General features: G+C 35.0%; 4 protein-coding genes and 1 long non-coding RNA gene across 8 annotated transcripts; 4 read left to right on the top strand and 1 right to left on the bottom strand.

Annotated features, from left to right (window-relative positions):
* The first annotated feature begins 17,878 nt into the window (after window positions 1-17,878).
* LOC132312158 (uncharacterized) lies at window positions 17,879-24,357 on the top strand. 4 transcript variants are annotated; one of them, XM_059810413.1, is made up of 6 exons: window positions 17,879-18,402; window positions 20,416-20,479; window positions 20,719-20,773; window positions 21,039-21,137; window positions 23,724-23,984; window positions 24,144-24,357. In XM_059810413.1, exons 1-5 carry the CDS (start codon window positions 18,249-18,251, stop codon window positions 23,760-23,762), a joined length of 411 nt encoding a protein of 136 aa, XP_059666396.1. In that variant the 5' UTR covers window positions 17,879-18,248; the 3' UTR covers window positions 23,763-23,984; window positions 24,144-24,357. The 4 variants fall into 4 exon arrangements, with proteins under 4 accessions (XP_059666396.1, XP_059666397.1, XP_059666398.1 ...); XM_059810414.1 differs by having other exon boundaries at window positions 17,885-18,402; window positions 21,039-21,096; XM_059810415.1 differs by lacking the exon at window positions 20,416-20,479 and having other exon boundaries at window positions 17,886-18,402.
* A 4,376-nt stretch (window positions 24,358-28,733) lies between these two features.
* Window positions 28,734-31,657, top strand: LOC132312157 (large ribosomal subunit protein uL10-like). The gene is made up of 5 exons (XM_059810412.1): window positions 28,734-29,231; window positions 29,376-29,444; window positions 30,693-30,791; window positions 30,868-31,260; window positions 31,361-31,657. Exons 1-5 carry the CDS (start codon window positions 28,974-28,976, stop codon window positions 31,502-31,504), a joined length of 963 nt encoding a protein of 320 aa, XP_059666395.1. The 5' UTR covers window positions 28,734-28,973; the 3' UTR covers window positions 31,505-31,657.
* A 3,979-nt stretch (window positions 31,658-35,636) lies between these two features.
* LOC132312156 (uncharacterized) lies at window positions 35,637-39,001 on the bottom strand. Its single transcript, XR_009483202.1, has 4 exons — window positions 38,575-39,001; window positions 38,290-38,440; window positions 37,954-38,058; window positions 35,637-36,044 (listed from the first exon to the last, which is right to left on the bottom strand). It is a non-coding gene; the product is annotated as an uncharacterized LOC132312156 (long non-coding RNA).
* Window positions 39,002-50,902: 11,901 nt separating this feature from the next.
* LOC132314377 (uncharacterized) lies at window positions 50,903-51,945 on the top strand. The gene is made up of 3 exons (XM_059813251.1): window positions 50,903-51,280; window positions 51,397-51,526; window positions 51,632-51,945. The coding sequence occupies exons 1-3, from the start codon at window positions 50,903-50,905 to the stop codon at window positions 51,943-51,945; spliced, it is 822 nt and encodes a 273-aa protein (XP_059669234.1).
* Window positions 51,946-56,487: 4,542 nt separating this feature from the next.
* Window positions 56,488-58,385, top strand: LOC132312155 (nematode resistance protein-like HSPRO2). The gene has a single exon (XM_059810411.1). It carries the CDS (start codon window positions 56,688-56,690, stop codon window positions 58,110-58,112), a length of 1,425 nt encoding a protein of 474 aa, XP_059666394.1. The 5' UTR covers window positions 56,488-56,687; the 3' UTR covers window positions 58,113-58,385.
* The last annotated feature ends 13,704 nt before the right edge of the window (window positions 58,386-72,089 follow it).

Below are 72,089 nucleotides of genomic sequence, written 5' to 3'. Positions count from 1 at the left end.
TTTATGCTAAATTTGTGAGCATACGGTCATAGGATTTAGTAGATACACATAAATCTAACCAATCTATTGGACCTGGACATGTATCATTATGGTGTGTTTTAGGATGGGATAATTAAACCATCATTATGAGTCAAACAATCTAGAACGATTAATTTGATATACTTTACGTTAGGTATGGATTCGTATCATAGTACAACGCCATGATATTGGTGATTGTTAATGTTTCGGTATGCGTGAGGTAGTGGTAAATAAAGATCACTAAAACGCCATGATGATATATCAGAGGTGCTGGATTTGCTAAACATCTTCTTAAAAATTTCAGAAGTTGTTACCAAGTCAGAAGGAGGATTTAGTACTGGATTAAATACTTATTGGAATGACACCGATTGAGGATAGTAGACTGAATAAATATTCATCAGTAAATTCTTAATCAAGAATTTTATTCGTGAGGGCGTGTCATTAGGAGGAGTTGCCGGTGTTGCACATGGAGGAGGAAACTAAGTCTCTTCATTTCCATAAATAATATGGAATTATTTTTTTAGTCACAATTTGCAACAATTAGCTGTTGCAAGGAAATTGATGACTTATGTAGAGGATGGGAATATTTCATATTCTTTTGAAGTTAGACAAAGAAGTCGGATTGTCATTAACTTGTCTTAAAGAAGCAGGGTGTGTCAAAGACAAGATGGTGAGACCAAACACTTATATAAAGATGAGGTGCATGGTATGTATGGAGAGGTCGTAGTTTGTTGACTTTTGTTGAGTTAAAGTCATAGTTAACTATTGATAAATTGAATTACCGATTGATTTTTAATATCGGCAAGTTTATCACGGATCAGTGGTGGATAGATTTAGTTACAGAATTTGCTTTTGAAGATACTCCAATTTAAACAATGGGTACAGACGAAAGCTGGTGGTACCGGACTAACGATACTTTCTGTAGACAAATTTGATGGAGGATGCGAGGATTGAGTTTCACAACTCTTAGTTCTTTATTCACCCTAGTAGAAATATGATGCTTCACAGTATGAAACAGATGTTTGGAGGACAGGCAGAAAGAGGAATATAGTGTTTTTTCTCTAAGTCTAATATTTATTAGATAGTAGAGATGGACCATCAGAGATCACTGGATTTTTTGCAGCTATTTTATATACTGAAGTGGAAATGACAGAGCATTTTCACGGATTTAGTTGAGGGATTGTTGATTTGATGCAAGGGTCAGGATTCTAGATGGGATATTGGTTGACTGATAAAATTAAATCAGTTTCATTTTGTCTATTTTGATCGAGCTGGTAAGATATCAGTTCATACGAATATAACGGATCACAAGACGGCTTAGATGGATGCAAAGTGTGAATAATAACACTTGTTATTACCAAGGTAGTTCAAAAGGTCAACTTTGAATATTGGAGGTGACCTTGGAGACGGTATTACCTTACTCAGATGGAGTTTAAGGTACTCGAGGAGGATTTCATAGTTTCTGTAAATAATGATATGACGGTCGGGTGACTGAGATGGAAATTTATAATTTTCTTGGTACACCCAAATGGTTAGAAGGTACATCATGACATCAAATGTCGATTTTGGTGAACAGATACAGATAAGGATGCATATACAATTGCCCTAAGTGTAAAACCTGCTATAAAGGTGGAAAGTTGATCATCGGATATCGTAGGAATCTTTAGCCACTTCCTATAACAAATATGGAAGTTGAATTAAATAGAAGTAACGGTCGATGGGAAGGATCGACATTAATTTGGAATTTCAATTTTCCATATGGAATCTGAATGGTGGATTGAGAAAGATCGCTTGAGGACATAAATTTGAGTGATACTTATTTTAGAACTTCATAGTAGTTATATAGTTCAGTGATAGTGGTGTTATAGCATGTGGATGTCCATATTAGTGGATGCAAAGTGCTATTTCAAAGAAGCTTTATGAAGATTTTGGAGCAGCAGCTCTACTTCATATATATAGACGGAGGAATTAATCGAGAGATTAAATTAGACCATAAAGGATATGTTTGAGGCGTATATCCTAGATTTTCATGGACTGTTGGAAGTGTTTACTTCACTTGTCAGAATTTTGTCTGTGATATTGTTAGCACAAGGAGGTTAGTGTGATAACTTTGGAGGTTTTGTATCTTTCACAATGCATACCTCTCATTTGTTGGTTGGAAATGGAAGTAAGGGTTGTACAATCAGACCTCGACTTCATTTAAAAATATGTCGAAAATAGATACTTCCCTTTATATTGAACTGCGCGCGGTTGAGAGGCAACAGTAGGATGTTGTAAATAGTTGAACTCGTATACTAGAGTTTTTCTATCAGGGAGTAGTTTGCTCGTTCTGTTTTCTATGTAGGAAGAAAGGCGATTTTTGGAGAAAGGTCAATTTTACTTATTACATTGACTTTTAGAAGATTGTGTTTCGCAATTGAGGCAGTCACCTCTGAATTAGCGTTACCAAATTATTAGCGCTGGGTGCATAGGAGTTTGTGCGTATATTCTATGGCACTTGGAGGTATGTAGATCATTCCCTTGTCGACATGGGAGGATTACGTTGTTATTTGATATAACCTACGCATCGTATGATTATTGTGTTTCTTAAAATATAGGAACCCTGTCTACCACTTGGTATATTGGAGTTAAGTGGAGCCCTTATAGTGAGGTTGCGTCTACTTGGGAATAGGATGATGTTTTTCGCTCACAGTTTCCAAGCATAATGGAAGAATAATGGAAGGAAGTAAGGGCGAATTCCGAGGACAGAATTCCTTTTGTTAGGGGGGAAGAATGTAATACCCCTGATTTTAAAAGGATAGTCTCGGTATTTATTTATTTATTTTTATTGTATTTTTTTAATTATTTAATTGATTATTTGACTAATTATTTATGTGTTTAATTGAATTAAGTGTTACTTGATTAATTGGCTACTTATTTATGTGTTATTTGTATTTTGTCTAGGTGTTATTTGTATTATTTGTTTAATTAGATTGTGTGCTTAAATGATGTATTTGATTAATTGTAATTAATTGTAAATTAAATGATAAAATGTTTTATTTTATTTTATTTTATGGTTATGGTTAGTGGTAATGGGCTAACTAATTGGGTCCCATGGATAACTTGGATAGGAGGTTGAATGGGTATGGATAATTACCCAATGATAGTTCTATATGTATATATATAGATATATATGTATATACATATATATAAAAAGGAAAGTAATTTATTAATATTATAGTAACTTTAGTATTAATAAATAATCTGATGTATATATTTTATATATTTATATAATAAGGATACGTAACATGTTTTAAGTTACCTTTTTAATATTATGGTAACTTTTGTATAAATAAATAATCTGATGAATATATTTTATTTATTTAATGAGGATATAGATAGATTATATACGTAACATGTTTTAAGTTACCTTTTAATATTATGGTAACTTTAGTATTAATAAATAATCTAATGTATATATTTTATTTAATTAATAAGGATATACATATATTATATACGTAACATATTTTAAGTTACCTTTTTAATATTTTTATTTTTATTTTTCTTTATTAAGTTGACTTGGATTGGGAAAAGGAATACGGTTATTATTTAGCCTATAAATACACAACTATAGGTTGAAAAATGAGTGAAAATATATCACGTAATATATTCTAGGGAGAGAGAGTTAGAGAGAGAAGGAGAAAGAGGAAGGAAGGAGGAGAAAACCCTTTAGAGAGAAGATCAAGGAAGAAGAAGTTCAACTTTCAATCCGAAAGTTTAAGGCAAGTTCTTCTTCTATCTCTTTCTCTTTGATTCGTGTTTCTGTACATGCCTAGGAAATTTCAGGATTTATTAAACACATAAAATTAAATAATTATGCATGTTTAATTGGGTTAGAACATAAGTTTTATGAAATTGGTTCATATCTGTTATTGTGTTATGAATTGATAAAATGCATGATTTTGATTTGATTTCTTATGTGAATTTTTACATGTTTAAATTACGTATTTTTCATATCTGTGGAATGATGGAGCGTAGAAACATGCCTAGGATTCCTAAGCATTAAATAGGGACTAGGTTTGGGTTTTAATAAATTTAAATAGACTCAATCATAATGATGCTTGCTATTTGAATGTTTTAAACAAACGAATGGATTTAATCTTTTAAAATATTTTAGCAATTGAGATTAAATGTGTAGGATGAATTGGATATAGAGAATCCTTATTTAACGGTATAATAAAATATCATCATGTATAAAATTCAGTTTGTGTAGGACATATGATATAGGAAGTTTAAAGAAATAATAAGTCATTCATATTATGTGATAATTTAATATCATATTTATCATAGTTATTTATAGAATGTTTGATGTATTTCCTTAATTGTTACATCAATTGTTGGATTGTGTGGTTTAATGCACCGGTATGGGACGGTGGCATTCTAGGGATGGATTAACTTATCAGTTAAGTCCTACCTATTTTATATAAGGGAATGGATTAACTAAAATGTTAAGTCCTACTTATATTTAAGTCAGGTCAGCTGAACAAGTTGAATGACTTATGGAGGATTAATTTATTATATAAGGGAATGGATTAACTAAAATGTTAAGTCCTACTTATATTCAAGTCAGGTCAGCTGAACAAGTTGAATGACTTATGGAGAATTAATTTATACTGGATAGGATGGTTACTAGATTATATATATATAAGTATGGTGCCATGATATGAGCTTGAGTCTCAGGATCAATGGTTAGGGCGCGTATATCGCCAGGGATGTGTAGCTAGATATAGTATAGTTGTGTACCCTGGTAGGTCTAGGTACTCATGCCCACTATATGTGCGTTTTGCATGTTACCTATTATTCAGGTTGAGACAACCCTATAGTCCAGTGAGGTTCCTTTAGTGTGTGTATATATATATATACGGACTACTAGTTACTGTTGGACTGACTAGGATGTATACGTGTATCGGATCTCTGCTTGGACTGTAGTAGAATAAAACTTGTTTGTGGGCCTGACCCACCATTATTTTTCAGGTGTTCGTCACGAGTAGAGGTTGTTCGTGCTGAGCGGGGATCAGCCTACTTCATTCTTCTGATGCTACATAAGAGTTCCTTTATGATTCAATTTCCTGTTTTAGATTACTGTCATTTGTTTAGTTTGGATTTTCTAGGGGTCCACACAGTATGGATTCTCGAGTTGTATTTTAGAGGATCAGTTGTATCAAAAGAGTTTATTAATTAATGGAAATATATTATGAATTTTATTATTAGATTATCATTTTAGTTTCTTGTCAGCATTTTATTTATTCTTCTTTATTCTTTTGTACTCTGTGTTCGTTTATTATCAATTTGTTTTGATATCCTCGGGTATTCGGGCGTGGGCCTGGCCAACCCGCATTCGGAAATTCGGGGGTATCACAATACCTAGCTATGATTTTAATCTTTTGAGGATTATATTGCTTAAAATTTAAAAATTGCTTGACTTGAGAGTCCAATACTCCTTGTATGCCTTATGAATGCCGTTTAGAAGTAAATTTTTCGAAGGATCGACATCTTGCTTACACTTGTGGTCCACATCATCCTGATTTTGTGATTATTTTGATATTCATTCTAGGATTCTACACTAGCACAGGCGCACACTAGCATTCATTTGTGGGGTATATGCTTTATTGATTATTGAATTGGTTATATCGCAATTAGGCTAGTGGTGCATTGAAAGTTTTCATTCTTGATAAAGGTGGATAATAAACCCTTTTCACTAAGTAGTAGGGATTCTTGCCTCATCAAGCACTGAACTTCTCGTGCCGAAAGGTGGAGGGCCCAAACTCTAGGTTAATAATTGAACTTGTTTATTGAAAATAATAATAATAATAATAATAATAATAATAATAATAAAAAGTGAGGACTTCTCCCAAAAAGGTGAGAAGTGGGAAATGATTAGATGGTTGTTGTCTTGATTTGTAACCTAGTTGATTTGAGCTTGTAAGTCCGTAAGGGTGTCTTAACACCTAGTGACCTAAAGCCGTCTGGTTTGGGGGTCATTGACCTAACGCTCGATCTCATGAATCACTAGAAAGCTTAAGAGATCAACACATTGCACCATACTTCCATCTTTGATCCTCTAAAAAATATATATATATATCGAGTGAAAAGAATAAGGGCACCTAGATGAATAAAGCTTTAATAAAAGGTCTACTTTTTGTCTTGATGATTGGTACTAGATTTGTATGCTAGTTTGAGGGTAAGGATGTGATTAATTCTTTAGTTGGCTAAGATAGCAACACATTGATGCCGGTCCACTCAAAAGAATTTTAGAGTTGTTTTGATTTGCATGATCATTTTCTTGATGTGTGGATGACCATACTTGCTTGCTTGATGTTGAAATTTTGAGAGATTGCTTAGAGATGTTTGAAACATTGCATACTTGAGGCAGTTTTCTTCCAATGCTTGTTTGTAATATTAGTGCCTCTTTTGAAAGAATGAGCTTAATGTTTGTAAGCATCATTTCTGAAACCCTCACGAGACTTCACTCGTCCACTAAGGGTAACCTAGGGATTTAAAAGGCTTGTTGCATATGCTAAATGCAATCGTGTTCCCTACGAAAGTGGCGTTATCCATTTATTATTTTCTAGTTTATAGTTGTATAGTTGTTCATTTTATTCCTTTACTTTCTAGTTCATTGCTAGGGACTAGCAATATTTAAGTTTGGGGGTGTGATGAGCACTGAAAAGTGCGTATTTAAACCCCTTAAACTTAGGCATTCTAGTACCTTTATCTATCTTACTTTGCTGTTTTAGATTGATTTCGTATTATTTCCATTTTCAGGCACTTATCCCGAAAATAAGCTAACTCAGCTAAATAAGAGCTTAATTGAAACAATTCTGAGATTAAACAAAGAAATGAGCAAAGTGGATGAAGAAAGAAGCAAAATGAAGTAAAGCAGCAAGTTCGATCGATCCAAGTCCAAGGTTCGATTGATCGAACATTGATCGATCTCAACACTTCAAGATAGATCCAAGCCTTGACCCAAAAGCACTTAAGTCCAAAAGTTCGATCGATCCAATATCATTCTTCGATCGATCGAACACCTTTGTCCTTATCCAAATGATTGATCTTATCCATAGCTGTTCACCCACTAACCACCTTTATCCTTTTCCCAAAAATATCTCCCAAAATATCTCGGATTTGTCTTTTCCCAAAAAGCTCAGCCAGTTGGATCGATCCAGCCTCAGTTTGATGGATCTCAGCCAGTTCGATCGATCCAAGTCCAAGGTTCGATCGATCGAACTTCCTCCAAGTGCAAAAAGTTAAAATTCCAGCTCATTGAAAGTTGTCCTTTATCCAATCATTGGAGAATATTGTGTGCACGACCCTAGCTCATTTGGGGAGTGATTTTAACCAACCTATATAAGGATAAGGATTGCTTTTTAGTGAGAAGACACACATAGGAGATAGAGACTAATACTTGAATATTTTTAGATATACCATCTCTAAGGAAACTTGGAGGAGGAGGCTAGAGACACCATTGGAGATTTTCATCAGCAAGGAGTAAACCTCTTCCATGGAGTTAGCCCTTGAGGGTTGGAGCATCCTCACCATGAGTGGCTAGACATCCTTTTGGGGCTAGAGTTAGCCCCAAGCATGCTTTCTATATCTTAATCTTGTGTATTATTGAGGGATTAGTGTTGTAATTAATGTTTTGACACTTTGATATATATAGATCTTGTTTAATCAATGATTTGTGTGGTTTAATGCTTCCAATTGATCATTTCATTCTATTCATATGTCTATGTATGCTAGAATAGATGTTCATGTTCTTGTCTCTAGATTTTGTGTTGTTGATGCATGTCTATGTGTATTGATGCCATAGATTTAGAGATTGTCAAAACATAGTGCTTAAAGGAATACTATTGTGATTCTCTTGATGGTTCATACTTATTCCTTGATGGATTGTGCCTCTTCCCTAGTTTACTTTCATGCTAGTAGTTTAGATGTAGTGTAGTTGTAGTGTAGTGTTAAATGGGAGGACAATCCATACTTATTGTTTGATGTTCCAAGCTTTTGAATACAAGTAGCATATGTCTCTAATCTTGTGTTGTATTTGGATTGTGAGCCTAATGAAAGGATTAATGACTTGTTTTGATTTATTGTGCCTTTCACATGTTGTTTAGACAATATATGCTTCATTGCTTAGATATATTGTGCCTTTCACATGATGTTTAGACAATACATGCTTAATTAGTCATCCTTACTTGTTGAATCAACCAAATACACACACACACCAATATTGCAACACCCTAATTGCCCTCATTAATCACTTATCAATAATATAGAAATGCATTGTTTGGTGGTGATCTCTAAACCCCAAGACTTTTATCTCTCTTACTTACTCTCCATTGCATTCAATTACTTAGTTTAATTTAGTTGCTCTCTAATATAATCAACCAACCAACCAAATGTTTAATCACTCGACCTACTAGCCCTAATTGTGATTCCACGACATTGCTCAATCCCATAATCCCTTGGGACGATCCCTTCTCACTCATACTACATAATATAGGTGTTAAGCGGTTTATAAATTTGACTATGATGCCCACTTGACACTAATCTCCAAACTCAAAGTGTTGTGCATTGTTTTGTGCACCGCTAGAGTCAAGACACCAATGCCCCTGATAAACTTACAATCTACTTTTATTAAAATATTTATTGTTCATAAAAAACTTTAATTGAAGATTTCAAAGGCCAATATTATTTTCCAATTTTATATATATATATATATATATATATATATATATATATATATAGATAGATAATAGGCGGTAATACCTCAGTACCATGGTGTGCTGAAAACTTTGAGCTGAGTTGCGATGTGTAAGCTACATGTCCGTGAGTTTTATTGCAAGCAGAGTTCGAGAAACGGTAGTCTCTATTCTGATCCGTTTGATCATCATCAACTAGAGGAGCTTCATACTGATGGACTATATGTCTTTGTGTTTGTTTTTGCAACTAATCGTTGTGTTTCAATTCCCTCTGTGAAAAGCACAATGAGTTGTTGATTTCCATTCATTATTGTATCTTGAATTGAGTCAGTTAATCATACAACTCAAATATTTCCAAATTAAAAAAGTTCCCTCCAAGTAATCTTTTCCTTTTATTCTATTTATATATTTTTTTTATAGGGGGCGAATAAGGCCACTATGAACACAAAATAAATAAAGAAGAATCCAAGTCCGGCTAGTGCCACTAAGAGCCAATTGCCAAGACTAAAAATTAAAAAAAAATGAAAAAAGATGTAGCATATCATATATGTGATTGAGGGAGTAAATATCGTTAGTTGAAATTCCCAGTTATATATTCAATTATGATACACATGAAGTTCTTGAAATTCTTTCATTCAAGCAATATGTATATGTTGTGTATAATTCTTTTACATGTTTCTAATAACTTTGTTTACAAATAGCTTTATATTGCTCGTATATGCTGATTAATAATATTTGGGTTTTGTTTATTTGCATTACACCGATCCCCAAATGAAGTGACATATAGCCCAACTATGCAGCTATATGTAGCGTCATAACGAAGAAAAAAAAGAAGGTGGGAGCAAGCCGAACACCTAAAAGTAGTGTCAGACCTCAAAAGTCCGAAGGCCTAATTATCTAGACCGCTTCGAAGCTCTCGGCTCTCTAATAAGACACCGATGTGTGCTTCAAGTACCATTGCAGCCCAAGATCTTGACACAATCATGTCGATCACATGATGCACGGGTACAATCAACATCATCGTGCTCTTTCAAATCTGATCCAGAGGCAGACCCAAGATTTGCAGAGGCTGCAAATTGAAGTCCAGAGTACGCCATCAATGTATCACACACCGATTAAAAGAGCAGTGATTGATCTAACCAGTCAAGGGTACTGTACGATGAAGTTGAAACCAATGAAGGTTCATCGTAGGACAACCACAACATCTTCCTGGAAACCTGAAGCATTTTCGTAAAAAAGATAAGTAAAATCATTACAATTTAAAGCACAATTTATTTTGACGAACTGCTTCACTATTGTTTCTGCACATTTCATCATTGTAGAACTTGCCCTTAAGTTGCTTAGAGCATATCAATGGTAGAGCTAAACCAACCAAAAAAAAAAAACAAGCTACGTTATGCAAAAGTCTTTGCATTAGACTTAAATGTTTATGTATAGTACAATATATTTCTAAAGCATCCATCATGTCAATAATATGAATCATCTAACTCCCCGGGTAGCTGAAGCAACCTGTTTGAATCTCCCTAAGATTGAGGATGATCTTGAGATACGGATCCTAAATTGTTACTCTTTAGGATTTATCCATTTGTCCAAAACTACCTGTGCATATATTGGTTCAATAGTATGATAAGCACAATAAATTTTATGTAGTAAATTTTATTCATTTCAATAGATAATCACCTAAGGGAAGAGAAGAGACAAAGTAATTTACTTTAATACCTTTGGAAGATCATGGAATAATAGATTAGTCAAGGTGATTTGCGTATACACCTGATATGTGATTGTTTATATGGACCTAGATTGTTTATTGAATAGTTAATGCTTTATTCAATCATACACTACTGTGCATATTATTAAGGGTCTTTCTTGATTCTTCACTAAGATGGGTATAGTATCCAAAGTAAATAAAATAATAAAATATGGTATCTGTTATGCATCGACTCAAATAAAATATATATATCTGGACTAGATTGCATGAGACAGCATGATTGTTTTTCAATTGATATTTTGTCTATATGTCTTATAATCATGCATTTTTGGAGGTACAATAATTAAAGAAGGTTTGAATGATTGAATAAAAATCTCCATGTAGTCTATGGAACTACTTAAGACAATTGCAAGTGCAAAGAGCATTTTAAATAATTATCTAAAAGACTTTGTTAGGTTGTTTAATGAATAACAATGTACTTATTGTTGACCTTAAGGATTCCATCCAAGGACAATTTAGAGGTTTTGATGATAACAAACCATTAATGGTGTTTAAGGACTAATGTTTATATTGAGTGTTATAGATTATTCACATTCAAATGATGACCTCAATGAAGATCATAAAGTCATTCCAAGTATTCCATTATTCAAGATCACATCAAGGAAAACAATGGATACAAAGAAGACATGAAGTTGCAAAGAACCAAATGCAAAGTCCATCTAAAGATAACTTGGACTACAATGAGCAAGAAAGCAACTTAAAAAAAGGAAAAAAGCAAGTCTATCTGAAAGCCTACACGATCATGGACAAAGCATGAAGAAATGGGTAGATAGGATGGTGAGTGTTTAGGATTTAATGTCAAAGTATTTATGAATTCATTTGAAGCTCATCTCTATAGGACCATGCATATCATATCATCATTCATATGCTCCTATATCTATTAGCAATAGACTATGCAATTCATTCATATATTACACATGAAGTTATTGCTAAAGAGTGAGTTAGTTCAAGCTTGCATAAGCTTTGAGAGAACTCATCACTTGTGCTAGAAATGCTAAGACCATGCACATCAATCATATAATTCATATTGGTCAACAATTAAGGCATGAGAAACCTTCATTACCATGAGTTGATAACGGACATTAGGACCCCAAAATGCGCGTCATGAAAAACTGTGTTTTTGGCTAAGTGTGAAAAATGAATTTTTGAAATAATGATTATTTCAAAATAATTTTTCCCGGTAATAACTCCTTATACTTAAACTAGCCTAAACTGATTTATCAGAATTTTTGACCAAGTCTACATTGGTCTACATGCGGATTCATTTTTGCCAAAACTGTCAGAAATCCAAATTTGTACTAAAACTGAATTTTTACATTTTGATTTAGTTGGATTTCAATTTTTTAGTATTTTTTATTGAATCCAAATGGGGGGTACTTCCTTATTTACATTGTAAACTTAAAGTAAATGTCTTTACTTAAATGTTTTCAATGAAAATAAGGTCTGTGCAGAGGTCCTGTAGAGCACTGTCTAATCTGTTAACTTAGAACACAACTCATGAAACAGCTATTTTATTTCGGCAGACCGAAATGCATAGGCAATATTGAATCAGTCGACCGATGTAAACAAGGAGCTTGGAACCAAGCCTCAAGCTATTTCGGTCTACCGAAATAGAGCACCAAATCACTTCGGTCTACCGAAACAAAGATGTTGAGAATGATGAAACCATTTCGGTCGACCGAAACAGAAAGGGTTTTACTTCGGTCTACCGAACCAAGAGTACTGAGAGGATGATGACCAACCATAAATCATTTCGGACGACCAAAACACAAGGGTGTTTCATTTCGGTCAACCGAACCTTGCTCAGATCTGAATCTGAACGGCTATTTCCTCTCGGGCAGTGTGCACAACAGCTATATTTTTGAATTAGTTGCATCAAATTTATATATAAAGAGCTGGGGACTTCGGGATTAAGTGTTGTTACCATTGAGAAACATTATATAACATCCAAAGAGTTTTTGTTCTTGATTTTATATCATGTTCTCTCATCCCATATCATTTATAGAGTATTGAGCTTCAATATATTCATATATACTCTAGAGTGAGCTGAAAGTTGTGAGCTTTGATTTGCATATCAATCTTTGAGAGATAAACTTGTATGTAATAAATTTGATCTTTAATTTGTAAGGGCTGGTGTGGCCCCAGAAAGAATAAGCAAGCTAACTTTAATTTGTAAGGGTTGGTGTGACCCAAAAGAAGACTAAGAGAAGTTGTCTCTTAGCAAGGTGAAGCAAGGTGTTGCTTCATGTAAATGTTTACTTTCCACTTGTAAATAGGTGCCATAGTGGATTGGGAAGTCTCAAGAGAGGTCTTGAGCCGAGAGTATGAGTTTCCGAATCTCGCTAAAATTGTCGTGTGAATGTTTGCAATCTCTCTTCCCTTATCTCCTTTACATTTATGCTATTAATTGTTTATGTTTATATCTTGATAATTGCATAATTGTTAGAATGATGTAATAGAATTTGCAAATCTGAAAATTGGCCATTATTTGCCAAAGACTCTATTCACCCCCTCTAGAGTCTATACTTGGGCAACACTTATAAATGCAAGATGTTGTGTGTTGGATCCATTAATTATTTAAAGTTCTGAAGATATAGCATGCATCAAATCATTTTTAGATGTGCCAAATGCTATATGTAGTAAACGTATAAATGCTCACGGATTAGTTGGAACTCCCAATTATATAGTCAATTATTTCCTTCAATAAGCTGGCATATGTTGCATATAATTCTTTTGCATGCTTCTGACAATTTTCTACACATGGACGATTATAAATAGTTTTCTATTTACCTTTCATTCTTATTTGATCCATGTTTGTATGCTGTTCACTAATATTTGGCTTCGGTTTATTTGCATTACAAGAAAGACCGATCCCTAAGTGAAGTAGAAAATAACCCAAATATGCGGCTATGTGAGGGCAACCCTAACCACAAAAAGCCTCGGACCTCAAGAGTCCGACGGCATCAAAAATTCCTCGAAAGCACAATGCCGAGGAACAACAAAGCCTCGGACCTTAAGAGTCCAATGGTATAAAAAATTCCTCGAAGGCACAATGCCGATGAACAACAAAGCCTTGGACCTCAAGAGTCCAATGGTATAAAATATTCCTCTAAGGCACAATGTCGAGGAACAATAAAGCCTCGGACCTCAAGAGTCCGACGGTATAAAAAATTCTTCTAAGGTACAATGCCGAGGAACAACAAAGCCTTGGACCTCAAGAGTTTGACGGCATAAAAAATTCCTCGTAGGCACAATGCCGAGGAACAACAAAGCCTCGGACCTCAAGAGTCCAATGGTATAAAATATTCCTCTAAGGCACAATGCCGAGGAACAATAAAGCCTCGGACCTCGAGAGTCCGACAGCATCAAAAATTTCTCTAAGGCACAATGCCAAGGAACAACAAAGCCTTAGACCTTAAGAGTCCGACGGCATCAAAAATTCCTCGAAGGCACAATGCCGAGGAGCAACAAAGCCTTGGACCTCAAGAGTCTGACGGCATCAAAAATTCATTTGAAAGCACAATGCCGAGGAATAACAAAGCCTCATAAAAAATTCCTCTAAAGCACAATGCCGAGGAACAATAAAGCCTCAAACCTCAAGAGTCCGACGGCATCAAAAATTCCTCCAAGGAACAAAAAAGTATCAAAGAATAAAATTATATGAAAATTACCTTGAACTCAAAGAAGTCAGGTTAAATTTTCATATAAAATTCTCCAAGGCATAGAAGAGTGCCGATGAATAAAATTACATGAAAATTACCTCAGACTCAAATATACTAAAGGTTAAATTTTCATAAAAAATTCTCCAGGCACAAAAAAGTGCCAAAGAAAAAAATTATATGAAAATTACCTCGAATTCAAAGAAGTTGAATGTTAGATTTTCATATACAATTCTCCAAGGCATAGAAGAGTGCCGATGAATAAAATTACGTGAAAATTACCTCAAACTCAAAGAAGACGAAGGTCAATTTTTCAACAAAATATCCCCAGGCACGAAAGAATGTCAAAGAGAAAAAATTTCGAACACACAAAGGTGCCGAAGGCTGAAATTTTCAAGCAACTACATGAAAATTGCTTTGGACAAACAAGAAAGCCCAGAGTTAGAGTTTTCATAATAAAAAATGCCTAAGGCGCAAAAAGTATCTAGGGGCATCTCAACTACAACCTCCTCAGAGGCCTTGATTTTGGGTCTTCATACTTTCTAATAAGACAAATATAGATCGCCGCCATCAAGACATATTATCCTAATTTTCAACTGACATAAATTTTGGTTCACTACAGCTACCATTATAATTCATTACACTAGTTACGATTAATTCCCTCTAGTTGTGATTGCCTTGTCAAATTAAAGGGAATTGGGGGCAAAGTGTGGGGGCAAAAATCTCCCCTTCCAATTAAGGCAAGCCACATCAGCCAGCAAGAGTCCCGCCCAATACAATAGCTTTGGGCTAAATAAACCAAGGCCCAGAAACGACGCCTAGCTCAGCAAAACATTACATGATCCAAGACGAAAGCATGAACCCGTGATGAAAGAAAGCCCAGCCCGGCCCGGCACGATCACTAAGTCCACAGATAACAAATCAGATCCGCACCTAGTCCAGGGCCTAGCACAAGTAAAGACCGAGATTTGATTCCATTAATCATACAATTAGATGAGCCTCGTATATAGAAAAAGTCTTATATGGAAGAAGTCCTACATGAAGGAATTACATAAGGAAAAAAACCTTGTATAGAAGAAACCTTATATGGAACAAATTGTATAAGAAAAAATCGTGGAGGACAAGTAAGGCAAGTCTTACCATAATTATACCATCAAATCTTGTATAAATAGAGGCATAGACCTCCAATAAAAGGAAAAAAAACCTCAATTTTTGGTTCTTATTATTGTTATTATTTTCTTTGTGTGTATTAATCTTTTTTCTTTAAATCTGTCATTTTATTTGAGTGTGTTGCTTTTATTTGTTGACTTTTCAAAGTTGACGGATTTTTGCACCTACAGGTGCCAATTGGGAGAAGTACGAAGGGAACAAATTATAATAAATGCCAGTAGAAACTCTTGTTTAATTGCTCATTAATATTTGAAAACTAAGAAAATTAAGTATGTAATTATATGTTGTGCACTATATGTTTTAGTATATTAAGATCTTATATGAAAAATGGAAGAAATCAGTTTATGAAAAAAAATGAGTCAAATGAGGTTAGCTGCATCGCAAAAGTTTCAATGAAGGCACCGTGTTGATTAATATTTAGAACCATATATATATATATATTTGTTTTTGGGGAAAGTAACCATGTTTTGCCGTAAATATTATTAAATATTAAGCACTGTTAAATATTTGCACGCATTCTATCCTAATAGAACTAGAACATTAAGCCCAAATCCTACAGGGGCGGTGAAGTGTTTTTTAATACATACATCATGTCAATAGTTCTTTCTGAAGGTCATCAATGGCACCACCTAAGAAATAGAACTAGGCCGCGGGTTCTTTTTATCTGACAAAAGGTAGCAAGGGATTATTATGATGGAGTCTAAAGGGTTAGAATCCTCAGCTGCGGATTTGAATTTGACTATACGATAGAGAAATAGACCTGACATTGGAGCTTTCGAGGGAATTATACATATTAATTTTTCCTTTATAATTTTTCTTTGTTGATATAAAAATTTAAAAAGTTAAAACTCTAGTTACAATCACTCCCAAACCTTGGCTCATAAGATATCCCTCCATGCTGTATGCCAATGATATATATATTATCAAGATTTAATGTTATTTTACCTTTCAAAAAAAAAAAAAAACAAAGATTTAGTGTAATTTTTTTGGATAAGGTGATTATTCAATCGCAACATCTTTTTTTTTTTATCAATTCGCAAAGAACAACTTTAAACAATAATAATAATTAATAAGGTAAAAAAATTAACTAAAGTAATATTAAACTTATTACTTTTTTAATTTAAGTCCGATAATTTTGTAGAAGTTTTGAAATCAATCATTTTTTAAAAAAATATTAGAGATCAGTCCCTTTTTTAGATATTTTTTTGTTAGCTAACAAACAATCTAATAAACAAATATTAACCTTTTAGATAAAATTTCAAAACTATTCCTAATTTTTTTTCAATCCTCTGTTTTTGAAAAGCACAGAATTATTTTACCTTTTACCTGTAAATTATACTATGGGAAGGTCGACCTTGGTGATATGACTTTGTTTAACACAATTCAGAAAACTATATATACATGATTTTAATACAATGCACATGTCTAAATAATCTTGATAGTAGATGTAAAACCTCCAAACTCCTTATTTTCTTTAGCATAAATGTAGGCCACAATCAACCAAGACTGTATTCTATACTCTTTGGAAAGACTAGTTATCCCACGAGTTTCTTTTCTTCTCAAGTTGTATAAATAAGTGCATTTTTGACAAACATCTCAACCATAGATGATGATTTTTACTCTTCACTGTGGGTTTCTCGTGAAAGAAGTTATATTACTCAACTATTAAGCAAATATACTTTTAAAGGTAAATGTGTCGATTTAGAATAAACATATGAGCTCCGAGATTATAAAACTTTGTTATTTTCAACTCCAATTTGTGTTCAATTTATTGCGCCATATATTAGTCAATTTTATCTCCATACAACCAATTAAATTATTTTCTATCTTAATTGTTTCTTCGTCTTGTCCTTTGTTATTTTTATGCTTAACCTAGCATTGAATTTTAACTAAAGCATGAATTGAATTGCATCATATTTTAAAGAAATGGTTTTAATTTCAATGTAATTGTATGGTACAATCAATACTACCCTCATTAATTTTTTGTTATCCAAAATTCATACAACTACCATTCATTATGTATCATTATGATACGATGTGACGCTCAAATTTAATTACCATGTTTAATATTATAAATAAATAAATAAAATATTATAGTAAAATTGATCCTAAAATTTTTTAAATTTAAATTATATAATTTTAGTTTGGCATGAGTTCACCGAACATGCTTTATAGATTTAACCAAACATATTTAGTGAATACAAGAACCATTTTAATATGCAAAAATAGTAGTAATCATGTATGTATTAATGTGCAAAAATATGCAAAAACAGATTCAAGCAAAATAGTAGTCATATATATATATATATATATATATATTAATATACAAAATATGCTTTCTAGATTCAACTAAAGCTAAAAAAATAACTGAATATGTGAAAAAATAACAAAGTAAAAAAACATAACTAAACAAAAGCATGATATCTAACACCACCACTCAATGTATTAATTATAAAAGTTTTTTTATCCAACAACTAAGATAGTCGCGTCCTCTAAAACTAAAACTAAAACTAAAACTGGTCAAACTATGCAGTGAGCCATGTGATTTTCTGCAACACTTTTTAACTTTTCAGGAAAACACTTTTTTTTATTTTTATTTTTTATTTTTATCAACTTTTTCTGATAAATTTTCAGTAACTTTTTGACCCACTACAAACTAAACGGGTATCTCTCTATAAACTATAAGTTTGATTAAAGCCACAAGCAGTCGCTGCTTTAAACTAGAGGGGTCTCTCTCTATAGGTTTCCCTGAGCAAAGGGTCCAGATACTGTCCGGGAAGCGAAGAGGGAGAGTTCTGGATCATGTCAGACAAGAGCCGTCTGTCTGTTCATCAGAGTTTCTGTTCCTCTCCCCGTAGAGGTTACTCTGTATATCAGAGTTAGAATTTCTCCCATATGGTGTGGTACGCTGGGATGGCTTTCCTACAAGATCAGCTCCGGCGTTTATGTCGGTGGTCGGATCGAATGGGTTCTTGTGTCCGGAGCTTGCGAGTTTTGCACGGTGGCCAGCCGAATGGCCGCTCTCCGCCGATTTTCCCTTTCGATCCAGGTATTGGGTTGCTTTCTTTTGTTTTAATTTCACTTCTAATTTCCGCCATGTGTTGTTTTGGGTTCACTATTTACTCAGTGTTATTCTGGGTTCCCATGACGGATAACTTGGTCGACCGTTTCACTTTCTAGGGTTATATATAGACACACACAAATATAGGGTTTCAATCACTCTGGCCTGTCTTCACTCTCGTCTCTCCATCCTTTTTTCTTTTTTTCATCTTTTCTCTCTCTAACCTATATTCTCCCTCTGTTATACATATCTCCATCAACCGATTTCTAATAGATCACCCTCACTCTCAAGTTTCATCTACATGAAATTTTGAATATTGTGAGTGTGTACGCATTTGCTTTACTTTTACAAATTCACTCTATCTGTTGCCTGGTTTAATTTCAGTTCATTTCACTATTCTTCACTTTTAAGGCCCAAGTAGTTGTAACACAGACCCGTTTCATAGGCGTAACCCACTAATACACCAGCCTTTGGATTTATTGTTTCTTCGGCGCTGTCAACCATTCATTATTAACGAGTTAACACATCTTTTCGTCTTGTCACTTCTTTTTACTGTCAAGTTTGGAGACCTTATCCTGACCTTATCTTTACGTCTGGAGACCTTATCCTGACCTTATTTCCTATTGATGAATATTATATATATATAATATATATAGCGCTATTTCAAGGCTGCCGTCCGAGATTCACTTTGGGCCAGCACTTCCTCGTGGTTTGAAACTTCGAAAGCATGCTAACATCAGCAAAATAAATAAATCGATAGAGAAGTAATAGTGATGTTTTATAATAACATTTGGTGCCAACTGGGAGAAGTATAGTATGAAGGGAACAAATTATAATAAATGCCAGTAGAAACTCTTGTTTAATTGCTCTACTAATATTTGAAAACTAAGAAAATCAAGTATGTAAGTATCTATTGTGCAATATATGTTTTAGTATATTAAGATCTTTTATGAAAAATGGAAGAAATCAGTTTATGAAAAAATGAGTCAAATGAGGTTGGCTGCATCACAAAAGTTCAATGATTAAATATTAAGCACTGTTAAATATTTGCACGCATTCTATCCTAATAGAACTAGAACTCTAAGTCCAAATCCTTCAGAGGCAGTGAATTAGTGGTGTTTTTTTTAATTTAATAGATACATCATGTCAATAGTTCTTTCTGAAGGTCATCAATGGCACCACCTAGAAACCAGAACTAGGGTTCTTTTTATCTGACAAAAGGTAGCTTGGGAATTATTATGATGGAGTATAAAGGGTTAGAATCTTCAGCTGCAGATTTGAATTTGACCATATGATATAGAAATAGAAAGATGCCTGACATTGGAGTTTTCGAGCGAATTGGTGGCATACAGCAAAAAGGAAATTATAGGGCAGGCCTATAGGATAGAGGGCAGTGCCACAGCCGTCCAAGGATGTGATTATATATATCCTATGTGGGTCATGAGTCATGTGATGCGGATGTTTTTGTGAAACAAGTCCACAACAGACTGTAGATTATAGAGTACCCGAGGGTACCATCACTGGGGTACTCTATAATCTCACTGGCCTCAACGCGGATCTCCTTTAACGTAGTAGGTCCAGAATTAATGTTGGTTGACTGGTTGGTAAATTTATGACTGGAAGATGTAAAATTATTAATATATACGAATGTGTATGTTAGTATATATATGTCATTTTCTGTTGTAATATTGGTATAACACAGAAGTTAAACTTTTTTTTGTTTAAATGTTCCTTCCAAAACCAGTAATCTGTGATTTGGAGTTCGGATTGCGCTTTGATCTCTTTTCAACGGGTCTGGAGCTGTAGCCTGAGTCTTCATAACTCTTATCTCTTCTTTTGCATTGTTGTGTTGTCTATATTATCATATTATTTTTTTCCAATTGTACATTATTTGAATTAATTCATCTTGGTGGTGGAGTACAAGTCCACCATATTTGTAATGTAATGATATATCTATTTTTTTTTTTTTTCCTCTACTAACAGATCAAAAATTCTTTTTAGGGTTTGGTGAATTCACTGTTGCTCTCTCAATATCAGCTTGTCATTGCTCTGGGTTACTCTTTAGGCGGGGTTCTCTCTATTTCTTTCCCCTGTAAAATGAGACAACTTAAATGGGTGTTGATTTTGTGTTAGATTTTGTATTCATGACTCTGATGTGGTGCTATTTTATCGATTAGATGTTAATTTTTATTGATTTTGTGTTAATTTGACTTTTATTTGGTGTTAATTTGGCAACTTCTTTTTATGGATTTTGTGAAAAGTAAGTTGGTTCTCTATTTTATGGTTACTTTGTTCTCTTCTTAGGATTTGGGCTGTAACTGCCACTACCAATCCAGGGTTATCAGTTATGCCTCCTCAGGTAACTAACATCACTTCTTCTAATACTTAATTCTTCTTTGTTAGATTATCAATTGGAATTTTTGGTGTTTATAGTGTTGGTTTTTTTTTTAATACGGATTTTATATGCTTTTTTGAATCGTCTTGAGCACTTCCAACTATTTTAGCTACTCAAAAAATTAACATTAATTTAATAATGATTTCAAGTATTACATGATCAAGTTCAAAAATACATAGGAGTTAAGTGACATATTTAACTTTTTTCATTTTTAATCCTACAATTACAGGTATGCCTGTTGGGGAGCAAAAGGTTTACTGAAACGAGTGGAATCGGAAAAAATATTGGTATCTTCCTTGCACATGTCTTCCCTTATTTTCATAGTGCGGTATAACAATATCTATATTTGGTCTATATGCTTTTTTGGATTATTTGGTTTTATATTCACGTTTTGTTTTAAAAAAAAATTGAGGAGAATGACTAAGGAACATGTTCTGTATATTGTTTGGTTTATGTTCATTTTATTGGATTGATTTTTTAGATTCAAGAAACCTCCTACGGGAAAAAGTTGACATAAAACCCCCTAAATATTCAATTTGTTGCAAATTCATGTTATAAAGACGCAAATTTGTTGATTATTTGGTTGTTTCTTGATGTTCTAGCATGTGATTTGTGACTGATTTTTCTTGTTGAAACCTTGATTTTCAATTTATTTTTTGGATTTCTTGTTTCATAACGTTCTAGTGATTTCTTGACACTTTTTAATTTAATTTAATTTTTTTAGAAACAAATTCTAAATATTTTTCCTGGAGGCATAAGATTATTTTATTTTTTTAAAAATCCTATTATATTGGTAATTAATTGGTCCTTGTTGTGTGATCTGATAGGATCTATGGGATCGGATCCGGATCCTTGTTAGGATCTGGATCTGGATTAGGATCCGGATTTTGAAATGCAAACCCAAATACAAACCCTAATGGATTCTAATAGATTATCAGGCAATTGACAGTTGTGTGATTTGTGCTCCAAAAAGCATAGAGGACCTGTTTCTTTTGCAGTGGTACAAGATTTATTGATTTATTTTGCACAGGTATTGAACTTTAGTCTTTAGTTGATCATATTGCCCAATGAAATCTAAATTGAGGACTTCTCAGTAAGGGATGGAGGTGATGTGTGATACTGTTTGTGGCCTAAAGCAAAATTTCTAATTGGCCTTCTCATATTTAATATATATTAATATTTTTTATTTAAGAAAATAAAAAAACATTATTTGTATTTTTAGTTTTAGAAATAGTGATTTAATTTTGTAGGCCATTGATGCGGGAGTGTCCAAAAGAAATATAATGTTCAACAATTAGTGACACTAAATAGACATGGTAATCTCATTTTGTAGGCAATTGATGTCTGAGAGAGTTCAAAACAAAAATAATGTTGAATAATTTTTGACATGTAATACATTTGGTAGGTAATTGATCTGTTCGAGTTCAAAAAAATATAATGTTGAATAATTATTGATATATGCAAGACAATTTAAAAATTATAAGAAGCCTTGTAAAATCTATTGATTGAAAAAAAAGGAAGTAATGATAGAAATAAAAATATATGATGAAAGAAACGTGTATTGATCGATATAATAGGAGTTGTATTTATTTAGTAATTAATATATTGAACGAAACATAATTAATACTTTAAAAAAAAATTGGAACCTCTCTTTTCCTACTAGTATTGATTAATTTAATAGAAGTTTTATTTATTTGGTAATTAATACATTAAAATAAAATATTGGGCTTCTTTTCCCGTTGGGGGCTTTTCAGCCTCTTTTTTTCACACTCAACTTTGCTCCTTTGGGTAGAGGAGATACACTGGGCCACAAGGCCCTTGGTTTTGAGCCGCCTTAATCGCCTTACGGTTTGGTGATGATATAATATGGTCAATTTTTTGTGTGACATATATGTAATTAATACGGAGGTACATGTGTTAGAGAATTGGTAAGAACAGTTGGTGATTGTGGATTGTGTGACTGTAGGGTGGTATATTTTTATAATAATGGATACTTTCGTGGTCTTAATACTATTATAAAATACAAATTACTTCTTTGAATAAGATTTATGCTTTTGAAAATCTTAATTTTCATCTTTTTTTATTTAAAATTTGTTACAATTATTTTACATGAATTCTCTTATTATTAACACATGTTGATTAAAAAAGATAAGAAAGAATGATTTTCTAATTATAAAATAAATTGAAAGTACTTTTCTATGTATCCATTTTAATTTGATTACCACAATTGCTTCCTTGCCATGCAAAATGCAAAGGTAATATTGATATGATTTAGTTTTGATGTTTAATTTCATAGAATCGTGATTTGTAAAAAAAAAAAAAAATTAAATAATAGTGCACTGTGCACAGCCTTCTCAATGTTTGTGAACTGGACTCAGCCTTCTCAATTTGTGGGTTGCAATGGACACCAATTACATCACATTTTAGCATCAACAACTAAGCATTCATCACTCAATCAGTCAATCTTGTAATTCTTTGACAAAATATTCAGGATTTAAAAAAGTATTAATAAAAAAGGTATATGCCCAAAACAAGTATCACTAAATCATCAGGTAAACGTAGAGAATAGAGAATCAACAGTGGTTAAAAAAAAAAAAGGAAAAAGAAAAAGAATCAATCAGATTGTATAGTTTATGTTCATGTTATTGGATTGATTTTTTAGATTATTTGGGTTGATGTTGATGTTATTGGATAGATTTTTAGATGAATTACTAGGGCAGGATTCGGGTCTCAAACCAGATTCAAATCAGAAGTTGGATCTCAACCTCCGCATCTGGATCCTGATATTGGATCCTAAGATGATCAGAGGATTGTATCATAAGATGATGATGAAATGATTATTCATCCATTATTTATTATTATTTGTTTTTTTCTTTTTTGTTGTATTCGAAATAACATAAGAAACGTGATTCAGGGACTTAACGACGATCGGATGGTTTATGCAAGGATCTAGAACAGCGACAATGTTTTTGTGGTGAATGACCAGGCGGTCCTGACGGTGTGACCAGGCGGTTCTGACGGTGGAAATAACAAGCTTCTATGCTAATGCATTTTTCGATTTGGACGTAGAATTTAACCATGAAGATTATTTTCAACAAGACTTTCATTCTCGCCAATCTCATTAGAGAGATGATTTTGAGTATTTGGTTGCATGTCTTGAAGACCAAGACTATGAGTAAGCTTTTCTTTATGTTTTATTTTAAAATTTATTTATTTTAGTTTTTTTTATTCATTTTAAAGTATTGGTGTTTTTAAAATTTATTTTACTTAGTTTTTTGATTCATTTTAAAGTATTGTATTGTATTTATTTTATTTTATTTTATTTTTTTTAAAGGGGAATAGCGATTCGTTTGCCGAAACATGATGTATTCAGGATTATTTATTTGATTTAAGAACATTAAATTATTAAAACTAATGAAAAAATCTATAATTTTGAACCATATAACATGAAATAACAGTAGTGTTCACAAACCAGCGACTATCATTTATACAATATACAGATATTGTTAAAGTTTCAACGACTCAAATTAAAAAAAATAAAATAAAAATTATACTTTAGGGCATGAAATCTATTCAGCCTCCATGACTCCCATCTTTGAAACTACTATTCATCTCCGAACCCTTAGAAGACTTTCAACCAACTCAATTTTAAAAATAAATAAATAAAAGACAAATTAAATAAAAATATATTAAATAAATAAGTAATATTTTAGGGCAAGAAAAGCTATCTCTGCAACTATTTAGCCTCCATGACTCCCATCTCGGAAACCCTAAGAAGACCATGATGATTCCATCTCTCTCTTTCTAACTGTCTCAAACCCTAAACCCCAACAAGAAAAGCTAGTATGCGATTGTAAAGTTTCTTATAACCCTAAGCAGTTCGAAACCACCATAATTCTGAAATCGTAACACAACTGAAGCATTGGTTCGATGGTGAAGTGTTTGAAGTTCCTAAAGCATTGGTTCGATGGTGAAGTGTTTGAAGTTCCTGAATCATTGGGTGCTATCTATGCATTTATGAAGATACGATCGTGAAGTGGCATCATCGCTAACCAGGTGAGTTTCTCTGTCTTCTTGGTATCTATGTTTTTCTTGGTATTGTTTGTTTTGTCTCATTTTCTCAAATCATTCGAGGCATGTTTCATGCATGTCCATGATTCTGAGCATTTTAATGCATGTCTGTTGATTTCTTAGATGGTTATTTTATTGAAACTTGAAATTACGAAATCACCCCTCGATTTGTCAAATTAAGTTTTGTCCTTTTTTATTTATTTATATAGTTATTTATTTTTGTGTGTGTGTATGTGTTTTATTTGATTTTGTTAAATTGATGTTAGAATCATAAAATCGAAGTGTTAAATTGAACTTTGGGGGTTTGAGTGTCTCTGTTTGTTTAAGTATTTTCATTTGGGTGAGAATAGGGTTTGACTGAATTGGGGATTTTGTGTTTTTTTAGTTAATTTTGTTAAATTGAAGTTAAAATAAATATACAATGATCAAGAATTTGCAGTGGTATAATATTATGATCATGTTAGTCTAAATGAATAGGACATACAATGATAGTTATACTTCAATATAAAAGGAAAAAAGAAAAAAAGAAGAAAAAAAGGAGTGTGTCGGGTGATGCTTATACTTTAAAACTGACTATGTACACTCTTTTCTTCTACGGTTGATTTGTAAACTTCTCAATTTATTGGAATTAATTAAGAACCGCAATTGAAACTGGGACCATGCAATTACAACTACTTGCAACATTTGTTTTTACTTGATTTTATTCTATCATTGTGATATATACATGTCTAAATTAATTCGAGGGTTTCAAACAACAATAGAATGAATGAAAAGAAAAAAATATATATATATTTTTTGATAATTAAAAATAAAAAAATAAAAAATAATAATAATTAAAGAAAAAAAACACTTTATGCCAAGAAGAGCAAGACATCGTCACAGAATCACCCATGACTTTATGTTCCTAAATTCAGTGATTACTCAGCATAGATTTTCATTCAAGAAGATCACATGCTCTGGTCAACTTTTTCTTTCCCCTGGTCTGTGCGTGGTTAAATTATTTCAATTGAACCATTTTATTGGATCTTCATGCATGAATTTGTTTTAAGATTTTTTTAATCAATTCTTAATAATTAAACATTTGTATATGAACAGTATATATGATGATGATGTTGTGTACATTATTTTGTGCTCCAAGTTTAATGGTACGAAGGACGTTTTATTGCAAGACTATGAGCTCATGGTAGACAGTGGACTTACTTTTTTTTAAGGTAAATTGTTATTGTGAAACATGCAAGAAGGAAACACATAAAATTGGAGGAAGAAGGTTATTTGGGGGAAAAAAAAAATCTAATTTGTTAAATAGTAATTCTTCAAGGTGGATAATTATTGTTGGACTTATTTTATATGTTTTTATTTGGATAGTCGGGAGTGCTATATACTTTCCAAAATTAATATGCATGTTGAGATAGAATTAGTCAAACACGTTTCTTTCTTCATTATAGAAGAGTTATCATGAGAGTATTCTCACGTACGATAATGATATAAATGGCCTCCATGTTTTATATATGTTCAACCCTAGATTCTGTGTTGATGTTATCAGATTCTTTCAAACAGCATTTGTCAATGAAAGATCATGCACCCATATATTACATTAGCTTCTAGTTCAATTAGGTTTCAGTTATCTGTTTCTTATTGTATTTTGTTCAATTGAAGTGTTTCTTATTGTTTATTTGTTCAATTAGGGTTTGACATTCTTGTGAATTATGATGGGACTCCTACTGTTAGGTCAACACCAACACCAACACCAACTGGTAGTGTGCAGTCTGCCTCGGAATGGTAGCGATAGTGATCTTGATTGGAGTGAGGATGAGTGTTACAGTGGTTATAGTAGTAGTGATTGGTGAACAATGCAATGCAAATGCAAATACTGAAGAAGTCTGGGAAATGATATATGTTTTGATTTTGATGACACGATTGTTAATAATTAGGACTTCAATGAGCAAGATGGTGGAGAATTGGCATATATCAACTCTGATGACAGTATGGGGTATTACTGATAAGTCTTAATGACCAACAACTGTTATCGATTTTTAGTTAGACAGCTCAATTTTCATAAACATCTCTTTTCAAGTTACCCTTTATAAATTGTAATCATAAATTTCTACATTATTATGACGCCTGTTCTAAGCCGACCTGTGCTTTTCTATTTCCTGGCCTTGAGGGTTATCTTCTTATTGTGGTTTGAATGCTATCTATGTGAATTTCTTTAGGAAATGGTTTTTTTTTTTTTTTTTTTTTTTTTTTGTGAAATATTTGCAGTTGAACGTACACTGTTTGTTGATGTGGATGACTTGAACACTTGATGTATGTTGATGTTGGCAGGGTCATTTTTTGGATTTGGATGGGAAACAGTTGGTAAAGTTGGTTTTTTAAGTTTCTTTTTCTCTGGGAGATGGAGGGAAATTTTTCAATATATAAGTAATGACATGTGATGCGTAGAAAGGTCTAAAAAATTTAGGGTAGAACTCGAGGGTAATTTTATTTTATCAATTTACATTTTTACACGTGTATAATTTTATGGCGTTTGGGACCACATAAATTTTATTAATTAAGCTAGATATTAATTTATCGATAAATTAATAAGAGGTTTCTAACGGCATCTTTTAAAATACTTTTTGAAATGCGTGGTTTTATGGGGTTTTTTGAAGGAATTGACGTTGCACATTTTAAACCTTTGATCTAGTAAAAATTACACTTGTCATTTAGAGGGATCTTAACTTGGAGGATCATAGTCTTCTTTAATGTGGGGAGACTAAACTATTGGGTTAAGTACCTTTGATTGAAAAATTATTATTTATTTAGTACTCAGTGCACTATATTTAATTTGTGTCTTTTCTTAACACATGTTGTTTAGAGTTATAATATTATTATATTGTCGAACGAACTTATAAATCGTTCCGAGTAGAATCATGTGCAATCCGAAATCCCTTGGTTACTTGATGGGTTTTTTTTGACAAAAAATAAAAAATAAAAATAAAGAGGAATTTATTACAAAACACTTGAACTCAAGGAGTTGAATGCAACTTTATAATATTCAAGCTCTAAGAAAGTCTAGAATTAAACTTCTAACATTTTTTACCTTAGAGAAATAATCTTTTTATAAAGTTGTAAATCAATTGAAAAGACTGCTAAAAGAGTGCTTTTAAACTTTTATAATTCTATACAGGGTATATTTATATTCTAATGGAAGCTTTTTCCAACCAAAAAAAACCGAAGATATTAAGATGTCTTACAATTGGCGGGGAAAAAAAAAAAAAAATGAGACAACCTTATAAAAGCTTGAATGATTTCATGATTGAAAATTGACATTAATTTGCTTACTTGATAAATGTAAGAAAAAATGATCTCATAAGAGTATTAATATATCACAAAAAAAAAATCTTAACAACAATTTGAATTCTCAAGGATATCTCTTCCCACATCAGATAGGAATTTAGTAAATGCAAGCAAAAAAAAACTTCAAAAAGAAAACATACACAACACAGACCAATAAAAAAAATAAAAAAAAATAAAAATAATAAAAAAAAAAACCGTCAACCTCCCTCCTTCTAGGAGGAAGGTGATACCAAGGAGGTAAAGAAAAACCTTCCAAGCTTTCAAATCTCTATCTCTATCTTTTTTTGCCTTGTGTAATATCAGTTCATTTCACCATATTCTTCACTTTTAAGGCCCAAGTAGTTGCAACACAAGCCCATTATCATAGGTTAGTAAGTCATAATCCACTAACACACCACCCTTATGGATTTACCACTGAAAGCCCATATATCAAAACTAGTCCTCCTTTAAACCCAAGATCAGATAACGACCGTCGGATTTAGGTCTATCTCTTCTATAAATTCAACGACGCAGCATTTTCTCCCCTCTACCTGCAACTAGGGTTTTCTCTCACTCAAACAGAGCCGAAATCTAGTCAGTAGAGAGGGAGGTTAAAGCGACGGCGTAGTGTGCTGTCCTCCTTGACGAAGCTCTTGCTTGTGTCTTGGGCCTCAATTTTGTTGTATCTCTTAGATTCACTTTCTTAGGGTTCAATATCTGTAGTTATATATATATATATATATATATATCTCTGAAACTCTAGTCATCCGAATCAATGGCACCTAAAACATCAAAGGCCGACAAGAAGATCGCGTACGATCACAAGCTGTGCCAGCTTCTAGATGAGTTCAACCAGATCCTGGTAGCAGCTGCTGACAACGTTGGGTCGAACCAGTTGCAGAAGATACGTCAGGGTCTTCGTGGTGACTCTGTGGTTCTGATGGGTAAGAACACCATGATGAAGAGGTCCATCAGGATTCATGCTGAAAACACTGGCAACAAGACATTTCTCAATCTGATCCCTCTACTTGTTGTACGTTCCCTGATTTCTTCATTTCTTTGAGCTAATATTTTCATTTTCTATCTGTTTGGTTCCCGAGAAAGTAACTTTTGTATGAGAAGTATAGTATTTTCTTCTTGGTAGTATATTAATGATTATTATTGTTTTGGAAATTAGGGCAATGTTGGGTTGATCTTTACCAAGGGTGATTTGAAGGAAGTGAGCGAAGAGGTCGCCAAGTACAAGGTGTGTAGTGGTTTAAAATCATCCTTTTTTATGTGATTATGTTTCTCTTATGTGTAAAAGATATTATTTGTTATTGTAGTTGTAGTCGATGAGTTGTATTATTATTATTTATATTTATGTAGATAATTCTGGCTCGAAAGGGTACTTCTTGTACCATTTATAAACAGATGCAATTAACATTGAGAAGCCATCCCCGGAAGAGGTAGTAGTTAATGAGGCGGATTCCCCTTTCAAGTTTATGGTCTCAGAAGCAGATGCTTATTGAGTTACATTAAATATTTGAAGTTCTTTTTTAAACATGTTCTCACTTGCTCATTGCATATCATTTATTATATTGCTTCTGTGTGGTAATATAATTTGATCTCTATAGTGAATTTAAAATTTATTCTGATTGAACCTATTCCAATAGGATTGGTAGTTAAGAAAATGTGTGAAGAAAGAAAATTATCTGTTTTAGTCTTCGTCAAATTGATTTTCAAGCATTTGATTTACTGTTTGACCTTTCGGAATATATGGAAAATAACAGTGATTTATTCAAGGAATTTGTAAGCTGCAAATTCCTATGAGCATCCTCCAAAATCCATGCTTGTAAATGTGTCACTAAGCAAGTTTAAACTAGTTCCATTTAACATTTAAATTATTCCATAGTTGAATAATCTAAGTTTTCTTAATTTTTAGCAAGTTATTACTGGGTACTATTAGTTATTCTTTATTTTGTTTTTATAGTTTTCAAATTAGAAAAGCTAAAACTCCGACCAAGCTTCTTTATGCTTGGGCTCGTTTGTTGGTGGTTCAGCTTGGGATTGTCTCCATCTTGGTTCGTTTAATAAAGAAACCTTAATACAATATTTGGTTCGGTCTAAGTTCCATGTTCATGATTATTCATAAGCATATGTTCATGAATGTATACAAGCTTATGTTTATGAATGTGTTCATGTGCATAATTCATGAACACCTTACACAAGCTTATTGTTCTCAAGCTCATTTACCAGCCTAAATGAGCTGATCCTAACAAATATTGGGATGAACAAGTAAAAAGCTATTATTCTACCTTCTATGTATCCATTTAAAACTCTCTGATTTTCCAATAATGTATGCCACTTTTGCCTAATTCATTATTTAATTGACTCTTGCCTTCTGTATCCACTAAAATCTCTGTGATTCTCCATTAATACATGCTATTTTGACTAATTCATTCTTTATGAAATTTTGTGCATCTAATATTGATTTGCTTTCTTCTTTGGCCAGGTGGGAGCTCCAGCTCGTGTTGGTTTGGTGGCTCCAGTGGATGTGGTTGTCCCTCCAGGGAACACTGGACTCGATCCTTCTCAAACCTCTTTCTTCCAGGTCTCTATCATCACCCTACAGTAATGCTGTTTTTCTCCTCTCTTGTGCTAATGTTTCTTTCACAATCACTTTTCAGGTGCTCAATATTCCCACCAAGATTAACAAGGGTACTGTTGAAATTATTACCCCGGTTGAGCTTATCAAGAAGGGGGACAAAGTTGGTTCTTCCGAGGCTGCTCTCCTTGCAAAACTTGGGATTAGACCCTTCTCTTATGGTCTAGTTGTCCTCTCAGCTTACGACAATGGATCAGTCTTCAGTCCAGAGGTGCTTGATCTTACAGAGGAAGATCTCATTGAGAAGTTTGCTATGGGAGTTTCCATGGTTACATCGCTGTCATTGGCTCTCTCATACCCAACCTTAGCAGCTGTTCCCCACATGTTCCTCAATGCCTACAAAAATGTTCTGGCAGTTGCACTCTGTACCGAATATTCCTTCCCTCAGGCTGATAAGGTGAAGGAGTACCTTGAGGTATGTAGTGTTTATGCTGCTTAATGTAAATTTTCGTAGTTTCTTATTGAAATGCATTTTCTGGTGATATGATCGTCACATTTGTGGGTTAAAACTGCAGGATCCTAGCAAGTTTGCTGTTGCTGTTACCACGGTTGCAGCTGCTGATTCTGGGAGTGCTCCTGCTGCTGCCAAGGAGGAAGAAAAGAAGGATGAACCTGCTGAAGAGTCTGATGATGACATGGGTTTCAGTCTGTTTGATTAAGTTTTAAGTTTGTTATGGTTTCACTTTATGACTAAGAATTTATATTGCAGTTACTTTATTGTGTGTTGGTGATGTATTTCATCAGGATTATACCTGGTGTTTAGGTTTTGTTGCTCTTTGCTCTGCGAAGTTGATTTCCGTTTCTCTGTTCTATATGTTGGATTTGTTTCTGTCACAATCACTAGTTTTGAAGTTTGTGCAATGTTTTATGTGCTATTTTGTTGAAATGGCCGGACTAGGGATTGTCTTTTAGGATCAAAATCAACAGTAAATCGGTGCGGAACTTGTGGTTCTCCATGTGCCACGTCACTCAAAGTCAATAGAGTAAAAAAAAACTTACTGAATGCTTTTATACAGGTATGGAAAGTTTTTTTATACTTTATACGAAATAAAAATGAATTTTACTTTATACCAAATAATTTTTTTTTTTTTTTTTTTTTTTTTTCTTAAAATTGAAATACATACTGTCTTTCTCCTTCAATCACCATCGCCCTAATTCTCTCTCCTCTTCGAATGGTGGCCGGCAAGGCAAACAGCATCCAGAGACATCTGTGGCGCCTTCCCCCCTTGCTCTTGCCTCTCCCCTCCACCATCGAAAGGGCATTAAAATATTCTTCACCCAATCAAACACTAAACAACGCGTCAGATATCAGTCGTTGCCGCCAACCCAATTCATCGACGCCTATCGAAGAGAGGTGAGGACCATGAATTAATCACCGTGAATTTACAAAATGTCTATTAATTCCCAAGATTAAACTAGCTAGAATCACCTTAGGAAGAAACACAACATATATGTAGTATAGGTCCACAAGTAGTTATTCATAAAATCCCAACATAAATGTAGAGAGAATCACATATTTTTAGGCTTCACTATTTAAATTCAAACTAGTATATTTCAAATTCAAGTTTTAACTTATAGGCTTAGGGAAATATATTTGTACAAATCATTCCGACCTTTCGTTAATTGGTTTCATGACTAAGTTATACACAACATCCTAATATATTCCGATTAAACAGAATAGTTGCAATCACAATTCTTCAAATTTAATTAAACTCTGATCCATACATTATCCAATTTTTAGGGACAAACTAATATTTAAAATTTAAGTTTTAACTTATAGGCTTATGCAAATATATTTATACAAATCATCCCGAGCTTTAGTTACTTAGTTTCATAACTAAGTTATGCACAACATCCCAATATATTCCTACTGAATAGAGTACTTGTAACTTATACGCTTATACAAATACATTTGTACAAATAATCCTAATCTTTAGTTACTTGGTTCATGAATAAGTTATACACAACATCCCAATATATTCCTACTGAAGAGAGTACTTGCCCGCAACTTCTTGTATGTGGTAGATGCAACATACTATCTGCATCTACAACATACCATCTTGTATCCCAACTTTCATCTTACCAACATTCCACTTATTGTACAAATACATAAATAAACATATCTTGTTACAAATTGTATATCACAACATTTTCCTACCCTACATCTCAACTTTCCCACCATCAACATCCCAACTTTCTTCTTACCAACATCACATTATTCATCTCTATCTTATTTAGGATGTACGTTAGAAAAATGTTGGGATGTTAGTAAGGAGAAAGTTGGGATGTAAGTTAGGAAAATGTTGTGATGCAAGACCAAAATAAACAATGTGAGTCGTACGCAACGGAAAATACTTAGAAAGTTTTGTTTGTTTTAAAACAGATCTGTGTCTTTTCCAACTTTATTTATTTTAGTAATTAAACAATTAATCACATGCAGATAAAATAAAGCAAAGTATAAAGTTAGAGATGACACCAGAATTTTAGCGAGGAAACCCCAGTTGATAAAATACGTCAACTGTTATGGGCTAAACCTCGTAAACTTTGCAGTCCAAAGTAAACCAATCCACTATACTTGAAACAAAGTATACCGGATTTTGACTATGGCTCACACCCTATCGTTCTACCAAATATCAACTGCTGACAATCCTCTGGCTTTGCGACTCCCCATCTAACAGCAACTTGACCTCAGACTTATGCTTGATATTTGTAGAAGAGTAACAGGTAGATTAGACAACACTCCTCAAATGCTCCAATCCTTTCAAAGTGTGATCGCTTTTACTTCTGTTCTTCAATCGTCTGAATTCGATGTAGAAGAAGATATGCTTTCGTCTGATCGTTGTAGATGCAACTGCATGATCACGATTAGGATTTGAACACCACAACTCTAAACTTACTAGGTGAATATGTGTGTATTTTAGGAAGACAACAGAAAAATCAACTTTGATTTTTTGAGAAAAAAAAACTTCTTAAGGCTTCGTATAATATATAAATAATGATGTAAAAGCCGTGAATAAACCAATGAATATGACATGGTTTATATAGAGGTTTGCAAAGTCCTATTCCTTCTGAAAATAAAGGAAATTTCGTGCATAAGACTTGGAAAGAAAGTTGGATTAAAAAGGAATTACTGGAATCCTTTTGCAATTCGGACTTGTGGAACCGGTTCCCAAACTTGGTACCGGTTCCAAGGACACAAAGTTGTTCTTCGAAGTTTAGCTTCTGAAACCGGTTCCCACGTGACAATTCAACCTAAACTTGGAAATTCTGTATTTTTTGAACTCTGAAAATATACCACGTATAGCATTGTGTCCTAAGTGGGAAATGATGTCCTAATCGTTGTTCTTTCCTTTTCGATGAGCAACAGTACTTTCCTCTTCTGTTTAAACTCTACATTCCGCAGTCGATATCAAGTCGGATATGGTAACTGAAATTATAACTCGACTAGGACTTGTTTGTTACCGAAATATGCCAATTACAAAAATATATCTCACAAACAATTTGTACCAAGATATGTTTATTTTGGTCTTGCATCACAACATTTTCCTAATCTACATCCCAACTTTCTCCAAACCAACATCACACTATTTATCTCTTTATCTTGTTTGGGATGTACGTTAGAAAAATATTGAGATGCTAGTAAGGAGAAAGTTGGGATGTATATTAAGAAAATGTTGTGATGCAAGACCAACGCCCTAATATTTTCCTAATATGTATCCCAAACAAGAGAAATAGATCACTCAAAGAGAGGCTTTATACTCTTGATTCTATTGTAATAAGGAAAAAACATTACACCAATGCCTGTTATCTTTGCCTTGCGGACTAGGAATCATTGGTCTTCAAGTGCAGATATAGTTGTGCAATTTGGGAGTTCATTCAGCATGTGGTAGGCTTCTACACCAAGCCTAACAGTTGGAGAGAGCTCATTGATTGGTGTTCTTATAATTGGTCTCATGGTATGATGGTAAATGGTTCGCTCATAAACTTCTTCTTTTTGCAGCTATCTATTTCATTTGGCAAGAAAGGAACACAAGGGCACTTCTAAGGTTCATTTGTCCAGCTTTGGATTTGTAAATCTTTTTCTCTTTTAAAAAAGCTTACCCATTCAACTAAAAAAAAAAGAGAAATAGATGGTTGGAATGTTGTTAAAGAGAAGGTTGGGATGTTGTTAAGGAAAAAGTTGTGATGCATAATTAATATTGGTACAGACTGATATATATACATCAATATGTGTTTATGTGTGTGTATATATATATATATAAAAGGTTTTGTTATGCTCAGATGATGTTATCCAATTTTAGAACCGTGGTGATCACGCATTAATTGCATTTACAAGGTTTGGCACCAAACGCACGCTCCATATAGTGTATAAACATCTCATGGACTTCCATATTTATCCGTAGATATGCTCCTGCAACAATAGTTGGAAGTTTTCCAACGTCACTACCATGCCATTACTTAATACATCTATGCCTCAGATAATATTTTCCAACATCACTACCACGCCATTACCAATATATCTATAATTATTGACAATATTAACCACTAACAATGCATCCCATTTGACTTCCATATTTATCCGTAGATATGCTCCTGCAACAATAGTTGGAAGTTTTCCAACGTCACTACCATGCCATTACTTAATACATCTATGCCTCAGATAATATTTTCCAACATCACTACCACGCCATTACCAATATATCTATAATTATTGACAATATTAACCACTAACAATGCATCGCATTCAAAGGTAACCTTTTGAAACTAATGGACCACTACAAAGAGCAAAGCTTGTCAAAAAGCCAAAACCTCTATTACAGAGATAAAGTTACAAATAACTACAACTAGATTCTAAATTTGATAATAACAAAAAAGGAAAAAAGAAAAGAAAAGAAAAGATAATTTGAAATTTAGTCCAACCATAATAATATGATCCAAATACGCTATAACTAAACATAACTATAGACTACTCATTAATTCAAATGCATCAAAATCCCTGGTTTCTTTAAATCATCAAGTAGGACGCAGAAGATTTTAAACTTTCTTTGATCATGCATCATTAAATCGACTGCTCTCAAGAGTTGTGTTTGATCCAAGCATTGAACCTTGTAATACCTTCCCGGTAGTCACCTTTTAGGGTTTACCTCCTTGTAAACATCATCATAATTTAGACATCCTCCCACAATGGCCTCTTATACCCTTGCACCAACCCAATAAATTACAAAATATAGATCATCAGTTTTAACATGATTGGATTAAAAATCTTGAGATATAAAACACTCCAATATCAAATTCATAAAACGATTAAAACTATGAGACTATTACATATCCAAGTCAATATTATGTAGTTTAAATAGGCCACGAAAAATTAAATTGAGGAACAGCTACCAAACATTCGTTGGGGTGCAGTGCACAACAAATACTGAAAACATAAACATTTATTTCTATTTTAATTTTTCTAACTACAACTTTCAATATTATCACTTGATTTTAATGATAGGAGGAAAAAATCATAATGCTAAAAAACCATGGAACTAATAAATAATCAAAGTTTAGAATTTAGAAAAGATGTTCTTTTTCGTTTTTCTTTCAAAAGTAAAAATAAAAGAAAAGAAAAAACCATCAGTGAGATTGAATTACAATGAACTACATGTTGAACAGATTCGTTTTGTAAGTTATATCAAACAATCATCAAATCCAATGAAATAATTAAAAATGAGTTAGAATTATACAAGCTAAAAATACTAATAGTTCTAATTAAATAATTGGCTTAAAAATCATAAAACCAAAAGATAGTTAATAACAAAAAGCTATAGAATATTAAAAATTAGTTTCTTATGTTCAAACTCATATTATCTCTAATTTGTAACATCTCATAAACTTGAGCTGCACTTATAGAAAATTTTATAAAGAAAAGGTTATGTAGTTGTGGTATCAGAAGAACAAGGTTGAAAGAGATTACCACTGAAGGCGTATGTTTATATCTACAGCACAATGTAATCACATCATTACAAACAAGTGTTCTTAGGAACTAATTAACCAAAGTGGATCGTTGTAAGGCAAATTAAATAAATGGATATGGGTTTTGCATATACTTGTTTAGCCAACGAGTCGGTAATTTATATTCCTAGAATATAATCATCAAAAAGGTAAAAATAAATTTGGGAAGGCAATTGGCATCATAAACATGACAACAAAGAAAAGTATTTTACGTCTTATATTGAAATGGAATATTACAAAGAAATCTTCACAACTTCATAAAATAAAGTACCTTGATGGTTTTACTATTCCACTATATCTTGATATTTCTCTTTTTAGATGGGACAAGCTTTTATCAATCCAAGATAGTTCTATTATCCATTGGTCAAAACAGAGAAACAAAATCAATAAGTAATCTTGTGCCAACAATAATATATATATATATATATATATATATACTTCACATTCAAAATAAACATTAAAAATATACCCATATAAGTCTACTTGATATGCAACAGGTGGTAGAGTCTGCTATTAAACAAGCCTACTAGATATACTGCCCATTCATTCTGCATTGTTGTTTCATACTCTAATAATTATAGGAAAATTATGTCATCGTTAAATTTATATAGAGTGAAGCATCAACCAGTTTATATTGGTTAATCATCTTTTTGAATGATCTGACATAATCACAACTTAATAAAACTAATCATGGCCATACTTGGTAACATAAGTGATGCTGATGATGATTAAAACTTACTATATTCTTCAAAAATAGCATTTACCAACCAACAACCAGCAATGTCAAACATGAAGTATACCATTAATTATTAGAATACTAGTGCTTCAAGACCAAAAAACAAGAATGGCTAATTCTTATGCTTAGATTTTATCATGAAAAAAATTGGGGATGCTAATTGCTTGCTTTCTAAAATAGTTTCAAATTCCTATAATTGGTAAATTATGTAATTCAGCCCTAAAAATTATTTCTAATACTCATCTCTTCCTGAATGATGCAATGAAATATTTCATAGTTCACTTAATTGCCATTAAAAGACAAGAGATATTTCCCAATTCACTTTCTTAAAAACATATACAAAGTAACAAAAATTTTTCAACTAAAGTGTACCTATTTGGAATCTCCTTGAACATCGGCAAGGGCTGAATATCGATCCTCCATCATAGGACCCCTTTTTCCTCTTTTTCAATAAAGAGAATACCCATCCCCTTCAACCTACAAAGTGAATGAACAATTCAAATAGGAACATAAGGAAACCTTTTTTCTTAAAACAGGAAAAATCTACAACAGATCCAAAATCAAATTTTGCATATTTGATATTTTTTTCTGGGCACATATATGATCATACAGAGCAAAATATTAAAAAATATATATTCTATTGCAGTCAAATAGAGAAAGAGAGAAGCAATAATCGATGGGAATTTGTGAGATTATTGGATCACGAACCTGTCCATTTCCTAGAAACCCAACACCACCATCGCTAGCTACACGAGAAACCCGGTTGAGTCGAAATATTCCAGCCAAAGAACAGACTAGACACAACAATCTCAACACCATCAACGGGATAGATAACAAATCGATGCCTCATCCGATTTTTCTGAAGAAATAATTTGTGAAAAATAAAATAAATCAAATGAACTGATTGGGGAATTCCAATTTAAAGTAAAATCAGATAAATTGAAAAGCTAAGAAACATTAAAAAAAAAAAAAAAAGAAAAAAAAAAAGCATACAATATGAACTTGTCGTTGTTGGTGTATAGATCTCGGAACCTCCAAAGCTTTGACAATCCGGTGGAACTGATCTTCTTGTATGACTTCGGTGAGCCCTCACTTCCTCGTCCTTTAGGTTTTGTCTCTCGCTCTCTAGCCGAGCCCTCCTTAGTAAAATATAGAGAGAGGTCTTTTCTATCATATATCAATAGGATCTCAACAGAGGTTAAAGAATATAACCCTAAATCACATACTTGGTTTTGCTCTTTTTGTTTCTAATACAGAACCCTAAATCGGAACTTAGTGGTGAACAATGGTGTGATTTTTGAGTTACAGAGGTTTGATTTGTTTGAAGAGAGAAAAATGGAATTTTGAAGATAGAAAGTGGAATTTGAATGAATGGGCGTGCCTTCTAAATTTCAAAAGGGACCGTCAAATTAGGGGGGGAGAGTTTTAGGTATTGTATCGTATATAAACCAAACCAAATATTATACCTTTAGTATTTAAACCAAATACTATATTTAACCTGTGGCTTTTACCCAAGTGAATTACTGCACCGATTGCAACCGATTTACTGTTGCGCCGAAGACGATTTTGATCCTTTCTTTTATTACTGGTATTTGGTCGACACAGGTCATATTAATATTCGTTGGCTAGTTGTTATATTGCTTGATTTTTGAACTATTTTGCCCTAACAACCTCGCCAGTGGTGATTATCGTGATTGGTGTCGCAACATAATTTCATGGTTTTGCATCTAGTTTAACAGTTAAAAGTTTATCTTCTATAGGATATGAATCATCCACAAGTTTATTTCTCCAAACTTCCTAGGGTTAGGTGTTGTGGTATCTTATCTATTTCCCTGGAAGGTGAGGGTTAAGTCTCCCAAATGGACTAAATGGGTGTGAGTGGAACGTGTGTGAACTTTTAGGGGTTAATTACCTCCATTAACCCATATTTCAAACTTCTTTGTTTCCCCAATGGCACCCAAAAGAATCCACTTCACGGCTGCCAGCCTCTTAAGCTAACCTCTGCTTAGGTGAGCCTATGCTAGTTGTTAGATTTGGATGGGGGTTAAAATGTGTATAAATGTGTGAGTTTGTAGCATTACTCTATAACTTGAGCTTTTGGATAAATGAATAAGTGTCCATCCGTTACCGTTGGTATCAGAGCCAGACCCAGTCTTTAATCCGGTGTCATGTCAAGCACCCGGCCCGGAGGGTGTCCGGGTCTATCCCCAGGGTGGTTTGATCGCAACGAGGGCGTTGCGCAGGTTTGGGTGGGGGAGAATGTTACAAGCGGAATTTGTCACGCATCGGATTTGAATGGGGGTTGAAGTGTGTATTAATGGGTGGGTATGCAGCACTACCCAATAGTTTGAGCTTTTAGATAAATGGGCACGCGCTTACCCATTACAGTACACTACATAACAAAATAAGAAAGAGAAGTTGTACCATTTTCTTAATAAAAAGAAAAAGAAATGCAGAAAATGTTGACATTGTATTATATATTTTTTTTTGGGTGAAATCTTGTTAAGCTAGTTTTAATTGTTTTGCCTATAAAAAAAATACAGAGAAAGCATGGTGTCATCTTAATGAACAGTGACAATAGGAGAAGCTACTCAAACAAGACAAGCCTGCAGTTTGGTACAAAATGCAACCAAATATTTGTCATCTACATACACAAAACAAGGTTTGGTACAAAATGCAACCAAATTGCCACCATAATGCGGAATCTCATAATCGCATTTTCCATCAATGGACCTACTCAAGAATGATATGGAATGGTGTTTAAAACAAGTGTGGGTTTTATACAAACCCTAATTAATGGAAAGATTTCCTTATTTGGTCATCTTCAAATTGGAAACAAAAACTGAAATTGAGCCTGAAGTTCACATTAGCGGCCTCGTGATAGAATGTTTGGAAACAAGTCTCGCCCTTGACTCGGTGCGCCTCCGAATGTTCTCCATCAGTCTGAGTAAATGTTTCCATGCTGAGATGATTGCCAATGAGTGAATCTCCCAAACTCATTCTTCGAACCTGCTCACAATAACCCCTTCTTCACCTTCACACGACTTATAAAACATTAAAACCTCCATGAATGATATAGTGGACCTATGGATGTGTTTGTAAGTCAAGTCATGGGCTGCCCATTTATGACTGATTGGGTTGTACTTTGGGTGTATGCCTTGTTTGGCCTGGGTATACCCTTTGATTTTATGTAATTATTTTTTCTTTATTTATATATTCTCAACCTTTTTTTTCAGAAAATTATATATATTCTCAACTTGATTACCCAAAAAATATAGTTCAGCAAGAACCAAACTCATCCTGCAAGCATTGATTGGTTTAAGTGTAAACCAACCAATCTTTGTACTTTGTATGGGTATGGTAAGTTCAGTAAGCACAAACTCACAGTATGTAATTTACAGATGGATAACAAAAACAGAAGAATAGATAGTTTCACTTTAGTAATAAGGGGCAATATTGGAATAAATTTAAATTTAAATTTATTTGAAAATAGAAATATAATTTTTTTGTCTTAATAATTTTTTTATAGGATTTAGTTTTTTTATATGATTTAGTTAAGTTTGGGGTACAAGGTAAGAGTAAGGTTTATGCGGATTCTGATCCAAATGATATATTCCGTGGTAGTGATCTACCTCGTTCTGACGGATGTGAACAAAAACTTTAATATTGACCGATATTACCATTCACACCAAGTATTTAACAAACATGACTGCTTCCACATTTTTATAGTATGACACAAGTAGTATACGTGACAAGAATGGCTTAAATCTATGGTTGATTTGTCAATATTAATTAAATTAAGACTTAGTAGGATGCTAACTTCTAGTTCTAGACTCACTCTACTTGGTTGTTTACAAATAAAACCTCCATTCCTTATATAGGAAATCTTCCTAACACGTATGATGGATTAAAATCAATGGCTTCAAATTACTATATAGAATTCTCTCACAATTTTACTAATTTTTTATTTTTTAAAATATTTTCTAATCTACAAATACTTACAAACTCTTTAACATTCTAGAATTCTTTGCAACTGTACAACACTCTACATATATAATTGTGCAACACTTTAGAACTCAACTCTGAGTATATACCATATAAAATCTTGTTGAGCGCTCATGTGTCACTTGCGGTGTAACTTTCCTACGGGCTTGAAAAGAATCATGCTAAACACTGTGTCACCTACACGACGCAACTTCCTCCTTGCATTTTAACATTAACAGGTGACTAAAAGCCACTTGGCATTGAAGGCTGAAAGTGTATATCATTCCAAAGGACTACAACACTTGGAGAAAGGATTGTGCAAAATCAGTCCATGTTTTTTTTTTTTCGGATGAAAGACAAAATGGTTTTTTTTTTTTTTTTTTTTTTTTTTTTTTTTTTTTTAACTGGGACTTCCAACGGAAATTATAAATTAACTCATATATATATATATTTTCGGAAGGTAAAGTGTTTTATACATAGCTGTGCAAATATACAGAAGGCCAAAGCCCCAAAATACAGCCCAAGCAACAATTGGCCTAAGCCCATTCACTAAGATAAAGCTTACATACAATTAACAACTTAACTCATATTTCCAGAATAGCATTTATATTAGGAGTGACTACTTCTCACCGGTTGTTCGTACATGTACTTCATAATTAAATTTTAAGATGCAATTTCAATCCTTTTTTTTTTTTTTCTAATTTAAAATTAAACATAAAGAGATAATTAATAGACAATCGTGATTAAGTAACAAAATAATCTTCTGCCAAACCGAGATGAATAAGCAAGAAGAAATTAGTAATCTTTTCAAAAGAAGTCACATCAAATGACGGGCAATGAAGTTGCATTATTAACACACGAAACCGTTTTCAACTACTAGAATGATGACAGTAGAAGGGCTGCATAGAAACAATTTTGCGGGAATGGAAGAAATTTGTCTTTAGTATCTAAAAGTATTTAATTATTCAGTTGTTAAGTCGTCACATTAATAATTTAATTAATTAATTTAAAATAAATATTTAAAAATTACAATTGAAAATAATTTAAAGATTTGTGTAAAACTCTGCAAATTTGGATATAAATATTTTTTTAAAAAAAATATCCAAATAACCTTTGAGTTATTTGATGTATTGAAATCTTAAAATACTTTCTTAATTCAGAAAAATTTGTAAAATCTTTCAAATCTTCAATTATAGCAAATAAAGATTGATGATAATCAGGGAAATTGAAAGAGGAAACCTAACGAAATGACGTTTTTAATCAAACCATATCGTATTAATTTTAGTTAATTAAATTATTGATAGGACGCCTTAACAGTTGTATGATTAAATAGTTTTAGATATTTGAAGACAAATTTTCTTGGAGATGATTCATTTTCCAGTTTTGGCCCTGGTAAATGGAAATCATTGAAATTTGCATTAAAACTTTCAATAATGCGTCACATATGCTGAAGTCCCAATAACCACAAATTAGTTCCCTAAACTCTCCACATACATGCAAGACATATATGCCTAGAGTATAAGAAATTCGTGTGTCGTAAAGCACTGACACCATATTTAGATTTATATCCAACTAAACGGACATTCTCTATCAAATGGAATCTGATCGTGCCGCAACAAATAGAGATCCGTTACCATATAGTATCAACATATTCAACATTTTCTGCATTCAACAGTAACCGGCGTTGTCAAATCCCCCACTAGATGGCCAACTATTGGAAAGGTTTAAAAGGGAAGGAGAGAGAGGTTTCACGGCCGCAGGAGTCGAACGTTTGTAGAGGCTCTTTACTGTAACACACTAGCATACCTTGAACTTTTCGTTTAATGCAGTTTTTATAGTGTAACACAAATGTATTTAATTCTATTCATACTTCGTCGTATATCGACGTATCGATCGACATGCGACTCTATTTCAAATTCGATACGTGATTTGTATTGATCAGTTTATATTGATTTTGTCCGAATTTGTTACACTGCGATGGCAATCGATACCGCGACCAATACTACGAATCATGATCCTGTTGATCCGTTATAAGATCTACAATATTAGCCGTTATAGGATCTACAATATTAGCCGGTTATTACATCGATGACCTAATGTTAGTGTCATACCCTTTCAATTTCTTTTCACTTTTTAAATTGTCACGTGACTCCAATTTTGCCTGTCCAAGGAGAATACTTTGGGCTTACCGAAATGTCAACCATGCCATGACAACTTCTACCGCCTCTCCTTAATAAAACAGATGATATTGGATACGAAGTTACCCAAACTTCCTTAATTAGCATACCTAAACAACTGCAGTATGTCACTGTCAATTTTTTTTTTTTTCGTTTGATATTGTTGGATATATATACATATTTAACTTGGTCTTTATTTGTGTCCCAAACGATTCTCATGTATACGTATTCACTCGATTAGTCATATTTGATAATTAAAAAAAAAAAAATCATTACTGTACTTCGTTGCATCAGAACTGGTTAGTTTGAGGATTCAAGAACATTACTTTAAAAATGTCCCAACCATTTATTTTCAAATTGCTCTATATAAAAATAAAAAAATAAAAGAAAATCAATACGTTATAGTTTTGAAGTAATTAATTGCATTATCATAATATTGAAAGTTGAAAGTATACCTGTTAACCAAATTGAATCGATATTTAAAAATTATAATTAAAGAAAATCACCAGTTGAATTGAGTTTCTTTGAATTTTAAAACATATATTCAATTCTCCTTGTCAGTGACGGAGCCACGTTGGGACCAGTGGAGATAGGTTATAACGTTGGGACCCGTGGGGACAATTGCCTTGCCCCCCCCTAAAATTTTCATTTATTTAAATTTTTTTACTTCTAAGTTTTGATAATTCTAAAATTTCCCCTATTGAAATTTTAAAATATTTATTAAAAACTTGTAAATGTCAAAAGATTCCTTATTTTTAAAATCACTTGCTCAATAAGATTTTTAAAATTCAGTAAAGACTCATGTCCAAGAATTAAATTTCAGGAAAAACTCCTCATTTGCTATTAATTTTTCTGCTATTTATATTTTCTATACATAAATTTTGATAATTATAAAGGTAGAACTCTTAAAAGAATTCGTAAAAGACCGTAAAAAAAACTTCTAATATTTAAAACTATCCCCCTCTAGGTCCCACAAAACTTTTAAGAATCAAAATTAAAAAGACAAAGCTTATGTAATTTTTCATTTTGGTTCAATTTTTCTTATCATGGTTATTGGTGCCTCAAATTCCTGGCTCCGGCTCCTTGTATGCTTCTTAAAATTATTGAACGTCATATCAAACATACTGCCCTCCTCACATATGATGAGAAATTGAACAAAGTCTCTCTCTGCTAGAAACCATGAAACCTCCTTGGAAACCTCCCCGCATCCCTTCCCTGAAGCTCTCAAGGAGTAACCCCATCCCAAACCACCTGAAACCACATTTCTTTCCATCAAGTAACCATATCCACGATCCAAGCACAACAAATTCTCACATTTATCCACCTGTACAACCCTCCATTAATGTTCATTTAGCGTCCCCCGAAGGGAACAACACATTTAATACTACAAGTACATCTATTCCCAGCCCCAGCCCACCAAAAGCTCACCATGATCAACTACAAATTGAAGTCTTCGATTCTCCTATTCCACCATCCTTCAAGGGGAAGTCACCAGCTCATTTCCCTCAAGCCACATTAAAGCCACTCAGGCCAACATTTATCACCAAAAAAGATTCCCACCCAGCTGCATCTTCCTTACTCATAGCCTCTGTCAAACCACAGCAGCATTGGAAAGCTACTTTTAAGCCCTCCACCTTAACCCAAAAGCAGGCCACTACTTACTCAACCACACACAAATAGCAACCCAAAAATTTTAATCCAAGATTGTACGACTCTCCAGAGCATCAGATTGACAGGTTGAATGAGAAGCTGGAATGGACTAATGAGAACTTGGGCAATGCCTTGGAGATGATCAAGGAAAGGAATAATACCATCTCTCGGCTACGGAAGGAGCTTACTTTGTGTAAAAATGATCCACCACTGCCCTCCTCCCCTACCACTACGAGTACAATCTCCCCTCCAATCATCCCCACCAGCGCTCCTCCGGCACCATCACCCTCCGCTGCCTCCAAACCAGATCTAAATTCAAATTCAAATGACACATTAACCACTGCTCTGAACCTACCAACTCCACCTGTAGCAAAACCACCTAATTCAAGCAATATTCCAGAATGCCTTTCCCCAACCCCACATCCCATACAGCCTCTACAACCCACTTTTAACTACCAAACAAACTCCCCTACTATAGCTAATCCAATTGCTCTCTCTACCCTTGATCAGCACATCACCAAAACCAAAGGTCCTTCTCCTCCAACAACCCTTAACCAACAGATAAAGAAGTGGACTGAGGTAGTTCAGCAATGTCAGGGGAAAATGCACTTTGAATTTATGGAATCTTCATTTCTCAACCTCTCCCTCATTGATCCTCCACCAGAAGTGGCTCTTGAATGTGTAAAATTCTGGGAATCGAACCACTTGGTTGGAATTTCTACCCATAAAAGACTACCATTCAAAGTGGTTAGTAGTGCAACAGCCAAAATTTGGAAACCTCTTGGCCTCACACATACAATCTTGGGAGACGAGGGTTCTTTCCTATTCAGATTCAACTCTATTGAGGAGATTGACAAAGTGCTGTCAATGGGCCCTTGGTCCATAGCAGGTCACCCCTTTTCACTGATGAAATGGGACCAACACATCACCTCCAACATTACAAATCTAGCCCTTACACCCACATGGGTTAAGTTCTACAACGTTCCTCAGAAGTATTGGACAGCAATAGGTCTTAGTTACATTGCTAGCACAGTGGGAATACCTCTTTATGCAGACCAAGCAACAGAAGCTAGATCAAGACTCAGGTATGCAAGAATTTGTGTAAATATGGACCTGTCAAAGCCTTTGCTCTCTGCAACCCAAGTAATGTTGGATGGTTACCCTATGGACATTGGTATTGAGTACCAGTGGCTCCCAAAGATTTGTAACCTTTGCAATAAGCTCAATCACACTGAACCATCATGTCCATTAAACTACAACAACAACCGGGGCGCACAACTGTAGAACCATACCAACCAAGCATAGCTGAAGAACCACATTGGATTATCCAAAGAAGCTTCAAGCCCCATCTTGAAGGACAATTCTCCAGCTCAGAACCCACTTAACAATGAATGGATCACAATTAGGAGGAGGAATGGAAGAAAGCCCAAGAGCACTGGAAAGCAGCATGCATCCTGCCCTACACTTGGTAATACATTGTCACCTTTATCTCAATCCCACCACAACTTAATTACCTCACCTTCCACTCCAAACTCTCCCCCAATCAACCTTACTCAAATATCCATCTCCTCTTCCACATCACATGATATACAATCATCCAACCCTTTAATTCACAATACATCTCCCTTATGCAGTAAGAAGCTCACATTCACAGACTCCCCATCTCCCACTATACCATCCTAGGTATGCTCATCCCCTCTCACTCAACTAGCCTCCCCCTCCTCACTTCCACAAAGCAAAAGGAAGAACAAGATCAGTTGTGAATTTGGCAAACAGCAAGTCACCACTCCTCCCCCAATCACTATCACTCCAATCATCGCTCCCTACCACTGCTCCACTATTACTGATCTTGCAACAATGGAATCTCCCTCAAGAAGACCAAACACCATGATGACTGCCAAAAGCTTAAAGAAGGCTGCTCGAGGAAGCATGAGCCACAGCCCAGTGTTGATATCTTCAGACCCTACAAAGGGTCACAGGTATCTTAGAGGTTCTCTTACCTCTCTGTTTAAATGATATCCTTCATTTCATGGAACATTAGAGGACTAAACTAGTCCTCTAAACAAACAGAGGTAAAGAAACTTATCTCTGAAAATAGATTGGATTTAATATCCATTGTTGAGACAAAGGTGTCTCTTGAGAATGTGGATACTATACACCACCATATAGCTCTTAATTGGCTCATTACACACAATTACAATTTCTCTCATTTGGGTAGAATTTGGATACTGTGGAACCCTCCACAATTGGTCTCAACATCATTGACATAAGCAAGCAAGCAATCCACTGCACTATTTCAGTTTTGGGTGGGAACACCTCATTCTTCTGTTCCTTTGTGTATGCTTCAAATCTGGTAGTCGAAAGATCACATCTTTGGAATGATATCATCAACCATGCAACCCTCTTCTCCCACATGCCATGGATTCTCATGGGAGATTTTAATGCCATCACATGCACTAATGATAGGTTTGGTGGAACAACAAAGTGGAGTCCTCATATGTCTGATCTTAGGGATTGTATGCATCAGGCTGAGCTTGATGACCTAAGATTCAATGGTATCCTTTACACTTGGTGCAACCAAAGCCTAGGTGATGCTTGCATTGCTAGGAAACTTGATAGAGCCCTAGTAAACTACAAATGGAACATTTCCTTTCCCAATTCAGAATGTAAATTTCTTACCCTAGGAATTTCAGACCACAGTCCCATCCTTCTTACCATGAACCTCATTATCCAAAGGAAATGCATCCTTTTTAGGTTCTTCAACACTTGGAGCAACCATCCTCTTTTTCTCTCCTCAGTCAGTGAAGTTTGGAACTCCTACATCAAGGGGACCTCCATGTTCCAGGTGGTCCAGAAACTCAAGTTGCTAAAACATTCCCTTAGATCCAATTGCAAAAGTGCCTTCTCTGAGGTTGACTCAAGACTTAATGCTGTTAAGATGGAATTGGAATCATGCCAGGTTGACCTTGACAAGGCTCCTAATGATATCTCTCTAAGATTGATGGAAAAAGCTCTCATCAAAGAGTACCTAAGGCTAGATAACTCTCAAGAAGATATGCTGAGACAGAAATCCAGAATGATTTGGCTTAGATTAGGAGACTGTAACTCTTCCTACTTCCATAAATCAATAATTTCAAGGTACAACAGGAACAAGATTGTGAGTCTCATCAATGCAGCTGGACAACACATTGATGATCCAGAAGCTATCAAGTTAGAAGCCATCTCACACTTTCAGAATCTGTTAGGCTGCTCTAACCCATCCTTTTATGATATCTCTAACCTCTCCCCATTCATCACCAAATCAGTCCCAATCCACCTCCATGGCATAATTGACTCTCCTCCCTCATTCTAAGAAATTCAAAGTTGTTTTATATCCCTAAACAAAGACAAGGCTCCAGGTCCTGATGGCTACAATGCATTTTTCTTCCATAAAGCTTGGCTCATTGTGGGGAAATCTATCATTAAAGCCATTTCAGAATTTTTTTGGAATAGGAAGCTTCTTAAACCCATCAAATCATCTAATTTTGGTATGCAGATCACCTCCTTTGATACCTCTGATAGCACAAGACTTTTCAGTTCTGAAATCACTAACATGACTTTTGTTATTGAATTAAATGCCCATGGATAATTTTTTTAATCCATATACCAATTTGTAAATGGCTATAGAAAATGGGTTAATCCATATACAAACCCAATTTTTTGCTCCATATACCAAATGCTTCAATCTGTTTGTAAAAAAATTGATTTCCCTACCCCCCTCCTCCCTCATCTACCCATTTCATTCTCCCTCTCCACCCCGTTCCTCCTTTGATAATTAACATATTAAATTAAATTTCTTAGTTCCCTTTCTCCCTCTCCACCCCATTCCCTTTCTTAATTCATCTATAATTTTCACAATTTTGTGTATCTCCATTGTTTTTATAAATTGGTACTGTGGTGCTTACAATTGATTAATAATATTGTTAGGAAACTAAAACTACATAATTTAGAGCCTACCACCTCTTTTTCTTTTTTTTTTCTTTTTTTTTTTTCCATTTATCCATTCATTTTCAAAGACTGAATAGCGTCTCAAAAACAACACTTTATTCTGAATAAAAATTTACCACAGGTTTTATGGACCAGTGTTAGATGGAGGTCAAGTTCTCCAATCAACACCCTTAGGAAAATCTGTCTTTTAGCGGTGGTGTATCACACATGGGAAGAAAGAAACAATTGAATTTTCAAAGGGAATCCATCTACGCAGAGTAGGGTTCTAGCTAAAGTGTGTAATTCAATTACTTCCCTTCTTCGTTTGGGTTGCCTAAAAGAATGCACAACTTCTAGATCGATTCTGAGCAGTTGGAATCTCTCCCTGTAACGACCCACTCCACCACATGGTATGATATTGTCCGCTTTGGGCCTGAGCCCGCACGGTTTTGCTCTTGGGTTTTATCCCAAAAGGCCTCATACCAATTGGAGATGTTGCACTTACATATAAGCACTTCACCTTTCCTCTACCCAAGCGATGTGGGATTTGTGCACCCGTAGCTCGCCAGTGTGGTAACCTGACAGTGTCTCTTGCACCCGCCCACGGCACACCCGCCCACAAGGTCATCACAATCCACCCCCCTTGGAGGCCCGACGTCCCCGTCGGCACACTTCCGGCTGGGTCAGGCTCTGATACCATTTGTAACGATCCACTCCACCACATGGTATGATATTGTCCGCTTTGGGCCTGAGTCCGCACGGTTTTGCTCTTGGGCTTCACCCCAAAAGGCCTCATACCAATTGGAGATGACACACTTACATATAAGCACTTCACCTTTCCTCTACCCAGGCGATGTGGGACTGTGCACCCGTAACTCGCCAGTGTGGTAGCTTGACAGTATCTCTCGCACCCGCCCATGGCACACCCGCCTACAGGGTCATCACAATCCACCCCCCTTGGAGGCCCGACGTCCCCGTCGGCACACTTCCGGCTGGGTCAGGCTCTGATACCATTTGTAACGACCCACTCCACCACATGGTATGATATTGTCCGCTTTGGGCCTGAGCCCGTACGGTTTTGCTCTTGGGCTTCACCCCAAAAGGCCTCATACCAATTGGAGGTGACACACTTACATATAAGTACTTCACCTTTCCTCTACCCAGGCGATGTGGGATTGTGCACCCGTAGCTCGCCAGTGTGGTAGCTTGACAGTGTCTCTCGCACCCAGGCGATGTGGGTTGACTGGGCGTATGGAGCTGATGGTGGTATGAGATTTCGAGGTAGGCTATGTGTTCCAGACTTAGCAGATCTCAAGAGAGAGATTTTAGAGGAGGCACATCATTCTAGGTACACAGTGCACCCAGGTGGCACTAAGATGTATTATGATCTTAAGAGGCAGTTCTGGTGGGAAGGCATGAAACGTGATGTGGCAGAGTTTGTATCTAGATGTCTCACTTGTTAGCGAGTGAAGGCTGAGCACCAGAGACCAGCAGGACTATTACAGCCTTTGCCTGTGCCTGAGTGGAAATGGGAGCATGTGACGATGGATTTTGTTGTGGGGTTACCGAGGTCGATACATAACCATGAGATAGTGTGGGTGATAGTGGACCGATTGACTAAATCAGCTCATTTTCTACCCATTCGAGCTACTGATACTGTAAAGGAATTGTGTAAGATCTACATTAGAGACATAGTTAAGCTTCATGGAGTGCCGGTGTCTATTGTCTCAGATCGTGATCCTCGTTTTTCATCTCGATTTTGGAGTAGTTTCCAAGCAGCTTTTGGTATTCCTTTGAGTTTGAGTACTGCTTTTCATCCTCAGACCGATGGCCAGTCCGAGAGGGTCATTCAGGTGTTGGAGGATATGCTTCGTGCTTGTGTGCTAGATTTTCGGGGCAGTTGGGAGGATCACATTCCATTGGTTGAGTTCGCTTATAATAATAGCTATTAGGCTAGTATCTGCATGGCACCATATGAGCCACTTTATGGTAGACCTTGTTGTTCACCTGTATGTTGGGCTGAGGTTGGTGATGGTAGTTTTTGGGGCCAGAGTTGGTGCAAGAGACTACGGAGAAGGTTGCCATCATTCGAGATCGACTTCGCACAGCTCAGAGTCGACAGAAGAGCTATGCAGATCGACGCCGTCATGCTTTGGAGTTTAGTATGGGTGACTTGGTGTTCTTGAAAGTATCACCAATAAAGGGGGTTACGAGATTTGGCAGGAAGAAAGGGAAGTTAGCTCCTCGATTCATTGGACCTTTTGAGATCACAGAGAGGATTGGGGAGGTGGCGTATAGATTAGCTTTACCACCCAGACTATCTACTGTTCATGATGTTTTCCATGTCTCCATGTTGAGGAGGTGCTTGAGGGATGAAACTCAGGCCATTGACTGCACAGAGGTCCAGATTCGTCCTAATGCAACCTATGTTGAGATGCCTGTTCGCATTGTTGACAGTATGGTGAAACAGTTGAGGCGGGCAGAGATACCTTTGGTGAAGGTGCAGTGGAATCATCAGGACGAGAGAGAGGCTACTTGGGAGCTAGAGTCAGAAATGAAGGAAAAGTACCCACAACTCTTCGAATAAGGTATGCAAATTTCGAGGACGAAATTTCTTTTTAGGTGGGTAGATGTAAAACCCTTAAATTTCGTATATTATATTTTATTATTTATTATTTATTATTTGAATGTTAAATTAAAGATATTAAAGTTTTTAAAATTTAAATTTCAAAAAGGAATCCTAAACTATCTCAACCACAGTTATAATTATCTTTTATAACTCATGCCGTATCAGTTCTATAGAGATATTATTTGTAAAACAAAAAAAAAAAAAAAAAAAAAAAAAAAGAAAAAAAAGAAGAGAGAAGCGTGAGATATTGAGAGTGATATTTAAAGTTGACGTCTGTGGTAGCCAGAAGGTAGACGGTGACTGAGAAATTGCCTAGAGAAGAAGGAGAAATTATATTTCAATAGTCGAGTCTGAAAAGGAAGGTGAAACGATATTTGAGGCAAGTTAATCTTGCATTGTATTTTTATATATATTTGAAACTTGATTATGATAAATCTTAAAAAAAATCTAATTTGTGTGTTTTAAATAAATTGTAGAAATATTATTCTTAAAGTTAGGATTATACTAGTACAACTGTGCACTTGTTTTTTTAAATTATTAGGTTCCAATAAAAGAAATTATTTGTTCTAAATAATTAAATTAAGTTTGATCATAGAACTCAAAATCAAGGATTTAGTTAGGATGGTTTAGTCTAGGCATGTTATTATTGGTAAGTTGAATTTAAAGTTTTACATAATGCAATGTACAATTTCCATTCAAAGGATTTCAATGATTATTATAGATGGGTTCCTGTTATGATCTATTGGTATATATGTGATATAATATATGTGGCATATATGGTTGAAGAACTAAGGAGATTTGTGGAAGCATATCATGGAATTTAGAGGCGTGAACCTGCTCTGTTAACTTTGTTGGAGTACTGTGAAGGTGCAAATATATATATATATATATATGAATATTTATGTACGTATATATGCATGTCAGACCTCTTATATAAGTAATTTTATTTAGAATGACTCCAGTAACTTCTTGTGGGCCTGCTAGTGGGTTAGATTAGATGTAACTATAGATTTCCATAATTAATTGCTAATAGCTTATTGGGAATCATATTCGGATGATGGTGATGTAGTGGGTTTGTGTAACCACTCGCAGTCAAGGGACAAGTGAATGAGAGAGGAGACCCATATGCGTTTTTAACTGGGTTTCCATGTCACTTTCTAAATCTGTTATTTTGGGTTCACTGTTGTGTCCATAGAGATTCAATATTATTTTTAATTATTTTCTTTTAAGTGATCTTGATTTAATTAAATTAGGAAAGAAAAATAGTGATCATATTTCAAAATTACAGGAAGTTCTATATTACTCTGTGTAAGCATATTGAAATAAATTGTGATGAAATCCTGTTTTTAGATACTGTTTAGATAATTTAACCAAATTAAAATTTGAAAAAAAAAACAATTAATGGAGAGTACGGAAAAATTATTAAAGGTTTGACTCAAAAATGTTACAGGGATTTATATATAATATTAGAGCGTGTCCAGAATTTCTGTACTCCCACTAGTTGGGTCTTTAGGGTTTTGTTTTAAATTAAAAGTGTGTTCGGGAGTATTGCTTATTAATTTAAATTATTAATTAATAATGTCTATCATAATTCACCATAGTTAATAATGATGAGTTTGGATTAGTCGGAGGGTAGTCAGGGACCGACCCTATTATGACTCGTGGGTATGGTCAGGGACCTACCTATTTGGGAGTGCACTACCCTTTTGTTATGGCCATGGGTCTAATGAGCCCTTATTGTGTGGACGTGATCAGGGATCATCTGGGAAGTAGACGTACAATCCAGGCACACGTGTGTTTTTGGTAGTCAGGGACTATACGACTCACACCATTTTATTGGACGGGAGCCCGGGGCTCATGTGAGATATGCCGATTTATTAAAAATAAAATATGGTTATTTATTAAGTTTATAATTAACTGGGTTATACACATTTGAATAATGAACTTATTTGAGTTGCTTATATATACATGAATATAAGGTAAGGTTAATTTGCTGAACGATGATTGTGTTTAGCATTTATTACTGAGCTTGTGAGCTCACCCCATTATCACATTTCAGGTACACGTTGAGTAGGAACGTGATGGGATTACATGATGGTGATGGATTTTGGCTTGTTTGTCGCATTCTTTGGTTTAGTTCAATTTTCGCATTGTAATAAGAATGACGATATTTTTTTTTTGAGAGTTAGTTCATTTTGTCCGGTTATCATGGATTATTTTTGACAAGGTTGTTTGATATTATGGTTGTATCGATTTAATAAATTAGAGGGTGGTTTTCATCCACTTCTTTATTTAATTATTTTTTATTGTAAAGTTGTGGTTGTGTAAGGAAAGTCATGTCAAATCTTAATACGAGATAAGAGTCACCTCTAATTGGTATGAGGCCTTTTGGGGTGAAGCTCAAGAACAAAACCGTGCGAGCTCAGGCCCAAAGCGGACAATATCATACCATATGGTGGAGTGGGTCGTTACACTCCCCCTCTTCTTGCAGACCATCGCCGAGGCCACCAGACTGAGAATGGAGAGAGAATTTCTCTCATTGTAGGGTTTGTTCACCGGAACTGTGTTGATCATCTACTAACGGCTTCAACTGTTATCTGAAGATCTTTTGTTATTGGGTTGGGCTTTAGCTTTGGTTTAGCTTTTCATAGCTAAGGTTGGTTGCCTATAGGCCATGTTTGCTCTCTTTCAGGGCTGTTTTGGCCAAAGCCTCTTTTGCAATCCTTTTTTCATTTATACAATTTGCTTAAAATTTTATAATAAAAAAAAAATGCAGTGAGAGGATTAGGATTCGACTACAATAATGGGGTGGTGGTCGACGTGAATTAACAGCAGCTTTGTGAACAGTTGAAAAAGGTGACGTACCCACTCTCTCTATCCAGACTTGTAAGCCAAACAAAACTGTAGCAGGTCCAACGGTAACCACCACCTGGCATATCTCAGTTGCTAACCTGGCACCGTCCAGCCAATCACATGCCTCCTCCATCTATATCCCACTGGTGGGAGTTGGTGGTCCACGTGACCAGTCCAGCCACGTGTACAATTCTCGAAACTACTTGAGAGGGGCAGGTCACGAGCTCGGTCGCGTGATTAGCTGGTGAGAGAAAAGAAGAGTGATTTGCTTAGTTGGAAGCCACAATGCCCAGTGTTTATTCTGAAACCCAATCAGTAGATGACACGTGGGAAGCCGACGAGATGGGGATCAGCGCAATTGAGCGGTAAACGCGGAGATTGAGTCCATGGTTTTGTGAGTGTTTGGCCGCCAGAAGACGGAATTGTTTGAACCAAACAGACACTTATCCAAAACAAAACCGAGTCCTTTTTGGTAATTTTGAATATTCCTCGTACACGACTTTGGTTTTCCAAATACAAAAGTGAAGAATGGAGGATTCTAGATTCCGCCTATTGCCTTCTCAAAAGGTTTCAACGTCTCAATCTCTATTAGCTATGAAGAGACTTTGTCTATGTAATTCAATTCTCCACTTTTTCCAAAATATCTAAAATTTATTTCGAAGACTAATTCTGCTTTGAATTAAGAATAATTTATAATTATAGAATAAGAACTTTCAATTTTTAATTCTATATTTGATTTTCTTATTCAAATTTTATCTTATAAATTCAATCTATCAATGATGTTTTTCTAGAATTTCAAATTTGTTCCTATGCATCTTCATATTTTTGCTTTTGCAACATATGGTATAAAACTTTGTCTTAAACTAAAATCTCTTTTCAAAGAGCGTGTGAAGTGATGAAAAGAATTGATGTTCAGTTACCAAATGTTATCATAAAGCATTTTTCTTTAATTGATTCGCTACTCGAAAAAAAAAGAAAAAAAAAGAAAAGGGTTCAACGAACCATTAGGATAAACACTCTATGCCTTTTGGGAGACATTTTAAAACATTGCTCCATCATTCCATATCAATTAACGCCGAGAAATATCAATTCAAAGTTTGCTGCTGTCTTCCCACAAAACACGGGCACATTTGGAGTCTCCGAGTCATATAGACCTTTGGGACAAGGGAGACCATAAATCATAAATTTATTTAAATATGTAATCATCTCATGAGATTCAATAATAAATAATTAGATTGATTTGGGTCCTTGAAGTGCCCAAAAGAATCAAGTATGATAATGTCCATTTTCTCTCTTTTGAGAATTCAAAAATAAATAAATAAATAAACATTCTATTACATTTATGTAGGATGACCGCTCAATGTGTTCGGTCTTCTTGACATAATTTTTTTTAATTTTTAATGTCTATTTTCTTTTTCTCAAAAATTAAAGCAAAGACTTATGAACTAAAAAACAATAACTTTTTTTTATTTTTAAAATTTAAGAGAGTCCAATTTGTTGACCTAGTTTTTGTTTCTTTTTGAAAAATTTTAAAATACATAATTGGACCTACCATGTTTGGTCTAAATATATCCGTATATGGATAAGCTCTAATGGGCTCCTCCAATCCGTTTTCTTTTCCTTAAAGTATTTACTATTTATGAAAAGAATAAAAAATAATTGTTTAAATTTTCCTCACCGCCGCGACTTCCAAATTCCTCGTTCTTCGTTTTACACTCCTTTCCTCTGTTCCTCATCCGTAACACCCACCCTATATATACATATCTCTGTCTCTCTTTACTTCCAAATTAAACACACCAAGAACAATATTTACACACACATACACCCTTTGTATCTATCTCCCAGATATGGTGGATTTAGATTTGAAAACCAAGATGGTGCACTCCGATATGCCCAATAAATCGCCCAGACTCTCAGATAAGCTGAGAATTTCGGTACCATCTCCATTTCGAGCCACCGATTTGTCGCCGGCGTCCGATTCGGCGTGCTCGGCTTACGAGCAATACTTTCGTCTTCCAGAGCTCAAGCAGCTATGGAGTTACAAGGAGTTTCCGAATTGGAACGACGAGTCCATTCTCAAACCAGCATTGCAAGCTCTCGAAATCACGTTCCGCTTCGTCCCCACCGTTTTGTCTGATCCGAGACCGTACGCGAACCGGCGAGAGTGGAGTCGGAGGCTCGAGTCTCTCACGACGAGCCAGGTTCATCTTATAGCTCTCCTCTGCGACGACGGCCGGTCAGGAGGAACTGTGCCGATCGTTGATCTCAGCTCGTCGGGAGGCGTTATAGCTCGTGGCGGGAGCTCGGCGGAGGTGTGGAAACTCGACGGAGAGACGACGGTGGTGAGCCGAAGCAGCGAGGCAAGCCTGCTACCACGGCTGGCCACGTGGCAGAAATCGGAAGACATTGCACGAAAAATCCAGTACTCCATCGAGTGCGAGATGATAAGGTGTCCGTACACGCTAGGTTTAGGCGAGCCGAACCTCACCGGCAAGCCGAATCTCGATTACGATCTGATCTGCAAACCATCGGAGCTTCATTCTCTGAAGAAAACTCCATCAGATCACATAAATCTTGATAATCATGAAAATCAAACGCTCTACACAACACATCAGATCATCGAATCGTGGATCTACGTAGCACAACAGCTTCTCGGACGAATCGGAGAGAGAATCGATTGCAGAGACTTCGAAAGAGCTTCAATCGATTGCTTCTTACTCGAAACGATCTGGAAACTTCTTGCTGAGATTGAAGACCTCCATTTGCTGATGGATCCAGACGATTTTCTCCGATTGAAGAACCAGCTCGCGATCAAAGCATCGGCCGAGTCGGAATCGTTCTGCTTCCGATCGCGAGGACTCGTCGAGATCACGAAGCTCTCGAAGAATCTCAGGCACAAAATTCCGTACATATTGAACGTGGAGGTGGATCCGAAAGGAGGTCCGAGAATTCAAGAAGCTGCGATGAAGCTTTACCGCGAAAAGACTGGTTTCGAGAAGATTCACTTGCTTCAGGCATTACAGGCGATTGAATCGGCATTGAAGAAGTTCTACTACTCGTATAAACAATTGCTTGTGATCGTCATGGGGAGTTTGGAGGCCAAAGGTAATCAAGCTTATGTGAGTCTCGATTCGAACGATTCTCTGTCTCAGATCTTTCTGGAACCAACGTATTATCCGAGTCTTGACGCTGCAAAAACGTTCCTGGGAGATTATTGGAGTCACGAATATGGAGAATACAGTACTGAGAGACGAACAAAGACTCAGAAATGAGATATAAATATAAGAAGTGCATTGTGACTCGGAATTGGATATGTGAGTTAACTCGTTGTACTCTCTTGTTGGTGAGTCAAGTCTATGCGAGTTTGTGAAAGGTGAGGATTAATACTCGAAGGTCAGGTTAAGTTCCACACAGAGAATTACGAAGTCATATTAATTTTTGGAGGTTAGATATTCTGTATACTGAATTATTGTATAAGATATTTTTTTGTAAAATTTTCTAAATCATTCTTATAAATTATACTCCGTAGTTAATTCTTTTATCGATGATTGTTTTTGGTCATTCTTTTTTCTTTTTTAAATTTAGGGATGCTAGGTTTTTGACCAACTAAAAATTTGCACAATGAGATTGGAACAACGATAATTCTAAATAAAAAATAAAATAAAATAACTTCATAACATGTAAGCTTCATTTGTTTGGATGTATCTGACGTTTGATTGTGGTAAAATATTATGACGTTTGATTGTTGTAAAATATTTATGAAAGAAAAATATATTAAAATTTTACAAAAATAATTTATTCTATCAATTTTTTATAAATTATTTTATAGACCCCGCCCGAAGGTTTTTACCTTGACTTAGACTTTTGTCAAATACAAAAAAGTGTAAATAAAAAAAATATTTTACCTAAAAAATGAATTATGTCGAAATAAACGGAGCCCTAAGGTATGATTTCTTTTTATGAGATAGTCTCATGTAATTTGTTCACTTTTTCTTAATAAATTCAGTGTAAACTTAATTCAAGGCTTGAATAATTTCTCCTAAAATTCGAATTTAATGTGATAAAAAATACGGCTCTAAGTTTAAGCATCTAATAATCCTAATTGAATATTAATTGCTCAATATGAACTTGATTGAAGAATACCTTACCTTAAATATATCATATGCAAGCATTAGGAGCAAAGCTAACCCTTTCAAAATTTAGGCCTATTAAATAATGGGATTAAAAATTGACCTAAACTTAAATTGAAATGAAATAAATTTGACACATGTTATTTGATATAAGATAAAATTACATGTGAATTTGAATATAATTTTGATTTACGATAACTTATAATGCCCGATTCTTATGAATTTTTCAGCTTCTATTGTAGCCCGATTAATTTGTAATATGCCTTGTTGGTATTATGACTGACAAATACAGGCATTATGAGATCATTAGTTGCATCCAATATGAATAGATTGAGACCATTTAGGCACTGGCTCCATAGTGAGTGCATAATTTTTCAGGTCATGGTTAATAAAGTAACCAAAAATTTATTCTCAATTCTCAAGCATTACTTGCTACTAAATAGCCATTATTTAATAATTTATTATTCGCACCTTAATGTGTCTTTTTGCTATCCACTTGAAAAGAAAATGTCCAATTACCATCTAGAGTGTAATTTTTTTTTATTTTTTATTTAAATACAATTGTGGAGTGAGTGTGCTTTGCCGCTTTGGAAGATAATTATGTCATTTTTTTTAAAAAGAAAAAGCAAAACAAGTGAAATGAATTATACAAAAGTGTAATGTATATATATCACCTTCCACTTACTAAATTGTAATTTTTGGGAAGACTAGAAGAGATTTTGAAAATTCTGAGGATGGCAATTTTATAACTTTTGAAAAACTTATATATATCAAAGTGAAATTGAGTTGGTGCAGGAAAGGAAGTAAATGAATAAGTGGAAGGAAGTAACGCATGAAAGATCGATCTCACCATGAAAGCCTACGACCACGTGTTCCACCACCACCCAAACCAGTTGTGGATTCCACCACCGTCCAACTCCCAAACCAATAGCAGCAGTTGCTGACTCCACCAGCATGTACAACCCACCGGCCGCCCCCACCTCATTCATCCACACTGAAATAGAACATACCAGAAAGTTTCAGAATTCACAATAACGAATTGAGACCCAAGGAATAATAATAATAATCACTAACTGAGTTTAAAGCAATTTTTCAATTTTTCCATGAGTTATTTTTCTTCATTTCATCATCAAGCAAGTAGCAGTACTTATCCTTTTGCGAAAGAATACTTATTTACTCATCAATGGTTGTTTTCGGGAGAGAGAAATAACACTCTTTTTATTTTATTTTATTTTATGTTTATACTGATATTTAAATTAATTTTTAAGTCCCAAATCTGGTATTATAGACTGATACTTGAAGTTGTTTTGTGATAAACATCTTTCAACCATACATTATTGTGAAAAACCAAACCAATGTGAGCAAATAACACCCATATAACTATTTTTTAATTTCGTATTCAATATGAATCTATATAAGCTTGTTAAATGCATTGTATTAGAACTGTAATTTTGTTCTATTTCATTGGTTCAAACACTACCAAAGGCGGATCCAGGGGTGGACGAAGGTGGGCTGAAGCCCACCAAAAAAAAAAAGAAAAAAGACGGATTCAGGGGTGGGCGAAGGTGGGCTTTAGCACACAAAAAAAAAAAAAAAAAAAATTAGTAATGGCAGCTCAGCCTAAATTAGCCCAATTCAAAGTTAACCCACCCCATTCAGAAATGTTGAATCCGCCCTTGACCACCACCAATTGGTCTTCCTAATAATGGGTTTTGATTTTTGTGTACTAAGTTGTGGTGTTTTTTTTTTTTTTTTTTTTTTTTTTTTTCATGTACTAAGTTGTGTTGGGTGATTGTGATTTGTTGCAAAGGCTTGAAGATTATCAACTTGAAACTTAGCTGTTGAAAGCTGTTAATATTAGATCAAACATTTTATTATGATGGTTTTTCCTTTTCTTTACCAGCAACTATTTTAATTTTATTTGTTTAAAGCTTTGAGTGTCATTTATTGAAGGCTGACATGGCATGTTGGCAAGTCAGAACAACGGTAACCAAATCCCCCGTAGCGATTTGAAAAGTCAAAAGTCTCGAAGGACCAACCTTCGAGCACCATAAGCCCTAGTATCGCTCCAGGCTCATTAAGCCTCGAGTAATGAATCCTCGAGCATCCTAAGCCCTGGCATCGCTCTAAGCCTACCAAGTCTCGAAAGATCAAACTTCGAGCACTTAAGCCCTGGCATCGCTCCAAGCCTATTAAGCCTCGAGGAATCAACCCTCAAGCATCCTAAGCCCTGGCATCGCTCCAGGCCCACTAAGTCTCGAAAGATCAAACTTCGAGCACCCTAAGCCCTGGCATCGCTCCAGGCCCATCAAGTTTCGAAAGATCAAATTTCGAGCACTCTAAGCCTTGGCATCGCTCTAGGCTCATCAAGCCTCGAAAAATCAAATTTCGAGCACCCTAAGCCCTGGTGTCGATTCAGACCCATCAAGTCTCGAAAGATCAAACTTCGAGCACCTTAAGCCCTGGCATCGCTCCAAGCCCATCAAGCCTCGAAGGATCAAACTTCGAGCACCCTAAGTCCTGGCGTCGATCCAGGCCCATCAAGCCTCGAAAAATCAAACTTCAAGCATCCTAAGCCTTGGCGTCGCTCCAGGCCCATCAAGCCTCGATGAACCAATCCTCGAGTGCCCTAAGCTCTAGTGCTGCTCCAGGCCCATCATGCCTCGAGGGACTAACTCTTGAATATCTCAAGCCTTGGTGTTGCGCCAGGCAACATCACTTTGAAAGACTGGAGCCCCAAGGGACTCGCTATTAGAAGATCGTGTATAGCACGAAACGAAGGTAGGGCCTTCGCAGCTACAGGGGATCTATGTTTGGGAAACTTAGGAGGATCTTGGATTGGTGGATGAGAAGTCAAGAGGTGCCTTCGCTCTCAGCACAACCCAATTAGCAAGATGATAGGATTATATATGTCATGACAGCAAACCTTAAAATCACATTTAATGCTGTGTCAGGCTTGACCAACCGACGACCAAGCAACATTTAATGCCCCTAATTAAGGGAGAAGTGACATGGCAATGTAGAACAAGGCTCGAGGAAAGGATTAGACCCTTCTGACTCCTAAATCTCCAGGATTACTCACGTAATCCAGATCGAGAGTAATGCATGCGAGAAACTGTAACACCCCCTAATTTCGGAATACGGGGTGATCAAATCCGCGCACAAAATCAGGGGAATATCAAAACAATTAAAGTATTTCAAACAAGCACATAGTACAAAATAAAATAAAATAATAAATAATATGCTGAAGAAAAACTAATAAATAAAAATTAATTAATGATTCTCCAACAATTACAACTCGGGAATCCCATAACTCAAAGACCCCTTAAAACATTACCCAATAATTTAATACTACTTAAAAAAAAAATACACTGGATGAATAGATGAATGACAGTCTCCCAGCTGTGGATCCTCAACCTCGAGACTGGAACCTCTAATAACCTGAAAAATAAATCGTGGGTTAAACCCTACGAGCAAGTTCTTTCTACCAAACATATGAAAACCAATAAGTAGATCATCTCTGATCAAAACCAAATCTAATAAAGTTTTAAGTTTAATAAACAGTGATACACATATGTATAAATAGTTATATAATGTAATACCCCGATATTTTAAAGTATTTATTAATTGGAATTAATTACTTTTATTTTATTTTTAAATGATTTATTTGATTTAATTTGAATTAATTGCGTTTATTTTAATTTTTAATTGATTTGTTTTATTGAGTGCTTAGATTAATTATTTTATTTTATTTATATTTTGTGAATTATTAATATGATGATTGTTGTGTGTGTGTTTAATTGTTGTTTGAATTGTTGACGTGTTGATTTATTGGTATGGTGTGACTTGATTGTAATTTATTATTTTGTTTATGTGCTTAGTGTAATTAGTTTTTAGTTTTTTTTTATTTTTTATTATTTAAGTGTTTATTTAATTATTTGGTTTATTTAAATTAATTAGATTTGGGCTTAAGGGAAGTTGGACCAAAAGATGTGGTCTTGGGCTTGTATGAAGCCTTATTGGGTTAATTAATAAAAGCCCATGGTTATTTAATTATTTAAATAATCATTTTTGTTTTAATTATAAATATATATAAATATAATTAATTAATAATTGTTATGGAAAGATATATATATATATATATTGATAAATATAGGTATATATAATTTAATTAACCAATGGGTTAATTATGGAAGGTATATATATATACATGTAATATAATATATGTTTATAGATATATATTATTTAAAGATTATTATTTTATTTGAGAGTCCTAGTTAGACTATGATTTGATTTTTTATGTGTATAAATATACACATAAGGCTTTAGGGTTAAAGGTTGGCACGTTAGAAAAATAAGAGAAGTAGAGAGAGAAGAGGAGGAGGCTGACAAAGAGGAAGCTGGATTAAAGAAAGAAAACGCTGGAATTGAAAGAGACAATTAAAACTTAAAGCGCCGGTTTCGTTTCGAAACCTTCAGGCAAGTTCTTTTCTAACTCTACTCTTAGGACCCATAAGTTTTTCACCTTTAATATCAAGGCTTTAATTAAATTATTAATTTAAACTATGGTTAGAACGGATTTAATCAAAAGTATTAAGTTAATTTTATTTGATTAAATTAAGGTTAAATTGTAGTACTAAAAACATGATTTATTATTATTTTATTTTTTTAGAATTGTTGGATATTAATTATATATATAGGTTATATATATTTAAAACAACTGCTATGCTTGATCTGTGACCCAAAAAGGTTATTTAGGGTTTATAGAATTTCTAGAAATTCTCTGTAATTTTCTAGAATTTTCTGGTATTTTTCTATAATTTTTAGGAATTTATTATGTTTAATTTTGTATTTTATTTGGTAATTATATATATATATAAAACGCTTCTGTAGAGCTTCTGTAGAAAGCGGCGCCTTCATTAAGGGACGTGATCCGGTGTGGCGTGGCATACAAGCTTTCAGTGCGCCCACATCTAGACCATAGATTAGTCCTGATTTATCAGAGTAGGATTCTGTATTTGCATGTGTATAGGAATAAGGTACATACGCTGATATGGGCCCTTGGTTTATTTTAGTATAAGTGAGTTGATCCAGTGTGCTAGAGATCATGGAAACTAGGTTCGCATGTGAATCTGGACCATGGATTAGGTTTGGTCAACAGAATATTGATCTGGTGTGGGTGCATACATGTGAGCTCAAGTGAGCTAATCTGGTGTGGGTGCATTTGTGTGAGCTCAAGTGAGCTAATCCAGTGTGGGCTCGCTCACAGTAGTGTTTGAGCTCAGCCAATTATTTTGCCTGTTTGTAACGTAAAATTAAAACGGTCATAACTTAGTCATCTTAAATCAAAATTGGGTCATTCTTGAGCACAAATTTAAGGAATTTTTTGTCCTCTTTCTAATGGTACCAATTTCATTATCAGATTCCCATCATACTAGGAGGTATTTACATTTTAGGGATACAGTATCGAAAAATTATTTACCGAGATGGAGTTTTTATGGGAAACTATTTCAGACGATATTTAGTAGCATTTAAATTGCGTAAATATAATTAAATTAATATATTGTTATGGAAGGAAGTGTGTGAATATATATATATAATTATTTATATATGTGCATATATGATTTAATTGTTTAGGATAAGTATGGAGGAATGTGTGTGTATATATATATATATTGATATATACATATATATATAATTTAAATAATCAAAGATTATTATGGATGGTATTATACATATTTATATATTATATAATATATGTGTATGTATATATATATCAATTAAGATGATTATTATTATTATTTTTATTTGATATATCTGGAGAGGTTGGTTAGCAAATTTGTGATATGCTTATAATCTGCAGGAGATGTTTACGTATGAATTAGTTTACTATTATGTTTAAAGTTGATACATAGTTAAGTAGTAGGCATGGAGGAGTTGTCATAGGCGTAAATATAGTGCCTAAGTATTTGTATGAATAAAATACATACATAGGAAGTATGGATGAGTTGTTAGTTTAAAAGTATAAGATATATACTTGTGGAGGCATGGTTGAATTGCCAAAGTATAAATATATATACTTAAGGAGGCATGGTTGAGTTGCCAATATGTAAATATATATATTCATAATGGCACGGTTGAATTGCTAAAGTATAATTAAATTGTTATGTGTATTAGATGATTAAAATTCATCAATGGATATTGTATGTATAAGTTGGATTAGGATTAGATATTTTTAAATTAGAATAATCTAGTAGTGACATGTTAGTGTATTATTATATATATATTAATAAAATAATATTGGTAGAGATATGGATAATTTGTCAAAGCCTAGGTATTGGCTATATGGTTTAAAAAATTAAATTCATTATTGGCTTTTGGATTAAATATAATTTTTCTTGAATTATATTTTAGTATTTAAATGATTAAATAATTATTTAAAATGGAGTTAAGGTTGAAGGGGTTTCTCTTTAAAAGAGAATGAGTTTTGAATTGGTTTAAGTATGATTATGTTTTAATCATGGTTTAATGATTTTGAAAATTAATGAAACTATTAAGAGATGTGAATGTTATACTGTATATAACTATTTATACATATGTGTATCATTATTTATTAAACTTAAAACTTTATTAGGCTTGGTTTTGATCAGATATGATCTACTTATTGGTTTTCAGAGATTTGGTAGAAAGAACTTACTCGTAGGGTTTAACTCACGATTTATTTTTCAGGTTATTAGAGGTTCCAGTCTCGAGGTTGAAGATCCGCAGCTGGGAGACTGTCATTCATCTATTCATCCTGTGTATTTTTTTTAAGTAGTATTAAATTATTGGATAATGTTTTAAGGGGTTCTTAAGTTATGGGATTCCCGAGTTGTAATTGTTGGAGAATTATTAATTAATTTTTATTTATTAGTTTTTCTTCAGCGTATTATATATTATTTTATTTTATTTTGTACAATGTGTTTGTTTGAAATACTTTAATTGTTTTGATATTCCCTTGATTTTGTGCGCGGATTTGATCACCCCGTGTTCCGAAATTAGGGGGTGTCACAGGAACCATGCACGGAAGAGACTATTGGATAATAACCAATGGAATACGGATCTATAAATATTACTGTCCTATGAAGGAATAATGTGATACCCTTCGGATCCGAGACACGGATTGATCAGGCCCAGGCCCAAACCCGAGGGAATATCAAACAATTAATATTTTATAATGAACACGGAATACAAAATAAATTAAGAAATGAAATTAAAGCTGGAAGGAACTAAAAATAGAATCCGCAAAATATTATAATTATTAAAATCCATCAAACCCAAACTCCAAAACTCCATCAGTTTACAACTTGGGAATCCATCTCTAGTGGACCCCTATTAAACATCCAAACGGAAGATAGAACAACTGTAATAAACGTCCAGAAATAAAACTATAGAGAGAGCCCTACATCGTCGGAAGAATGAATAGAGACCTCTGCTCAGCACGAACACGTCTAAGCCTGGAACTGTCGTGTACCTGAAAAATAGAAGTGGGTCAGGCCCACGCGCAAGTTCTATACTACTACAACCCAAACAGAGGCCCGATACGCATGTACATCATAAACAATTCAACAATAGCTAATAGTCCGTAAATATATATATAGTCACACTAAAGGACTCTCACTGGACTACAGGCCGGTCTCAACCTGAATAGAGGTAACATGCTAAAACGCACACGAAGTGGGCACATGTACCTATACCTAAACAGGGTACATCTCCAACCATCGTAGCCAGCTACACATCCCGATGCATATACGCTCCCTAGCCATCGGTCCTGAGGCTCAAGCTCATACCGAGGCACCATAACAGTACATATATAAAATCCATCCAAAATCCTTAGTATTGCCGCTCAACAAGTAGTTGCCATGACAATACAAATCCACGGGACTTAACTTTTAGTTAATCCCATCCTTATTCCAAGTAGGTGGGTAATGGTATTGTTTTAAAAACCAAACCCATCCTTAGTATGCCACCGTCCCATACCGGTGCCTACTTTCCAATCCTCCAGTAGTCAATAATACCAATAAATCAAGTATATATCAACTAAATTCCAACATCCAACATTCAATGTTAGCAGTGATAAAATAAGCATTGATAAACAGGGTCACAACAACAACGTATACATGCCCAATTTAAGTTGTTCCCTTTAGTCTGATATAAAGACAGAATTAATTAAAACTTCCATTTAACACCTTACAAATGACATACAGATATGTAGGGTATGTATCACAAAATCCTAACCTCCACAGTTGATACTAACTGTGATAATGTAAGTATCAAAACAATATTCACAGTATGTATGTAGACATGCTCAAATTATAGTGTTCCACAAAACCGATCTAGTGTTAAACTCAAATCCTCCTAGTATTTAAGTTCCAATAGTTGCTATTACAGAAGTTAAGATAGCTATCATCTAGACCCATCCTTCCAATAATTTATACTAGCAGTGGTAAGGAAAAACGTGAACCACAGAACCACAATGCATCCACAAACATGCTTAGTCTAGGTTGAACAAGCATACAACACTACTGTAACTACCAGTTTTATAGCAAAATAGATATCATTTTAGTTTGGTTTAATCTTCATTAATCCTGAAATCATTTAAGAGTGCAAAGAGTATGAAGCCTAAGGGAAAGAGTAAGGATAGAATCTTGCCTCAGAAACTTTTGTTCAAAGTTTCAACGTCGTCTTCTTAAAAAATCCCGGCGAGTTCCAAAACCCGATTACTGTTCACGAGCACGAAACACTATTCCCGAACTCAAAATCTGATCTTCACCGTTCAGATTGTGCGACGCTGAGTGATGAACCTATCCTCCAAATTTCACCTCGATTGGACCACGGACGAAGCGGGATCGGATGTTTGATGAAATCTGGGCAGAATGGAAAAAAAAACCTGTGCGACCCGGTTACTGTTCACGAGTACGAATCACTGTTCCCGAGGTCAAACTCTGATCTCCACCGTTCAGATTATGCGTCACTGAGTCATGAACCTCTCGATCGGACCATAGACGAAGTAGGATTGGATGTTTGATAAAATCTGGGCAGAATGGAAAAAACATGTGCGACCCGGTTACTGTTCACGAGTACGAATCACTGTTCCCGAGGTCAAACTCTGATCTCCACCGTTCAGATTGTGCGTCACTTAGTCGTGAACCTCTCCTCTAAAATTCAGCTTGATCGGACCACGGACGAAGCGGGATCGGAGCTTTGATCAAACCTTGGCAGAATGTGAAAAACTGCGTTTTTCCTTCTCCACTTCCACAAAACGTGTGCTTTGTTAAAAAAAAAACCCTACACAGACGTCTACCTTATACTTATAGAGTTTTCCTAAACCCTAGGTTCATTTAAGTCCAACTCACAATCCTAACCGGCCCATCCAATTAACGTAGAAACCTACGACGGCTATAATATACTGTAATTAAAACCCTAGTTAGATGTATTTACCTATTTACCCTATTCACCAATAAATACTTAACAAATAATCTAATTGAACAAAATAATAATTAGTAAACAAAGTTGTAAACTGTTAGGGAATGCAAGTGGTTTAAGTTGCTTAACTTGTTGTAGGAACTTTCTGTAAATGATTATCAAATTCTAGTCATGTATTAATGGTATAAAATAAGCATTGTTAAAATCTATATATTTTTACTATGCTTGTTAAGGAGTAATTGATGTTTAAATTTCAGCATTTATCGCATCAATTGTTGGATTGGTGATATAAGCATGATAATTTGTCAATGTTCATTATGCTTGCTATGGAATTAATTGAGGTAGATATTTATTCATGCTCTCTCAATAATATGGATTCTGGGATAAATTGATAATTACATATACTGTTATATCACCAATTACTATATTATGGTTGCGTAGTTTAAAATCAGCATATTAAATTACATAATTTTTGTATGCTTTTTATGGAACAATTGAATGTCTAGTTTAATATTTTTATTCTAAATTGTTGGATTTATGGATCAGTTGATATTTACATGCATGGTCTGTATTATCAACTACTGGATGGATGGAATGTATGCACCGGTATGGGACGGGGGCATACAAGGGGGATTAGCTCAAAAACCGCTAAGTCCTACCTATTCTGGGATTAAGGAAATGGATTGACTAAAGGTGAAATCCTATGGATTTGTAGTGTCAATGGATTCTGGATGGATTTTAAATATATTTTTATGGTACCTCGATATGAGCTTGAGTCTCAGGATCGACGATTAGGGAGCGTATATGCATTGGGATGCATAGCTGGCTATGATGGTTGGAGGTGTACCCTGTTAGGCTTAGGTATACATGCCCACTTTGTGTGCGTTTTGCATGTTGCCTCTATTCAGGTTGAGACCGGCCTGTAGTCCAGTGAGAGTCCTTTAGTGTGATTATATATATATACATACAGACTATTAGCTATTGTTGAGTTGGTTAGAATGTACATGCGTATCGAGTCTCTGCTTGGATTGTAGTAGGATAGAACTTGTTCATGGGCCTGACCCACTCCTATTTTTCAGGTGTACGTCAGTTCCAGGCTTGAGCTTGTTCGTGCTGTGCAGAGACGATCTTCCATTCTACCGACGATGTAGGATTTCTTTCCAGATCTTGGATTTGGGTTTTATCTTTCTTTTTACTTTCATTTAATGTGAGATTTTTATTAGGGGTCCACTAGAGATGGATTCCCGAGTTGTTCAAATTATAGATATTTGGTTTATCAACTTTAAGTATTTAATTATTTAAGGAGTATCTTTTAGTTTCTTTTCAGCTTTAAACTTTCATTTCTTAATTCATTTTGTATTCCATGTTCGCTATAACATATTAATTGTTTGATATTCCCTCGGGTTTGGGCCTGGGCCTGATCAACCCGTGTCTCGGATCCGAGGGGTATCACAAATAACCAACCCAGAAGAAAAAGCTGTCATAAGATATTGTATACTCACCCTACCACCATTTTTATCTTGATAGTTGGTCTTCTCCTCCTCCTCCTACACTGAGCATTTCCTCTGTTTTCCCTCGTATTTGTATTTTTGATATCACCATTGTATTATTGTATTACTTGATAAAAAAAAATAAAAAAAAACTCTACATTTTGGTGACTTCACTAGGGATATCAGTACAAGCAGATGGAATCACAGGATATGCCAACTCACCATTCAGAGCCCTCTGTTGGAGGAGGTGGTGACTCTCATCTCCAGTCTCAGGCGCCGTCACGTGCTTCCAATGTTCGTGCACCACACATCGCAATGCCGGAGAGCTCAACAGCCTCTTCCATTCATGAGGAGTTGTTGCAGTCCAACCGTGACCTTAACAACCGCCTTAACAGACTGGAGGCCCTGATTATGGAAAGTGTACGGGCCAGAACCACTTCTCCCTCCAGGGTAGCCTTGCCTGAGCATGACCAGCCAGGCAGTTCATCCACTCATGTGCCACTATTGTGGTATCCACCGACGCAAGCCCAGGCAGCCTCAAAGCCCACCCCGGTTCAAGTTGTTCCTCCGGCAAACCTTTCCCCGGAGTATGTCACTGAATCCATGCTACGTGATTTCTTCATGAAGCATGCCCCGCCCGCTGCACGCACGTTAGTACTACGTACGGAGCCTCCGTACCCAAAAAGCCTCGCTCAGACTCCGTACCCACAGATGTACATTATCCCGAAATTTCCCAAGTACGACGGTGTCAAAGGAGATGCTGATGAACACTTACAGAGATTCGTAGAATCTCTAGGCCAGTATAGCCACGACGAGATCCTGCACCTTCGAGAATTCTCCTAGTCTCTCACAGGGCTCGCATATAGATGGTTTCGAAGCCTCGAGCCAGACTCGATTACCACTTGGCAACATCTCTCCCAGAAGTTTCATGACAAGTTTGGCCAAGCCATCAAGAGGGTCACCACCCTCTCCCTCACTAAAAAAACACAAGAGCCTCACGAGGAGCCCCTTAAGTTCATCTCTAGCTTCCAAGCCCGTGAGAGGGAGTGCTTCGAGGGTAGCAGCGAAAGAAATCTAGTTGATATTTGCATACAGGGTATGACCAAGACTTATAGGATACACTTGGCCAACTTGGGACTCAACAACTTCATTGACCTCATTACAGCTGTACGAAACATTTGCAAGGACCTTATGCCTCCCAAAGCAGAAGTCACTGGACAGGTAACTCGTAAAGACACGCCGGCTGCTCCTCGCAATGACAGAGCAAAAAAGCGCCGCAAAGCAGATGCTAGAGCCAAGGGATCTTATGCTGAGCGAGCTAATGATCCTCTCCCTATTCCCAGTGTGTATAGAAGAAGTCGCCAGCACCCTTGAACAATAGGTCAAGCATTGCGTAGTCGTGTTACCTGTTCCTCACAAAGAGCAAATCGTGTAGGATTGCGCCAATCCAAATTTTTGCATCTTCCATCAAGCTACCACACATCTGACGAGCAACTGTAGAACTCTGAGGTGAATCTTTCAGCAAGGGCTCGAGGGTGGTGATCTCGAGTTGACCGCACCGAAGGATGTGCTGCGTAATCCTTATCCTCGCCATCGCGGAGTGGCTATGGTCACGTATTATGATGAGCTAGAAGAAACCAATCCCATGCAGCCAAATACTGAAGCACAACATAGTGAAGAAGAGTGTTGCGCAGTCGCTTCGTCAAGTCATTCCTTCTCCAAATCTGACAAGAGGGTGTCTACTTCTCATAATCGTCCTTTCTATGTCACTGCGTAGGGCAATGTTACGAAGTTTCAGCGCGCTTTTTTAGATAATAGATCCTCCATTAACATTATGCCATGGGCAACTTTTTAGAAGGCCGTTTTGCCCCAAGATCGCCTTGTCACGGAGGCCATCGAAGTTTATGGTTTTGGCAATGAATCCCATCAGACCTTCGGTTATGTAAATGTCGATCTAGAGGTAGGCAGATTCCGCGCTCCTACCAAGTTTCATGTCATTAAGGCCGATACTTCCTACCATGTACTCCTCAAACGGGCATGGATGCACCGTTTCCACCTATCACCAATGTTTCAAAGTCATTTTGGGTGACAAAGTCATCACAGTCCCATGCTCCGATAAACCCTTTGCCATACACGATGCGCACTTTACCGAGGCCCTCTTCTT

The sequence above is a fragment of the Cornus florida genome, unplaced genomic scaffold (assembly GCF_030987335.1).
Source record: "Cornus florida cultivar Cherokee Brave unplaced genomic scaffold, ASM3098733v1 CherokeeBrave_3.0.0_Hap2_Chr06, whole genome shotgun sequence".
Lineage (NCBI taxonomy): Eukaryota > Viridiplantae > Streptophyta > Magnoliopsida > Cornales > Cornaceae > Cornus > Cornus florida.
The sequence above is the reverse complement of the archived record's forward strand: the minus strand, read 5'-3'. Positions and strand labels throughout refer to the sequence as shown.

What these genes read in the sequence shown, in the direction of transcription:
- LOC132312155 (XM_059810411.1), top strand. Translation starts at nt 56,688, where the DNA reads ATGGTGGATTTAGATTTGAAAACCAAGATGGTGCACTCCGATATGCCC.
- LOC132314377 (XM_059813251.1), top strand. Translation starts at nt 50,903, where the DNA reads ATGGATTTTGTTGTGGGGTTACCGAGGTCGATACATAACCATGAGATA. An exon ending in GGGAGGATCACATTCCATTG is followed by an intron (nt 51,281 to 51,396) that starts GTTGAGTTCGCT and finishes TGGTGATGGTAG; the next exon opens with TTTTTGGGGCCAGAGTTGGT. An exon ending in TGCTTTGGAGTTTAGTATGG is followed by an intron (nt 51,527 to 51,631) that starts GTGACTTGGTGT and finishes TTGAGATCACAG; the next exon opens with AGAGGATTGGGGAGGTGGCG.
- LOC132312158 (XM_059810413.1), top strand. Translation starts at nt 18,249, where the DNA reads ATGGTGTGGTACGCTGGGATGGCTTTCCTACAAGATCAGCTCCGGCGT. An exon ending in TATCAGTTATGCCTCCTCAG is followed by an intron (nt 20,774 to 21,038) that starts GTAACTAACATC and finishes CTACAATTACAG; the next exon opens with GTATGCCTGTTGGGGAGCAA. An exon ending in TCCCTTATTTTCATAGTGCG is followed by an intron (nt 21,138 to 23,723) that starts GTATAACAATAT and finishes AACGTGATTCAG; the next exon opens with GGACTTAACGACGATCGGAT.
- LOC132312157 (XM_059810412.1), top strand. Translation starts at nt 28,974, where the DNA reads ATGGCACCTAAAACATCAAAGGCCGACAAGAAGATCGCGTACGATCAC. An exon ending in ATCTGATCCCTCTACTTGTT is followed by an intron (nt 29,232 to 29,375) that starts GTACGTTCCCTG and finishes TTTGGAAATTAG; the next exon opens with GGCAATGTTGGGTTGATCTT. An exon ending in AAGAGGTCGCCAAGTACAAG is followed by an intron (nt 29,445 to 30,692) that starts GTGTGTAGTGGT and finishes TTCTTTGGCCAG; the next exon opens with GTGGGAGCTCCAGCTCGTGT.